This window comes from Ornithodoros turicata, chromosome 1 (genome assembly GCF_037126465.1).
Source record: "Ornithodoros turicata isolate Travis chromosome 1, ASM3712646v1, whole genome shotgun sequence".
NCBI classification, from domain to species: Eukaryota; Metazoa; Arthropoda; class Arachnida; order Ixodida; family Argasidae; genus Ornithodoros; species Ornithodoros turicata.
This window is the reverse complement of record NC_088201.1, coordinates 70,796,565-70,868,653: the sequence shown is the minus strand read 5'-3', so window position 1 is coordinate 70,868,653 and position 72,089 is coordinate 70,796,565. Positions and strand designations below refer to the sequence as shown.

The 72,089-nt window shown below is 46.0% G+C and overlaps 2 protein-coding genes and 1 pseudogene across 4 annotated transcripts; 2 read left to right on the top strand and 1 right to left on the bottom strand.

The window, feature by feature from the left end:
- The first annotated feature begins 20,669 nt into the window (after nucleotides 1–20,669).
- LOC135400539 (uncharacterized) lies at nucleotides 20,670–49,136 on the top strand. Of its 3 annotated transcripts, none has more exons than XM_064632374.1 (4): nucleotides 20,670–20,785; nucleotides 43,528–43,610; nucleotides 45,569–45,652; nucleotides 48,901–49,136. In XM_064632374.1, exons 1-4 carry the CDS (start codon nucleotides 20,736–20,738, stop codon nucleotides 49,041–49,043), a joined length of 360 nt encoding a protein of 119 aa, XP_064488444.1. In that variant the 5' UTR covers nucleotides 20,670–20,735; the 3' UTR covers nucleotides 49,044–49,136. The 3 variants fall into 3 exon arrangements, 2 of the variants coding, with proteins under 2 accessions (XP_064488444.1, XP_064488449.1); XR_010424619.1 differs by lacking the exon at nucleotides 20,670–20,785 and adding an exon at nucleotides 20,901–20,984; XM_064632379.1 differs by lacking the exon at nucleotides 20,670–20,785 and adding an exon at nucleotides 21,112–21,188.
- A 12,127-nt stretch (nucleotides 49,137–61,263) lies between these two features.
- LOC135368657 (putative nuclease HARBI1) lies at nucleotides 61,264–62,740 on the top strand (annotated as a pseudogene).
- Nucleotides 62,741–64,010: 1,270 nt separating this feature from the next.
- Nucleotides 64,011–65,709, bottom strand: LOC135368579 (uncharacterized). Its single transcript, XM_064601999.1, has 7 exons — nucleotides 65,571–65,709; nucleotides 65,166–65,264; nucleotides 64,886–65,035; nucleotides 64,781–64,819; nucleotides 64,645–64,692; nucleotides 64,518–64,583; nucleotides 64,011–64,213 (listed from the first exon to the last, which is right to left on the bottom strand). The coding sequence occupies exons 1-7, from the start codon at nucleotides 65,707–65,709 to the stop codon at nucleotides 64,011–64,013; spliced, it is 744 nt and encodes a 247-aa protein (XP_064458069.1).
- Between the last annotated feature and the right edge of the window lie 6,380 nt (nucleotides 65,710–72,089).

Below are 72,089 nucleotides of genomic sequence, written 5' to 3'. Positions count from 1 at the left end.
TGGGAGCGATTGAGCAACAACGTCAGACTTGGTGATCGTTTGAGCATATACCTGCAGAGGACTGGTCTTCAAAGAAAGAAGGCCGTATTTCTGCCCATGCACATCGTGCGATTGCCAGGCTTGTTACACGAGATACATATATTGTGCAGCATCATAGCGCGACTGCAATGATCGACGTAGGAATGTATCGTGACCACTCGAACTGCATTCGGTGAACCATTCGTCAGTTATATGAAAGTGCTCATTAGAGTTGCCCCGCACAAAAAGTGTTGAATGTAGTTTTGTAGCGTGTTGTTTATCTCGTAGAGCGCATCGCGGCATGTAGGTCGAGAGCCCTTATACGTATGTTTTGCATGTTTACTTGAGCGTGCGCATTGTTCTATACCACACAGGCCATATTTCATTCATAATTGTTTCGCAAATAAACACGTACGGGTCGATCTCATATTGCTTTTGAGTTAGGCATAGTGTCTTCAGATCAGGGTATGTGTACCCTGTTTGCTGGGCCCAACAGATGTTATTAAGGGTAGTGCAACATTTCCCACTTCTTGAACCATGCTAACATTGCCAGAATAAGGAACATTACACTGTGCTGTGTATTCCACACTCAGTTGTCTCGCGACGTAAACCCCCAATTATTATATTTGGTACTCCACATGTTCAACCAGTCAGCACTTCCCATATTCTATTTTTTTAAACATGTGCTTAAAATTGCACAACGGCCACTCAAGTAACTTTGCCACCAAATTAGTCAGCGACAAAAGGTATATGTACTTTATCACAAATTTAATAACCTTAGTGGAAATGGTTGATGGTGTCCTCTGCCTTGTACGGTGCACTTCATAGCAAAATACACAATAGTCCAAATATTTTCCTTGTCCACAAATGCCCTGTCAAAGCTGAAAGACTCTTATCAAAATGGGGAAGCGGGCTTGCTTGTCCAGAGAAACAAATATGAAACTGCAGTGCTCAACATAAATAACTGCATGCTCAGCAACTAAGGCTGGTGATGCCGAAGACCTAATATTTATAGGTTAAAAGGAACAAAGGAGAAAAGACCACTGCGGCATATTAATGTTGTTTCAAAAGTATAACACCGCAAAATTTGTGAGAGTCAATTGTTGTATTTAGTTATGTTGGTCACATCCTGCACCAATTTTTAATAAGATTCAAATGCGTTCTAGGACCTAAGCCTGACCTATGATCTAATAATAATAATTGTATCTATCTATGACCTATATGGACCTTCACCACTAGTTTGGTCTAGGTTTCACACGTGGCTTCTAGTGAAATTCGAAGCTGCTCTGTAGAGCTGTAAACAACGAGATTTGGCCGAGGCAGACCAACAATTAGGGACGACACAGACAAGTAAGCCTCAAACGCCCAGGAATTAACGAATGCAAACAACTCAGGAGTTGTTTGCATTCTGTAGAGCTGACAGGAGACTTGCAGAGTAAAGAATTTTTTATTTATATTTTACAAAGCACATGTAAAAACAATGTGCTGTACCAACTGGATTCAAAGAAATACAAATATACTTTGTTTTAGCTATGTGCATATTAGCAGATTACAGGTGACCGATGACACACAATGGGCGTCAAGGGTGAGAACACAAGAATACTACCACTGCAGGCACTGTCCTGAAATTCTAAGTCACCATCTGTCAGAATGCAATGACCACGCACAGCCTAAGGATCATATTGAGCTCCTTCCATTATCCTTTTTATTGACAGCATGTTGGCTGCCATCCAGTCTATGAAAGTGACCCTTATCGTTGAAAGAACGGTTCAACAGCAAGCGAGCTGGCTGTGTCCATAGTGTCCATGATGGCGAGATCTGAAGAGGAGATACAAGAAGGGACATAAACACGCTATGTTGAGACATTGTGTATGTCCCTTCCTATCCCTCGTCTCAGGGTTTTTCGCTATGGACCTTGATGATGTTTCCTTCGGCAAATTTTACATATTTTATGTAGAATTGTGAAGGTACAGCCAGGCGCTGTTAGCAAATCACACAGTACTTTTCTTGAATCAAGAATCCATAGAAGGTACACAGTCATCTTCAGCATTGCACACATCTATGGGACATGTTAATCACTTTGGAATGTCACAGACATGTCATGGAGGCTGGCACATGATTACTAGTGCTGAACAGACAACTATTTGTCATAGTTTAGGCATGTATCTCTACATACTTTGCCATGACACAAATATATGAAGCAACAAATGTACCCTCTACTTTATTATGGTTATTAGTCAACACTGCCAAGAATGTGGGAACACAGTCTTGTACCACCTACACTCTTCAAAATGACCTTCACACACGACACATTGTAGGTCAACGAGACTCCAGAATGATGTCCTCTCCGTCCCCACTGGCTGAAAACATTTTTCTACTACTTTGAATAAGGGGAAGCTAGTACAAGAAACGCACACATTCCTTGTTTGAGCAAGTCAGTATTCAGAGCGTTACCATACTGTGGTAGGCCTGCAGTGCATTACGTGGTACAGCACACACTGTAGAAAATTTCACCGTAGAACATGTCCCCCATTCTAATGACAGCCTTCTCCAGTTTTTCAAACTGCTATTTCACACAGTGCTTTATGGTATGACACAGTATTTCTAAATCTTTACTGTAGTTTACTGGTTGTAGCAGAAAAAAGACACCACTGTTTCCGATCACAGGACGCAAGCCATAAGTGCTATACGGAAACAGTACATGCTGCTCTCTAGCAGTTGTTAGTGTTTGGACATGGTATGGTGCATGCAGGGTAAATTCCATGGTTAAAATATCCAAACGTGAACAACTGTTAGATTACATGATGTAGAATGGTCTATAGTGCAGTAAAACCTCCAAAGTCGGACACCTCCCTACCTCGGACAACTCCCCATGATTTCATTGCACGGGCAGGCTCCCATTGAAACTACGTGGGGACGAAATTCTCTATGTCGGACACCTCCCTATCTTGGGAGTAGGATAGGGTTTTCCCTGCAAAGTCGGACAAAACCCTGGCCAAATTACCTCAATATTGGCCCATCTTTGCACCAAAAAGACTCAAAATGAGCCAGTGGCCTTGACTTTTGCCCCTTTTTTCCCCTATACTGGTCTCAGCATTTTGTTACTTTGGTTTTTAGAGTCCAAAAACAAATGCTGTCAGTCTACATTGTAATTCTTTATGTGAGCACTTGTCTTCAGTTTGTCTAGCGCCTTTGAACGAGCACTGCACCAAAGCTATGAGAAGGAGGCTAACGCTTCAGAGACAAGTCCTTGCTGCTTGAAAAGCTCCAGAGGTAATGTCATTGAGTAGAATCTGAACGGAATTGAATATACTAAAATCAGTAATAATTATCAGTGAAGAGTGGGTAGAGGTACCAGTACCAGGTACCAGTACCAGGCACCACCACCAGGTACCACTAAGGACCTTAAATTGAAGAAGGGGGACATTTCTCACAGCTGTGATCTCTTCCATTTTTTGTTGCCGTCATATTCTGTAACTCAGACACCTCTATAAGTAGGAGACGCTTCGGCTGCACCGCGGGTGTTCAACATAGGAAGGTTTCACTGTATTTATGTTCCGTGTCATGTGACCACAAACAATATATGCTTTTGCTCATGCTGCACAGCACAGGCGAATTGAGCTGCATGTGAGGATAATAACATGAAACCCGAGGCGCGGAGGAAAAGGCATGACATTATGGTCTCTGTGTCAGTTGTTTCATGCTGTAATTGCGTACCAGCTGGCCTGTACCTGAGAATAGGTTTGATGCATTGTACACCCACCATAGACATGCAGTATGTGGTGTGTTGTGATAGTAATGCCAGGCCAATTGAAGAATAATGCTCCAGGTGGATTGTTTCGGTACAATCTTGAACTATGCATACCAAGGGGTAGGGCATCTGCGTGACAGGTTTACCTGGAAGTAAGAATGTAAATGTTAGCTAAAGTCATTGAATAATTACCATTATCAATATACTGCTGCAGATCATACCAACAATAGCACACAAGATGCTCCGATATGTTATGCAGGAATGTCTCTGTACTCACAATGTTAGTACAGCAGCTACAGAAAGGCATAAAACAAGTTTTTGTACACATGATACCACTTGAATGCAACACAAGCTTCTGCTGCACTGCCAGAACACCACGGCAGACAGATTTACCTTACTTCACCTGAGAAAAAGTATGTACTGTTGCACACATGATGCTGTTTGAATGTCTCGAAAGACATAATTTATGACCGAAAGACATCAACTGGAAGATTTCGATTTACCTTAGTCAAAACGGAGAAAAAGTACGTGCTGTTGCACACATGAAACTGCTTGAACTGCCCTTGAGCGCTCTCGAAGAACACCTTATTTGTGACCAAAATACAACAGCTGAGCCAACATTGAATTTATACCTTACTCAAAATACACAGGATGTGATGCCGTACATATGATACGATGATACTGCTTAAATGTACTCTGAAAGCGCTGGCACCTCAGGTATGGTTGCTCTAAGCTAGCGAGCAACAGCAAGGGTATACGAACACAAGAAGTCGAGCACAAGTGATGGAATGCACTTGATTAATCAGAAAATGAAATGTCTCAGTACCAGGTGTCACTGTTCCGTCAACAAAAACAGATGAACTTTGAAGGGGCGTCTGGTTGGCACTGGTGACAGCCTTCAGCTTGAAACCCAGACGGTGATAGTTGAGACGTGGAGTGCAAGCTTTTCGGTGGTGCCAGAATGCCTGCGAAATCATTTAACAAATAAGGCAATTCCAAATCTGTACTGAGAATACAACCGCTGGGGCGTAATCTCTAAAGGATGAAGCAGTAACTGACAGATAGCGTATTTTTCTCTTTTACGTGATGCAATTTGCACCGCATGACTGACTTGTCTAACATTACGCGTCTTACCTTTATCTGCTGCCTAGACTTGCCCCTGCAATCTCCTGCTGCAGATAAGGTTGGCACAGCATCCCAGACGAGACATCTTCGGCTTCTTGTGAAACAAGTTGCGCATTGCTTCCGTAACATTCGTATGAGCCAGATGAACAGATCAAATCACTGCTTTCGAAGGTCACCCACTCGGAGTTGTAACCGATTGTTGCAGTCAATAGATTTATCTTTCGCCTTTCGGAAAATTGTGGTTTGAAACATTGGAACTGCATGCTCAAGTGTTCGTGCAGACGGGAGCAAAACGCTCACGCATTCTCGGCACGCAGCACAGAACACGAATCACACCAGGAAGTCCGTACTGGCCTAGCAAATGCTTTGCAGTCGAAGGAAGCAAACCTCACGTTCCTCGCGGGTTTAGTGAAGTCCAGAAATAATATACTGGCTCCCTAATAGCGACCTGTTTATCACATCCCAATGTGAATCTGCGCAGCAGACGGCTCGGCAGAAGCAGAAGAAACTGGCCGGCTTGGCGGAAGAAACCAAGCCAAAAGTCATGCCAAGCCGGAGCGCGGGCAGACCACGAACGAATGTGTCGTCGACACAGGGTTTGCGGGCCACAAGACGGGATGTCAGTGAAACTAAAAATTCACTTTTTCGGAAAACCGCGAGGAGTTTGGGATAACTATTTTGCATACATAATCAGTGTTCCCTTATGAACACATCGTGTGAGTACCATTCCATTCTGTAACACTCGAAAATCGGCGTAGCTGAGCTTTAATAAAGTTACAGACAAATGCTCCCTGTGCGGGATTGTCGCTTTCAGCTTGGATAAGTTGTCAGAACACAACCGTTGCTCATGAGGTTGCATGATGGTTGTCATGCACGATTGCAGGGTGCCTTGGGCAGGATAAATGCGCAGCAAGCCGATCCCAGTACTACATCACGCTACTGATGTCAGAATTAGAGGTCTCGTCGTCCCTTCTCTTCCGGGAGTGCTCCTTTTGGGCACATTTTGTACTACGCTTTGCTTACTTTTCGTCCTTCCGTCAGTTGTCATGCACAACTTCTACACACATTGTCTGGAATGTCTACCTCACTCTCTCTGCGCATGTAGATAAAATACAAGACAAATGAAAACCGTCTCGGTGTCCATGCTCAATTCCGAGAAATTATTGTCGTCTGCTACTACGGCTTGCAGCACCTCACGCTATGCGCCCTCTGGAGTCTTTTTTTATTAAATGGACGTTGCAGACGATCAGCACCAGATGGCGCGCGTAGCGGTGCTCAGAGTGCTCGTCCGAATGCTTTGGCAGGCTCCAACAGCTCCCCATAGAGCCCATAGTTTGAGATAATTCACACAACACTGGGCACACGACCAATGAGAGTGCAACGTTGTAGAAATTATGCAATGCCAGTCGGCCAATCAGGAGCCTTAACATTGGCTGACCTTTCGACCGGTTCTGGCTACCATCGACTTCTACCGGATTTCACGCCTACCGCCGTTACCCGATATTCAAAATAACTGAAGCTTCTTTTGGCTGAAAGAAATATTTATTTGACACAAAGCACTGATTCAAAGACCTGATACATGGATGTACTGTGAATACAAAGTCCACTGCGTTGCTGACGCACTGTAACTAAGTTCGAACTTGAAGCAAAACGAACACACCTCACCAAATCCGACGGGGCCCTCGCTTGTTCTTCACACTCCAACCGCTCCAACTCACGAAGCATTCCAGTTCCGGAGTTGATAGACTGTTCGTGGGATAATAGTCGTGTCCAGGAACAGCACAACACACGTTGAATCACATCGACGCATGAATAAACCAGCGAACACTTCTACAAACTGTTCTGCCGATTGACATTACCGAAACACGGAACACAAGAGGACGCCTTGCCGGCCGATTTTATGATGAGCATCTTCTTTCGTTGTTTGCAGAGCGGAAAAGGCGCTTGTCTGGCACGTAATCGTAATCCTGTCTTTCTTGTCAGGCCTCAAAGTCCGACGGCGCCCGAACGCGTTCTTCACGCTCCAATCGCGCCAGCCCACGAAGCATTCCAGTTCCGTAGTTGATAGACTGTACGTGGGATAATAGTCGTGTCCAGGAACAGCACAACACGCGTAGAATCACAAACTGTTCTGCCGATTGATATCACCGAAACACGGAACACAAGAGGACGGACGCCGTGCCGACCGATACGAGCTATTTCGAAACTATGCTGAAACTGCTGAAACGGCCGTCGGGACTGGCCGGGACGCTGCACACACATGCGCGCGTACAAAATGCGATTTCAAAACGTTCTCGACCAATCGGAGCGCGCACGCAGCCTCGGCCAATCAGCTTGCAACGTTGTAGATTGGCGCACTGGTACATACTCTACAGCCGCATCCTCGGTTACCTGAGGAGGACTGTACTTTGGCTCGAAGGCGCACATGTGACGCACACTATGACGGCATGTGCGACGCATCACTATTCGGATGCACCCCATGTCACAATCAGCAAACCCTATGAGGAGCCTGTCCGCACGATCCGCCAGGGGCGCTACTGATCGGCACGCCACGATTGGACGATGAAAATTTGAATTCTGAACGCGCAGAAGCGTGTGTACGACTACCGTAGCAGACGACAGCAGCTCCGATGAAAACGTGTAGAATGATGATGATAATCAACCTCATAATGAAACATCTGTGGAACGTCCACTGCTTGTACAGAAATACTAAGGTAAGCTGAAGTACAAAGTATTGTAGAAGTTGAGAAAGCAATAACTGGGACGATGAGAAGCGCCACCGCTACCTTCCAAAAATGCGGCGCAAGGAAGGGGTGCGCACGACATGGTCGTTATAATCTAGTAGGTCGTGCTCCCCAGACGGCGACGAGTCGCTTTGGCAGAGGCGTGTCCTCCGTACTGCAAGCCAAGCCAACTTTATCGCGGTATCCAGTTCCAAATATTTGATCTGGAACGATTAACTAACAGGTAGAAAATTACACAATGTTCGCGGCACGTAAGTTTTTAAAACTTTCTGTAAATCTGTATTGTTGGCGACGGCAGCTTTTACGTTATTTCGCTGTCTTTCAGTAAGCAGACGACATCTGTTTTGGTTGTCGTCTGCTAATTACGCCGGCAATTTGGTGTATCACGTTGTTTGTTTCGCGAGCGAAATGCGACAGTTAACCGCTTTTGAGCGTATAGTAGGGTGGTACTCTGGTATGCGCTAACAAGAATACCAAGAAGGTACGCATTCAATGGCGCCGTCACTTTCGCAGACGACATCTGTTTTGGTTGTCGTCTCCTAGTTACGCCGGCTATTTGGAGTTTCACGTTGTTCGTTTCGCGAGCGAAATGCGACAGTTAACTGCTTTTGGGCGTAGTAGGGTGGTACTCTGGTATGCACGAACCAAGAGTACCAAGAAGGTACGCATTCAATGGCGCCGTAACTTTCACAGAGGACCACCGAGCAAAAAGACCATACTGAAGTGGGTGAAGCGATTTGCGCAAGACGGCACAGTCCTTAACCGCAAGCATAGCCGCAGCCACAAAGTATCAAGCACGGAATTAAAAAATGCCGTGGTTGGTGCATTTCAGGCCGACGCCCGCATGTTGATTAACCGTGCTGCCAATCTTTTCTCTGTGTAAAAAAAAAGCAAACAAAAAAACACACAAGGCATTGAAATCGAACAAAATGTACTCGTTCAAGTTGCACAGCATCCATGCCCTGTCTGAGATCGACTGCCGGCGAAGGAAGCAATTCTGCCTTGAAGAGTTGGAGAGAATCCAACAGAACCCGACTCACCTGCCGTTCCTGGTGTTCACTGACTAAGCAGTGTTCCACCTTGACGGCAGAGTTAACACCCAAACCGTCGATACTGGACACGTGACAACCCTCATTGGGAACTGGAACGACCATTTCAAACACAAAAAAATTGTTGTATGGGGTGGAATTTGGAACCAAGGTGTGATTGGCCCGTTCTTCTTCCCCAGTACCGTTCGCGCCGTCAAAACACCTTGAAATGCTCAATGAACTCTTTCTCTCCGAACTGGAAGAACTGCACATGCAGAGAGAGGTGTGCACATTTATGCACGACGATGCGCCACCGCACTGGGCTGTGTCAGTCCAAAGCTGGCTCAATGATATGTTTCCTGGTAGGTGGATGGGTCGAAGATCGCCTAACATGCCATGGCCCCCACGATCTCCAGACCTCAGAATATGTGACTTTTTTCTGTGGGGTTTCCTCAAATCAAAAGCTTATGATGGTAGCCAAATTCCAAACCTGCAAGTGCTTGAAGAACGCATAGAAGCAGCATTTCTTTCTGTGTCAAACGAAATGCTAGAAGCCGCAACTCGCGAATATGTGACAGGGCTGCATCGCTGTATTGCCATGGACGGACGCCAGGTCAAATCGCACTTCTACAAATCAGCACAACGAATTTCATCATATCCCTCCTTTGACAATGGCCCTTGGCCTGCTCAGCGAGTTTTTCGACGGGTTTTTCGATGGCCCTTATTAGGGGTAGAATTGATTGCACAGAGACTGCTTCATATCGAAAAACCCAATCGCAATTATTGTGGTGAAACACCTCATCTCATGGTCATTCAGGTTCTTGTTGTTGTTGTTCAAAAACCCACTTCACCTTCGCACACGGAGAGACATTCGTCAACAAACAATGCAACAACAGAAAAACAAAAACTCAGGCGGAATCAATGGCACTTTGCACTGGACCGCTAAAGTATCAAGCGTGCACATTTGATGAGAAAGTTGTGCAGAGGGTCAACTCATTGCTTTGCCTGTGCACGGGCGCCATATGAGGGGAAGAAGTAGGCCCTGATGGTTGTCGTATACCTCAAAAAGGTTAATTTGCACATAACGCTTTCCAAACACGGAAGCGAAATTGAAACGACAAGCAGGTTATGAGGAACCGCAGTTCCACATGGCTGGCTGCGTGATGTTGTGCGACTCGTCGCCGTCTGGGGAGCAGCGTTGGCAACATCCGAAGTGCTCTTCGCAACACCGCCATCTTGGTTGTTTTGACTACGGGAATCACACATTTCGCGTTATAACTTCACACAGCGTAGCTCAATCGCGCTGAAATTTTGCATGGTTGATTCCCTTAAGAGCTTTACATGCAGACAACATAATGTTGCGCGTGCATTGAGTATTTGCAAAGCACGGCATGCCGGCGCTGATAGACTTTTATAGGGTAACACCCTGCCCTTATGAAAAAAGTTTTCTATATTGTATATAGTTTGTAAACAAGGACATAGAATGGGAGCATTAACCCTGAATAGAGAGTGTATAGAGCATTTATCTGGTTTCAATGTGGTTCCTTACAATAATTGGTGATAGAAACAGATACAAACTGGATCGCAAATTTGAATAGAAGCTGGAAACGATACTTTATAGAAACTAGAAACAATATTAGGTAGGAATTGGAGAGCATATTACAAGTCGTATACAATATGAATAGAATCTCGTTTCATTTACGATACAGCTTCCACAACTGGTTGACTACGCATTGTTTGTGAAGCCTAGCCGATGGCAGTAGCTCGATAATCTTCTTTTGTATTTCAAAAACCAGGAACATCCCACCCACTGCGTGCCATCCCACTCCAAACCGAAAAAAAAAAGAAAAGAAAAGGAGAGGAGAGAAAAACAAACCGAACACTTGCACACGCACAAGCCTGTGACGTGCTTGCAGAGGAACAGATACTGGTAGAACACGCAACGAAATGGCTAGGCCACATGTGGAGCCGTCCTAGCCCGAGATGCAACCACACGGGTGAGGAGAGCACGCATAGATTGTTATTTCGGTAGCGAATAACAGTAACTAAAAATATTTCCTCCAACTGCTTAATATATTACTGCATTAAGGACTGTGTTTATTACTCAAATTACTCGAACTAACCCAGCACAATATCCACACCAAATTAATGTGGTGCTGCACGTTGCGCATACATGGAGCCAGCCCCGTACTATGCGATTAGCTACTGCTCTCAGTGAGTTACACTTGGTTTAAACGATGGTATAGACAGTTGAAATAGGTACAAAAATGGTACTTCCGCCCTGGTTTACCTTTTTTATACATACGCTTTTTATACCTTTTCCTCTGACAGTGTAGAAGCAGCAGTTCGTCAAGTACAACATTAAAAAGTACTAAACGGTAAATGTTCACGTTGCCTGAAGTGATAAGTCACAATATTGCTATGAGCATTTGTATCTATGTCCATACATGCACAAATCACATATTAGTTGTTCTTCAAATGTACAGCATAAAACAAGTAAAACATGCGCGTAAATAAGACCTTTCGGCGCCTAGTATTAGCTCTATACAGACTGTATAGAAAATGTATACATTCTAGTTCCTGAATCCTGTATAGAATGTGTATAGAGTTTACCAGTTAAAAACCCTATACAGCTTTTATCTATTTCCTATGCACAAGATTGACACTAGATACGATAGATAGATTATCTATAGGTCCTGTATAGAAACTAGAAAATCATTCTTATAGCCGACTTGCCGGCTTCGTTTCCCGTCGGCGCAGGGTGCGGGCCACCACCGCTCCTGTGGCTATGGGCGACCGGCACTCGGTGTCGGGATAGCTGGCGATGGTTTTCTCGCCGGTAGCGGGATTTTGAAAACCGTAGGAGTATTACTAGTATTTATATTAACACGGTTTATTTCGGCATGATTTATTTTGGACGGTTTATTTCGGTCACCACCCGAGGAGAGCACGCATAGATTGTGATTTCGGTAGCGAATAACAGTCACTAAAAACATTTCCTCCAACTTCTTAATATATTACTGCATTAAGGACTGTGTTTCTTATTCAAATTACTCGAACTAGACTATCACAATCTCCACACCAAATTAATGTGGTGCTGCATGTTGCGCATGCATGGAGCCAGCCCCGTACTATACGATTAGCTACAGCGATCAGTGAGTTACACTTGGTTTAAACGATGGTACAGACAGATGAAATAGGTACAAAAATGGTACTTCCGCCCTGGTTTACCTGTTTTATACATACGCTTTTTATACCTTTTCCCCTGACAGTGTACAAGCAGCAGTTCGCGCAACATTAAAAAGTACAAAACGGTAAATGTTCACGTTGCCTGAAGTGATAAGTCACAATATTGCTATTAGCAGTTGTATCCATGTTCATACATGCACATATCACATGTATTAGTTGTTCTTCAAATGTACAGCAAAAAACAAGTAACACACGTCCGTAAATAAGGTCTTTCGGGGCAGGTAGTATTAGCTCTATAGAGACTGTATAGAAAATGCATACATTCTAGAGTCTGAATCATGTATAGAAACTGTATAGAGTTTACCAGTTAAGAACCCTATACAGCTTCTATCTATTTCCTATGCACAAGATTAACACTAGACACGATAGATAGATTCTCTATAGGTCCTGTATAGAAACTAGAAAATCATTTTCATAAGGGTGTAGTGACATGAACGGGTGGTGTGCACTGAACTTGGTACGGCTACAACACAGGAGGCGAAGGGGGCAGTAAGACGGGTTGCGTGGGCTGCGTAGGCGATTGATCAAAACTGTCTGTGCGTCCCACGGTGAATACTTGAGACTTGAGAGGTGCCTCCGGGCTTGACTTGAGTGCATAACGAGCTTGGTACTGACAAATGTGACTCGTTGGCAGGTGAAGCGGCGCAACAACTGCGGCTTGCTGCGAAAGCAGACTGAGGTTGTTCATCGAGGCAGTAAGTTGCTGTAAGATAGCCGAATACAGAGCGGCCGTAGTCACTGTGTCATCTTGTGGGGGATCCTGCTCTTGTGGATGCATGGTGTTACGCTCTTCTTCAAGACACGTGGTGGGGCGTTGAACGAGTTCGTCTTTGGAGCCAGTGGCGTCCAGGTTGCGGCGTGTGAGCTCAGTCTGAAGTAACTTTGAGCTGTGGCAAGTCATTGTTGCGGCATCGACCCAAGCAGCACGCCAATATTGGACCCCTATGGGCTGCCAAGATTACCAATATTGATCCAATATGGGCTGCCAATAATGGTCGAATATGGGGAGTGCAACCAGGCTCCATATAGGACGAATATGGGCTGCCCATATTGGCAAGCCCATTTTGCACATATTGCGCCAATATTTCCGTGATAACGCCAACGGGGACTCGGAGTAATAATAAAGCATTATCCGGTTTAATATCCACCACTGATATTACTTCTCTGTTCTTTTTTGCTTTTTCATTTCTGCTGATCTTATTCATCCACGTTGCATAGCATTACAAAAACAACACTGCATCGCCCCAAAAACGAAGAACAGGCACTATGCCCGTCTTCCTGAAGGACCCAGGCAGTCCCACGTAACTTCCAATGCCAAACATTGTATTGTTGATTGATTAGATGAGTCATACAATTAGTGAGCCCATCTTCCTTATCGTTCCAATGCCAAACATCCCTCAGAAGCCTTCATGGGGATCGTAATAGTGTATGCACCAAAAATTTCCAACCCGCTTCTAGAGTACAAAGGAGAGAAACACTTTCGTCACGGTGACGGACATCCGCCTCAGCAACTTACAGTGCCTGCAGTAACTTGAAAGCATCTAGCTTTACAGAAGAGACATCCCTTTCTATCAAACATTGTATTTTTTACTTGACCTGCCACAATTCCGTCGTCATTAGAGGCAGTGATTTTCCCAGCGCCCCTCCACACCCCCCTAACACCCCCAAAATTTGTCAACCCCCCCCTCCCAAGTCATCTGGCCCTGTCGGATATTCAAATCAAACCTTGATATTTACGCTACCTACTGGTTTTGAAAGCTGTGAGTAAAGCATAAAAAAAGTAACAGCAGTTTAAAGGGTCTCTGACCAGAACCTGGAGAGCCTTTTCCGCAGTGGCTACCGATAGAATACACAAATGCAACTTCACATACGTAAATGCATGCCTCAACACCTCGTAGTTTTTGTAAACTCGAATTTTGAACATCGCGGTTCACGCCGACGTTGGCACACCTAGCGTCAAATCAAGAGAACGTACGCATATATAGAAAACTCATCTGGTCATCTCACTGGGATGACGTCAATCGCCCATGCAATCAGAGCGCAGAATGCCGTCACGTGATCGAGCACTACAACAACAACTTTCAGCAAGAACCAACATTTTTACGCCGATATACTGTTGTCACAATGTCTGGAAATAAAAAGTATGTATGTACTTCGAAATCTGCGACCTGTTTTATAACTGCGACAATCCAATTAGCGACTCCCGTTGAAAGAGGAGCTACGAGGCTACGAACTACGACGACTTTCGGGATCCAGCGTGCTGTTTCACAGCGTTAGTGTAGTGTGTGTATTTCCAAGTTTTCTTTATTTATATCTTTTGGAACAACGACCAATTTATCGAGGTACACAAACTTCATTTGACATGCCTCGGTTGTGTCGTCAAAGCGAGATTTCTCGGCGGGCATTCAGTTCCGTACGATACTGCGCGTTCAACCGCAGCGGCAGGTATATGGTTGGCAGGGGATTTTGCCAATCGTATTTGAAGAATGCAGAATATGAGACGGACCCCTCAGTTTGAGTACAAAGAACCTCCGCCTACAGCAGTCCGCAGTGCTTTCCTTGAATCTATCTTCCAAGACTCTTGCATCTGGACGTGACGAGGTTAGTGTCTTCTGTATAATTTATACAGTGATTACTCTCCTTGTGAGAATTACGTTGTGGTATGCAGATGTTAGGAGACCATTTACGCAACAAAGAAAAATAAGGATTAAAGAAAACTGAAGTTTACGCACTAAATCAAAAGACTACTGTACAATTCCGAGTGTTGTTCAGAATGCATCCATGCCAATGCAGTAAGCAACATCCACAGTACGTAAAATGAAGCTGTGTATTCCGCATCTAGGCGTAACATTTTAATTGTCACAGCAGTGTGCACCAATGTAGTTTATGACTTCTTTGGACAAGATGTGGAACCAAATGTTGGAAATACAAGGCAGGGATCAGGTACAAGTTTTCTTCTATTTGTTTTCCTTATAATATGCAGCATACTGCACATAATAAAGAAGGGCTCTGGATTCTAAACCAACGCAGTTGAAATCCTTAGTTTACCCCAAGCTGTACTATGTCGTCTAATCTGGGGAAACACCACAGAGGGCAACTACGATAAAACTGCAGTGCACAAAAAAAAAGAAAGAAAGCCTGGTGTATGACAACCATGTCTACAGGTGCAATGTGCTGAACCCTCGTTGCAAAGAGGCCCACCAGGGGTGCCACTACAATCGATCCATCCATCCAGCCCCTCAGCTCCTTCAAGACATGCAAAATACAGTAGACAAAGTGTTCACTTGGAAATCAGACACTTACATAAAATTGCCTTGCAAATTCAGGATCTTTTAGCGCCATCCCAAACACTTGCCATTACGGTATGAAATCCATCACTGTACCACGTTACAAGATTCCACTGCTACGGACCAACTACAGAAATCAGCAGAAACCGTTCCTTTTCCGAAAAAAAATTTTTCAGCTGATTGGGAATACCTTCCTGTGTCCAGTTTCAATTGTGTATTTTATTTATGTGGTTGTGATTTGCTGTATGCTCCTAGTGGTAATATCTCAGTTATCGCACACTGTATTGGTGCTAGGCACCTCATCAGGCTGATGCTTTCGTGAAGTGATTTTCTATGAAGTGAGATCCTCATAAATTTATATGGCTTTTTTTAACAGTGTTAGGGTGATGACTTCATGGAAGTGGAAGGAACAGGAGAGGGACAGGGGGACAGAGGGACAGGAAGGGAACAGGAGAAGGAACAAAAAACTTTTTGTTAGTAAAAACTTCATGCTATATACCACATTTATAAAATAAATTGGTCCCGTACCTGACGAACAACTGTCATGACCATTGCCAGATGTCTATCTGGCCTATCACCTGTCCTCGTTTTCTGTTTTTAATGTCACACAACATTCTTACCAGAAATGAAGATGCTCGCAACCCTGAACTACCTATGTGGTATTTTGAGAGCAGCAAAACAGTGTTCAACGTAATAAAGCCTTACTGTTTGAAAATTGAATGTCGCTACATTTAGCCAGAAACACAGTTGTTAATGGGCAAGTCTTCTAAAGCGCATTTGTACTGCCCCATTCCATTCCTTCAAATCCCGATTCCCTCAAAAACGGAAATCCTGGGAAAAGTCACTGGGTCACATCATACTTGACGTCATAGGATACGGTCACGTGCTAGTGACGTCATGTGAGACCGTGACGTAGTATGTCGCACCCCCCTCCCCCCACTGATCTCCAACCCCCCCTTCTAGAAGAAAATCCTGGACAAATCACTGATTAGAGGAACCAGCGACATTTTAGCCCGTATCAAACGTCCGATCCGAGTGTCGCGCATGCGCATTAGTTGTAGGACGCGTGATTTCGCTCAAACGACCACGCTCTCAGTCGGTTCGACCGATTGGCATTGGCATTGAAGGAAACAGGCGGGACAACCTTCATGTCGCGTGATACTCAACAAGTATCACGGGCTGTGCACGGGCTGTGCTCCGCTGAAATTTTATTCCAGCGGAGATCGCGCCGGCAACGGCTCTGCACGAGAGGATAGCGATGGCGCTGCATGGCGATGGCGCTGGAACCGCTGCAGCATCATAAAACAAGGTGGCGGCTGTTTGCAATAAGTGGAAAGCACGGAGGAGAAGTAAGGAGACCGGACTCTGCCGTGCCGCCGTTGAGAAAGCGTGGTCCCGATTCCTCGAGTCTATTTGTGGCCGCGGCGCGGCGCTCGCGTTCCGTCAAGTACTTGCTCCTCTGAAATGACGTTCCTGTAATGCGCTGTTTCAGATGTGCTAATGTGTCCAGTGCGAGCAGAAAAATATTTTGATAAATAAACACGATTGTATCCAGGAACGATTTCTCTCTGAATTTTTCGCCTCCAGTTTTTGTTGATGCAAAGCGAGAAGCTTTTATTCTACAATGTGGGGAAGCCGCCGTCAAGAGGGCTTCGAGTTGGCTTCAGGGCTTGAATGTCTCCATAAGCGCAGTCGGCTCGCAGTTAAGAAACTGTCAAGGATCGCGGAAGTGCGTTTTGAATTTGAGAAAAAAAAACACCCAAACGAACACAAAGGTGCGGTTTGACATCGTACAGGATGGATAAGTTGCATCAGCCGGCAACACACGACTGCGAGATGTACATTGATGAATGGTGTGCATTGATTATTATTACTTCCCACGAACAACTCACAGCGTAGAGAAATGAGGTCATTGAGCTGGTTAATCCACATTTGCATTCCAGCTGTTGCACGAGAGCTTTGTCGTGCGCGTTTCTGCCAGGCGCTTCGTGTGCAGAACGGTTAGGGAAACGGAAGCTTTTTGTCGTAACTGTGATGATTCCGCTAGGATAGAGTTACATTTCGCATGCCACCGTACACGAATTTAATACCAAGGCGCTAGAACGCACTCTCTGTCACGGGTTTCTACACGTGGTACAGGATTTAGTACATGTACTTCTGCTTAAGGAACGGATCACGAGGACGATTTTCATCTTGGTGTCCTGTGGGGGTGTAAAACCCATATCTATAGGTATGTTCCGACATATAGCGATTTGCTATATAGCGCTACAAAATTGCGCAATATCTTTCTCCTCGCAGTGCTCCAAGACGCTGAAAAATAGCGTTTGTCGCAGTTGAGCTCGTGTCAACTTTTTCAGCGCTAATGTTAGCACTACATTCGTGTTGACCAATGAGGAGCTGCTTCAGCGATGACGTCGCGGAAGTCCTGGAGTTGTTTTGCTTCCGCAGTTCACGGCACGGCGGCCGCATTCGAACCGGCGAGTCTGTCATCCAAAATGCCTGCTAATTTTTCGTTTAGTCAGTTGATCAAACTTGTTCGTCCGCAACTCCGCATGCTGTCGAACTCCGGAGGCGCTATGATGGGTAGCTTCCTCCTATCACACGAAAGCGAGGCAGCCGAAAGTAAAAAAAAAAAAAGAAAAAAAAGAAGGATTGTAGCTCACCAGAAAATATTAGTTCATTACTGGAGACACCGTGTTCATGTTTATCAAACAAACACTGGTTTTCAACGCCTTGTAGTAGAGTATTCGAACACAAACGGCGCATTGCCCAGCGGCAGATTTCCCGGAGGGAACGCGAGCGCCGCCCCGCGGCCAACAATTGACTCGAGGAATTGGGACATCATTCTCCAGTTGAGTTCGGTCTCCTTACTTCTGCTCCGTGGTGGAAAGTCTAGTTGTTGAGTTCCAGCTAATATTATAGTGGGATTGCCACGTACGTTGACTGTTTCGAACAATGTGTGTCATCTGCGGGAAGTTGTTGGATGTAAGGACGTATTGAATTGGGCATTTCACACGCTTCAACGTCCAATCTTACCGTTCTGCTTGGGCATTTGTACAACACGGGTACGTACCACTTTCTGCATTTTCACTCAATATTGAGGTGTGCACGGGCAATATGGGGGAAATCCTGGCAAAACGGGTTCCATATTGGACCCGTATCGCCAACGACCAGCCAATATGGGTCCAATATTGTGTGCTGCTTGGGGAGCTCAATCTAGTTGATGCCAGTGCAGTGCAGAAGCGGCGGACAAAAGACCAGGATGACGTGCGAATGGGCGGTCTCGGAGAGGAAGGACACCGAAAAATGGCGAAACGGGCAGTGAAAGCGAATGCATAGGCGACTAGTGGGCATTGGTTGCGCCTGGTTATGCTGTGTTACGCTTGCTCTGTGGGTGAGAGGGGTCTCGGAAGGCCAGGAGAGGGCAAGGACACCATGTTTCTCGAAGAAATGCGGGGGACGTCCATCTTGAACCGTTGGAAGGAGTTGCCTCAGGACAGAAGCCGCCGATATTTCGAACAGAGACTGTTCTTCTTCTGGGCGAACAGCCTTCTTCGAAGACTGTCGAGGGCGACTGTGAGGGCGAACAGTCTTCTTCGAACAGTCTCTGTTCGAAATATCGGCGGCTTCTGTCCTGAGGCAACTCCTTCCTACATTCTACCGGTTCGCTGGATTTCTACCCATCTACATCTTGAACCGTTGATTTTCATGGCGGCTGTGGCTGTTGTGAAGTTGTGAATTGGTTGCTGCTGCTGGCTTGTATTGGGCTTGAATCAGATCGCTTGCAAACGACGGTGAAGGCGAAAATATGTGGCTGGGTGCTGGCCAGCTGACCTGGGCTTGGTCTCGCTGACTCAAACCGTAAAGACGCACTTACTGAGGCAGTGTGGTCGACTGTGCAAAGAAGGTGGGGCTTGGATGAGATCGCTTCAAAAGAACCGTGAAGGCGAAAATGACTGGCTGGTGGCGTGAGGCTTGGGCTCGCCACTCCATCAGTAAAGGCAGGCTTACTGAGGCAACAGAGATTCGAGGGTCGACTGCGAGCTGGTCTGCGAGCTGGACTGATCGAGAGCAACCTATGGTGCAATGGTCCACAATGGCTGTCGGAAGAATTTATCTCGTCAACCATTGATACTATCGACAGTGGCTTCGCCGAGACGAACATACCTTCTGTGCAGTATCTGCAGAATACATCGACCCTGTCCTAGGATTACCCGACTACAGCTCCATAAAGCGTGCGTTACGAGTGACTGCTAATGTACTCAGGTACCACAACCTCCGGCATCCACTGTGAGGAGGGGTGATGATGAAGGATCAAGAAGCCGGGCTAATAATATAATACCACTCTTATTAACTGGGAAAACAGTGCGTCCGAATACTACAGAGACGAGGCAGACCCCCACAGCTCCCCACAGAGCCCATAGTTTGAGATAATTCAGGCAACACTGGGCATGCAACCAATGAAAATGAACTAGGATATTTAGCATTATCAGGAGTCTCTCAGTTTGGCTCGCCTTTCGGCCAGTCCTGGCTACCATCGGCTTTTGCTTTTACTGGTTTTCATGCCTGACGCTCGTTATTCCGTATTCCAAAGCAGGTAGGCAGATTTTTGACAAAATACACATTTATTTGGTACATAGTATTGACTCAAAAGCCTGACACAAATATTCACCGTGCGTACAGAGCCCAAAGCGTTGCGTTCGTTGACTGCAATCAAACGAAATTCGAACTTAAAAAAAAACAAACACAGTCTACTACTAGAAGCGAGCGACGTTCACATGAGTTGCATGCGATTTCACGGTGAGCATCTTCTTTCGTTGCTTGCAGTGCATCGAAGGTTACAACGAAACGGGAAATGCTTGTGTCGCACCGCCACCGAATCCTGTCTCCGTTGTCACTGCATTTGAAAATGCAACAGGGCGACAGCGCTCAAAAGTGTTGTTCAGGGGTCAGCTCACCACTGCATTTCAGTTCTGAACTGGAGAGACTGTCACTGTTCGTAGGATACTTGTGTCGGGAAACATCACGACACGCGCAGAGTCATGTTGACACACGAACAAATCCGCGAGCACACTTCTCGGTGCTGTCAACCGACATCATCGGGACGCTGCCACCCTTCTCTTCTCGTAACTGTCCGTCAGACCGGCTGCCCGCGAAGGAATGCTATTTCGAAACTTTGCCAACCAATCGCAGAGCGCGCAGTGCTCTTCGGCCAATGGGTATCAACTATGATATCTGACGCTGTAACACCACGTGACTATAACGTGGAATTATTTTTTTACTGCCACGAATACGGGGAGCTATTGAGGCCTGGCCGAGGCACCAAGTCTCTCTCCGACGGCGGGCAAGGAGGATAGTTACAAAAGAAGCGCCGCCGTAGGGAGTCCGGAGAGAGTTGTCGCACTCGCTACTACACTACTACGAAGCAGAGCAGCTGAGCAAGATCGCTGAAGACAAAGCCGAGCGGCTGAGCCATTTTCCCGCTGTTTGTTAGCGGCACGAGCAACCACTAACTGAAGAAACCTTCATTGTCATGAAAAGTATGGCAAGGTGCACAGAGCGCAAGACTTGTTTCTGTCACGAGTAAGTAAAATTTTCCGTTCTTACAATTTTCAAATTTTGCACGATACAGACACTAAAGAATGCACGAGTTCGTAATGTTTCTTCAACTTTCGGACATCATTTCACGGATTTTCAGCGGAATACGCTCCACAGTTAAGTCCACTGCTGAGGTAAAGGCATTGCGGGTGTCATAGGGGTCAGTTGCCCCATACGAGGCGGGGTAAGTTGTCACATGCTTCAACTGGTAGAGCAACGGACAGCGCAAACTATATCTGCGAGAAAGTGCTTCAGTAGCTTTTGGTACATGTTAAAGATCGTGTAATAATTTAGTGCCGCTTTAACATTCAGAATGCAGGTCAACCAGCCAGTAATGGCTAACTTGCATGAATCCTGTACAGCTGGGACAAACGTGGATATATAAAATGTAAGGCTTAAGATAATAGGTTCTTCTCTGCTAGGTTAGTTTGTTCTCGATGTTCACTTCCAATGGTATTCCATTCCGTACACCTCCACAATAGAGATTACAAGAAAATACAGCTGAGACAACCTGCCCCGCAACTGGGGCGTATTGTCACACGTGACGACGTCCACGAAAATCTGTCTTAGAAACTGTTTTTGGAAGCCAGCTTTAGTTTAATATGTGCGTGGTCTAGCTAAAAGATCGCCCTAAAATGCAGCGGCGGTTACGAACGTAGTTTCGTCACAGCAATGTCAGATGTAAAAACTGTGACAACTCTTCCCGGTCTCCCTATAGGAGCGTGGGTTGGCGCCACTACGTACGCTCACGCCGCAGTCAAGAACAACCGAACTAATTTCAGAGGGGGAACTAAGTGCAGCCGAATTCGTCTGGATACGATGCACACAAGCAGAATCATTCCCCGAGGAAGCCGTAGCTCTTATGGCCTCCGCTCCTGCACCCCCTTCATCGACTGTACAAGCCTTACGCCCCTTCTTAGATTCAAGCTCTGTACTTCATGTGGGTGGTCACCTGCAACAAGACTGGGACGGCATTCGACATTCCACCCTTCTGCCCTCCAAACACCGATCTACTGATCTACACATCTTAAGGCTGGTTTAGAGTCCGACGTAGTCTTCGCCCATCGCCGCCCGCGTTCCGCGCCGACAGCCAGCGTTCGCTACGCCACGCTTCCCCATCCTACCCAGGTCATAGTCTGACGCGATTCGGCGCAGCGCAACGAAAACACCACCGGCGATTTTCACATTTCATAATGGGAAAGCAGTCATATCTGCACCCGCTTGCTGAAATCCGACTAAAGACAATCCGTGTTCCCATCGTCTGTACTGTTATATTTGTACTACTGTAATACGGTTGGTACACCCCAAACATGAACACTGATTAAGAAAGACACACGTCTTCCCAGCTTTTCTCCTCCTTTTGCTTGTCTCCACAGTCCATCCGCAGTTTATTATATAGGCACGGATGTTCCTTTCCAGTTTCGATGAAAAGCTCAATGGGCGACGCCATGTTGGGAAATTCGAGTCCACGCCGTGCTCAGCTCGCCGGTCACCGCCAGATGTAGGGCATTGCTCTACTCCCCCGACGGCGGCTGGCGTAGCCGTGCGTTGCCGCCGCGCCGTGCTTCGCCGGGTGTCGTCGCACTATGAACTCACCGGCGGCGGCTCGCGATGCGCAGCGGTGCGCTATGCATCGTTACGCCCCGCTCCGGCGGACTCTAAACCAGCCTTTAGACACCCACTAGCGTCTACCTCACGCAGGAACCAGACACTCTCAGCGAGCTACGTCAGGAATACTGGGTCCTAAAGGGACGCCAAACTGTTCGCCGAACCTAACACATACGTTTTAGTGCAAGCACAGACACTGATCGCCAGACAATGCACCAATAGCTCAATTGCAACGCAAACCCACAATTCGCGGTCACCCCCCCCCCCCCCCCCCCCCCCCGCCAGCGCGCTCCGCCACTATGCTCATCCGCTATGCGGGAAGCGGCCTTGCAGGATGCGAATTCAATGGGAGACAGCGTTTGTGCCAATTAACAGCAAAACAGAATAAATATTTTAAGATGTCATCGTCTAGTACAGAAGAGTACCATAGAAAGAACCCCTGAAGACATGAAAGGCACTAGCAGAATATAAATCTAGTGCACCCTGGCCAAATGAATTGTAATGCATTGCGCCTATGGGGATTCTGTCGATTTTTGCGCAGGGCCCACATTTAGACTACGATTTTTCGACAAAGCCAGTCAAATTGTGGAAATGTCATCGCCTATTTTTAGTCAGCACGTCCTCCAGGCCACATACCAACCACGGCAAGATGTGTGAGTATTAATCCTCATGCACTCAGGGCCTTCAAAGTTGCGACTCAGACAGGGTTCCCCTCCTAGGCGCTCGATGGACTAAGTCCCAGTATTATCGTAATGCGGATGCAGTGAGACTGTACGGCCGGTCTGAAGGAGTTCGAAAGGCGGACGGTCATTTTTTCCGGAACTCCAAAGGGCTGACAGAATGGACAACTTATTTGCGTTGAGTGAGTAATATACAAATGATACCGTTTTGTATTTTATATCGCTGTTTTATTAAACTGTACAACTTGATAAAATTGTCAATTTTCGAAGCGATTTTGTCAAACGCGATCTCTCAGGGTGCAACACGGGAACAAGGTACGGGGTTGAAACGCCGTTATCTTACTTTCAGATATACATATTACAAAATCAGCTTAGGACATCTTTAATATTATTGTTATATCAAATGACATTAAGCCCCAAAGTTGATGAAATTGGCCATTGGGCCATTTCGAGTGCCGTTTTGGAGGCGATTTTGTCAAACGCGACCTCTCACGGTGCAACAGGGGAACAAGGTACGGGGTTCAAACGCCGTTATCTTACTTTCAGATATAAATATTACAAAATCAGCTTAGGACATCTTTAATATTAACGTTATGTCAAATGATATTAAGCCCTGAAGTTGACGAAATTAACGATGAAAGATGAAAGTCACTGAAAAGGTTAGCCAGCTGTGGGGCTTTGTTTGTATCTGTCCCTTCCATGCTTTTCCAGCCTCAGAACATCAGTTTCTCTCTTGATGAAATTAGTCATTTGGCCATTTCGAGTGCCATTTTGGAGGCGATATTGTCAAACGCGACCTCTCAGGGTGCAACAGGGGAACAAAGTACGTGGTTCAAACCCCGTGATCTTACTTCCAGCTATACATATTGTAAAATCAGCTTAGGACATCTTTAATATTATTGTTATATCAAATGATATTAAGCCCCAAATTTGATGAAATTGGCCATTTGGAGTGCCGTTTTGGGGGCGATTTTGTCAAACGCGACCTCTTAGGGTGCAAAGGGGAAAATGGTACGGGGCTCAAACTCCGAAATCTGGATTTCACGTATGCATTCTGTACAACCAGCTTAAGACATTTTTGATATTACAGTATTTTTATATCAGATCATATTAAGCCCCAAACTTTTTTTTTTTTTTTTTGCCTTCGCGAGTGTCGTTTTGGAAGAAGTTTCCTCAGACGCGACTTCTCCATGTACAAGGGAAACAGGCACGCCCTGGCACTACGATTAAAGGGGCTTCGCACGTTTTAAAGGGCTCGATCTGCTGCCGAACGTTGCGGTAGCCTCTGTTACAATCCCAGTACAAGCCGTTCATAGTATCTTTTTGGCACCATGATACAAGTCATTTGAGTTATTGTAAAGTGCCCTGCTGCCGCCTCTTCCAAATTTTGCGGTAGTCTCCGATACAATCACAGGAGAGGGGCATAACATAAGCCGTCGCGTCGTTGTATGTGTGTAATATGCCTTTGCCTCCATGATTAAAGGGGTTTCTGCATGTTTTAAAGGGCTCTGCTGCAGCCTTTTATGGAGTTTGCGATCGCGTCCCTTATAATTCCAGTAGAAGGGTAGTGGCATTAGCGGTTGCGAATACGTATGTGACTTTGGAACTATCGACCGTAAGGGGTATCGACCGTTTTAAAGGGCTCTGCTGCCGCATTTTCCGTATTTTGCAGTAGGCTCTGTCACAATCCCAGTAGAAGGGCACACCACAGGCCATTGATGACATATCTTAGCCAGCATGATACAAGGGGTATGCTGCATCCTTTTCCGATATTTGCGGTCGCCTGTGTTATGATATCGGTAGAATGGCATAGTATAGGTTGTTGATAATAAGTCTTTGGCAGCATGACACAGGGGGTTTTGCTCGTTTAAGAGGGCTCTGCTGCCACGTTTTCCGAATTTGGCGATCGCTTGTGTTATAGCCCCAGCAGAATAGCATTGCACAAGCCACTGATGACCTTCTTTCTTTCGCTTCATGATAGAGGGAGTGTCGCCCATTTTAAAAGGCCTTGCTGCCGCCGTATCCGAATTTTGCGGCCCCCTTTTGCGCAATTCCAGTAGAAAGGCATAGCATAAGCAGTCATGAATGTGCCTTTGGTACCATGATACAAAGGGTTTCACCCGTTTTAAAGGGCTCTGCTGGCGCCTTTTCCAGACTTTGCGGTCACCACTGTTAAAATCGCAGTACAAGGGCCTATAGTATAAGTTGTTGGTAATAGCTTCGCTATGCAGAATACATCAGTGACTCTTTATGGTGTATTCCTTGGATGCCCCTGCCGTAATCGGTGTTGCAGAAAGGTTGCTTTTTTTTTAACGTTTCGCAAAGAAGTTGGCAATGCAATGCAATGAAGTTGGCATGCAAACATGATGCAATGTTTCAGAAGAAGACTGTGGGTCATTTCTTGCAGGTAGACGTGTAAGCGAAGCATGGACTTCACTATGCGTGCTGCACTTCGAGAAAAATTGGTTGATTACCATGAACAGTGAAATTCAAAAGGCTCTGTAAAGGATATGTGTTGTCATGTATAATGTCTTTTCCTCAGACTTTAGCACCCCAAGCAGCACAATGTACTGGAAGTCGAGTGCAATAGGGGTGGACGGTATGTGTCTTATCAACGTTCTTTACCTTCACGAGTGTGTTCAAGGCCTTCCACCTACCCGTCCACCCCTATTGTACTCGACTTTCAGTACACTGTGCTGCTTGGGACCAGTGCTCGTAGGTGTCTGCTGCCGCGTAAGTGTTCGGACTGCCGGCGATTTGCCGTGCAAGTTCACTTTTGTGCCTCGTATCTTGGCAGGTTTTTTCCTTGCCATATCGTCGCGGCTCTCTCATGCTGAATTCAAACGTCAGGTATCAGCTTTTAGTCCGTTGTGCAACCATATCAGCAGCGAAGAGCAACGAAAACTTCTTCTTTGTCATTGTTGTTGCGGCTGGCACTATCATCAATGCGCATAGAAGCCAAGATGCGGGACCCGACGTGATAAGATGTCTGCGTGATTTCGAGTGGAGCGAACCATAGGGGGTATATGTTTTAACAGACATCGGCAAAAAACTCATGAGTGCGATAAATCGCGATATCCACAATCACCGAAGCGAAGAGTCTCACGTGATTCTAATCATTTTGACAAGGCACTTGCGATTATCTTAAACAAGGTTTATGGAACATGAATGAGGTGGGAAGTTCTTATGGTTGCGCCCAGCTGTCATCTTATCTCGCTGGTCCGAGTATTGCGATCACACTGTGGCGCCCCACGGCGGTTAGAAAAAGCAATCTCAATAAAACCAGACTACGTGATGGCGCGCTTCATGTAATGATTTCGTGAGTGCGCCATCACAAGCTGCGATGCTTTGAAGGCCGGTGCACTTTGCTTGAAAATGAAACAGCTCGGGCTTCCTTCTCTTTTTGTCTTTTTCTTCTTTCTTTTTTTTTTTTTTTGTGTGGCATGGTCGATTCTGCTGTATTGTATCCCGATGTATTGTATTGTATCCCGATGTATTGTATCTCGATGTATTGTATTGTATCCCGATGTATTGTATCTCGATGCCGATGCGCATTTGTTGTACTGCGGGTACAATTGGTTCTTCGTTAGATCTACATCGTTTTGTAGCCTCACATTTTTATTATAACGGCTTCCACCAGGCCTTCAAGAAAATCACAATTTGTCCTGTTTCGAGAACACTAGTTTGCGTGTGCACAAACTCCCCTGCATGTCCCTTGCGGAATGAAAATCGCTATTAAGCGTTTGAAGCACAGCATTTCCGGAGACGGTGACAAAGCCGTGGCACAAGTTATAGTGCATCGTACGCTATCATCTTCGCGTACGTAAGGGACAGCATGATGGTTCTGTGCACTGCGCGAAACTCTCTTTATGTATTTCGCGTGTCCAAAACCGCCAACGCTATCCCTTACGTACGCAAGGGCGATAGCGTATGATGCACTAAACTCTCTAATGTCTTTGTAGTTTGCTACATGAAACATCGTTCTACATTGCACACGTTTTGGTCGTTACCGGCCTCAGCGGCTCATCGGTGTAGCGTGTTCCCTTATGATCACAAGATCGCGGGGTCGAATCCGGCCGAGGAACTTTGTAGTTGGGTACAAGTTGGTTAGAAACGCCGTCTTCCCCGAGAGACGTTACATACGGAGTGCCGTGTGGTGAGCCTTCATCACAGGTGACCCTCAAGTGGGCAAAAGCAATCTTCAGACCGACGGCTGTGGCGCCGCTCATGATCTCAGCTGCCTCGTGACGTAAACCCCTATTAATAATAATAACAATAATAAAATACTCACCAATTATTATTATTATTATTATTTTCGTTTTTTGTCTTTCTCTTTTTCTTTTGTTGTTGTTGTTCCTGTGCACAGGACTGGAAGCCCCCTCTTATTGTAAAACCTCTACGCCAGAATTTACAACCAACAGACTGTCGCTATTTATGATAACATACACTCTCTCCCCCAAAAATGAAATAGCTGTTTTCTCTCACAAACCGCTCCTGTATCTCATCAGAGATAATACAGCGTCAGTCGCTGGCGCTGCGGGGTGGCACGTGTGTTGTTATCGCTATCGCACGAATGCACTCGTAATGCCCTATGGTCACGCTTTATAATATCGCGAACGTGTGACGGCAATCACCAGTGTCACTGTTTTTCTTTCGTAGCGTGGTAGCCTGCGATAACCAGCGATCCTCGGCTGATTGAGTACAGTATCGCACCGACGCTGCAAATAGTTTCCCTGTGAGTACGGGATGACGGACACCATAGCGGCCACCACTGATTACGCATGGGACTGCAATGGGCGCATACTATATCAGATGATTGTGATCGTGAGTTATCGTGAGTCAACATGCCGAGCTCTGTGTGTTTATGGATACATATCTATAGGGGGGGGGGGGGTACATGCATTGGTAGCCAAGATGTATTAGGCAATCTCAGGTATTTCAGGGGGGGGGCTGGAAAAATTCAGGGGGAGTGTACACCTCCCTGGGAGGGGAGGGTAATGAATCTCCTGGAAATGACCGCAATTATAGCAACGTACCTTAGCGTAAAAGAAATAGAAAAGGAACAGCTGAGCCGTATAGTTGTTAGGTATCCCCATATACAGTTCATCAGTGAAAAACTTCACTTGACACACCAACAGAAAGAAATGAGCTGCCTTTCCAAATGAGACACAGAAAACTTGAAAGGCGTTTCAAGTTCTTCGTACATAGTTCTTCACGAACGATTCTCCCAACGCCCAGGAGCCCTGAAATTGTCGGTTTACACAATGTATTGAGGATTTGGCTTACATTTGCAACGTGAAAAAGAAAAAAACAAGAGAAAGAGAAATGATTAAAAATTTTCACAAATGACCCTCGTACATAACTGCTCAATCTCTTTTATTTTCCCTTTTTTTCTCTGCGCCTCCCTGTGCTCCGTATAGTTTTTCGCGCATGATATCCGGAGGGGCTGCTGCTATGCTGCAAACCCATAAACTTAGTGTAATAATTAAGATGATGCCATTCTCTGGACTTGTCTTCACTATTACTTCTTAATTAGCATATTACTTACAGTGTAGTTTATCAAAATGCACGTTCAAACCAGGTTGCTATAACTACTTGTTGAGGTTCATGAGTCACAAGAACTGCTCGAATGTGTATGTACTTCCTAACATCGTCAGTAGCAGCACTGCATCGAGCAAGAGTAAAAACAAGACCTGAAAACCTGGTTTCTTTCCGAATTCTTCATTATTGGGGGGTCAGCTTTATTCTATTTAGTGGTCAAGAGCCATCGGGGCACACCCGCCGGAAGCATATGTTGGTATAATTTCGGATGCCTCCATGCTGTCACGGAACGACTCACGACGTCAAGCAAAGGTAAACATTTCAACAAGCGCGTTACGGAGAGCCTTCTGTAACGCGTGGAACGCTACCTCGTCGGTGCTAGCGCGGTTCGAGACGCCAGAATGCCTTCTCTCCCGTCTTGGCCGTGCATGGTCAAAGGTGAACCCGAGCATTCGCTCGCTGTCGCAGCGCAATACAAATAAATTGCTGGTGGAAAAATTACAGCACGCGGTATATCCGCATCCGATCCGCATCCGATCCGCTGCCTTCGTATCCGCATCCGATCCGCATCCGACCTCGCGCCATCCGCATCAGATCCGCACACCGCAGAAAGTTCTGAATTTTCATCCGAATCCGCAAGCAGCTTGCGGATATCCGCGGATATCCGCTTCCATCCGCGGATGGTGCAGGGCTCTAGTCACTCACTCAGCCGATGATCGCTGGTTATCGCAGGCTACCACGCTACGAAAGAAAAACAGTGAGACTGGTGATCGCCGTCACAAGTTCGCGATATTATAAAGCGTGACCATGGGGTATTACGAGTGCATTCGTGCCATAGCGATAACAACACACGTGCCACCCCGCAGCGCCAGCGGCTGACGCTGTACCATCTCTGATATGATACAGGAGCGGTTTGTGAGAGAAAACAGCTATTTCATTTTGGGGGGAGAGAGTGTATGTTATCATAAATAGCGACAGTCTGTTGGTTGTAAATTCTGGCATAGAGGGGTTACAATAAAAGCGGGCTTCCAGTCCTGGGCACAGGAACAACAACAAAAAAGAAAAAAGACCAAGAAACGAAAATAATAATAATAATTGGTGGGTCTTTTATTACTATTATTATTATTAATAGGGGTTTACGTCACGAGGCAGCTGAGATCATGAGCGGCGCCACAGCGGTCGGTCTGAAGATTGCTTTTGCCCACTTCAGGGTCACCTGTGATGAAGGCTCACCACACGGCACTCCGTATGTAACGTCCCTCGCGGAAGACGGCGTTTCTAACCAAATTGTACCTAACTACAAAGTTCCTCGGCCGGATTCGACCCCGCGATCTTGTGATCATAAGCGAACACGCTACACCGATGAGCCGCTGAGGCCGGTAACGACCAAAATGTGTGCAATGTAGAACGCTGTTTCATGTAGCAAACTACAAAGACATTAGAGAGTTTAGTGCATCATACGCTATCGCCCTTGCGTACGTAAGGGGTAGCGTTGGCGGTTTTGGGCACGCGAAATACATAAGAGTTTCGCCCAGTGCACAGAACCATCATGCTGTCCCTTTACGCAAAGACGATAGCGTACTATGCACTATAACTTGTGCCACGGCTTTGTCGCCGGCTCCGGAAATGCTGTGCTTCAAACGCTTAATAACGATTTGCATTCCGCAAGGGACATGCAGGGGAGTTTGTGCACACGCAAACTAGTGTTCTGGAAACAGGACAAATTGTGGTGCTAGACTCGTCATATCTTGAAACACGAAGAAAGTTCAAGAAATAGGGGGAGGGAAACCATTGGATGCTTTCCGTGGCCCACGTGAGCGCTCCTGACTGTCAATCAAACCTCAGGTCAAGGCTACCGAGTCGGAAGCACACTTCGAAATATTTTCATGACGTCAAAATGACGTTTTGGCTAACCGGGGGTGGGGGGGGGATGGTGTCTTTGCAGATTTCACCAATGTAAACAATTCAAGAGATAAGGTAGACAGCCGTTGGACAGTTTCCCTGGCCCACGTGACGGCCCGTATTATCAATCAAACCAAAGTTCAAGGAAAGGGAAAATGCAGAAGTTCCGTGACGTCAAAATGACGTTGCGCAACATTCTTTTCCACCGAGAAAAGTTCAAGGAAAGATAGTGGCGAACTTCGAAGTTTGTTCGAAAGAGTTGCGGCCGCTTTTATTACCGTGCCTTTACTACTGCGCCTCTGACTCCACACTTATCATGAGTATCGTTTGAAATGCCAAACGAGGAGTTTTGACAGTGTTACCGACTGTCGAAGAACGCTGTTCGTTCGCTGTGTGGCCATCTGCGCAGAGCCTACACTCTCAGAACAGAACTTTACCGCATAGCATGTTGTGCGCCGACTGCAGACACGAATTGTATGCTGATCGCTTCCGATATGAAGAGAGAGGGAGACATAGGCATTTTTATAGCAATTATCCTATGTCCAAATTGCTATCCGCCCCCTCGCTCTTCGAATCGGAAGGGGTAATCCTATCATTCGTGTCAATGGTTTGCGGATAACGTGCTATGCGGTGAAGTTCTGTTCTGAGATTGTAGGATTCACGCAAGATGCGCTTCTCATCACGGATAATGATATTACTGCGCACAAGATTGTTGTGTTCTCCACGTATGACACTGTACCTCCCATGGCCGCAGGTTCCGTGATATCCTCTTGTTTTCACGTGGTTTTCTTGCTGTACAAAACTTAGACTTTTCATTGAGACGCGGAGGAGGACAACAGCTTTCCGTCTGATTGAGAGATGCATCCTAAATATAAAATGCACACAACAGTCATGAACACTGCATGTGCAGGGCGTTGGAAAGCGATGGTGTTCTTCTATGCAGCGGAGCAGCACCTCGAAATCAGCGCTTGCAAGCGCACGGACCCAGGGTTTTTCGGACACGCGATTTTTCTGTCCCTTTTACCATGAAGTGGTTGTGTCGTCGCGGTGCGGGCACTAGTCTGTTTATATGTGCTTAAATTTACACAGGGTCATTTTGAATTAGAAGCCAGCTGATACATAAAAAAAAAGGAAATAGGAAACAAATAGTTTTCAACCGAAGCGTTGTTGTGTTCACTGATCCAGAATACACGTATAGCACACATGCTGATACAGCGAGTGTGTCATGTAATGTGGCATAAAACAGAGGCGTAAAATTCTACTTCGGGGTGTCACTGGCGCTTGTCATCGACAAACTTTTGGGGTGACTTGCGCGCACTTGTTCGATTTTCAGTCGCGAGAAATATTCTGAATAGATCTCTGTGCCAAGTCAGCACAACTTGTTTTTCAAACTCAAACTCAAACTTTTTTTTCGTTTGTTTGTTGTTGTCTTTCTTTGCGTATTTTCTTGTTTCGTTTCGTTTTCTCAACCACTTTCAACACAAAACACATTACCTTACTACAATAAAAATAGCTGGGGAAAATTTTCTTTGCGCAAAATCTCGACCGCGTTAATACTTCATTACGTAATGTAGAATACTGCGGAAAGAAACGAGTCTCCCCTTCAGTTCCCTCGTCCATGCTTCTGCTGATAGCGGCAGCAAGGTTGAAACGACGCAACTATCTGAAGAAACAGTGAGGAGGTTACAAGAAAAGCCGTGTCACCGGGTGCTTCGTCTTTTCGACCTTTATTCTTTTTGCATTTGCATAACTTGACGGACGACTGCACGGCCGCCAATTTCCGTGAATCGTACAACAGTTTTCCGTTTCCTTCTTATCATTACCTAGTAGCGCGGGTGTTTTGTGATGCCATGGGATCAGGCCTCGAGTCATGCTGTTCCGGTATGTATTCAGTTTGGAAGAAATATTGATTCGATTCAAAATTGAACATATAATTCCGTATTCGATTCGGAGCAGTTATGCGCCTCGGGATCCAAAATATTCTAATGCTCGCACAGCCCAAACATATCCCAAGCAGCACAATGTACTGAAAGCCGGGTGCAACAGGGGTGGATGGTATGTGTCTTATCAGTGTTCTTTAGTTTCACGAGTTTGTTCAAGGCCTTCCACCTACCCGTCCACCCCTATTGCACTCGACTTTCAGTACATTTTGCTGCTTGGAATTTGACAATGTGTGATTTGACCTTAAGTCCTTCAAGGATGTATTGCTCTGTATTTCACTCTTCACCGGAGCGGAGAGAAGCGGCGCGCTTTCTAGTTTTTCATTCTATCACGCTCGTGCCAGTGGGCGGGTCGCGCACACACTGATATGGATCAGGCACTGACCCATATCATATCATAGACCCAACTTCAGATGCCGGGAAAGGGAAACATTTTACTTGAACTTCGGAAGTTCAAAACTCCTCCCCGCGCTACGTCATCTTTTGAACTTAGTTCTGCTTTGACCAGTCTAGCACCCTTGGTGGAAGCCCTTATAATAAAAACGTGAGGATATATAACAATGTAGATCTAACGAAGAACCAATTGTACCCGCAGTACAACAAATGCGCATCGGCATCGATACGGGATACAATACAGAAGAATCGACCATGCCTCACAAAAAAATAAAATAAAATAAATAAATAAATAAAAAGAAAGAAAAAGAAGCAAAGAGAAGTAAGCCCGAGCTGTTTCAGTTTCAAGCAAAGAGCACCGGCCTTCAAAGCATCGCAGCTTGTGATGGCGCACTCTAGAGCCCTGCACGGGCCCGGGCCCCCGACCCGGCCCGCGGGCCGAGCCGGGCTTGTTATTGGCTGTGTGCTCCGGGCCGGGCCGAGCCCGGGCCGACAAAATACGCTAGCACCGAAGGCCGGGCCGGGCCCGGGCCGTTAAAATACGCCACCACCGCGGGCCGGGCTGGGCCCGGGCCGACAAATATGTTTCCGAGAGTCAGGCCCGGCCGGGCCACGCAGCTAATTCCACACAATGGAGATGCATTCGTTCATATCATCATGCGCTTGCGTCATTCCTGTGCATATTTTGCAAAGACAAGCAAGGGATACTGCATTAGGCATATGATTCGACCCTCTAGAACATTTTGAAAGCCACTTTACATTGCTCGTCACTCCTCACGTATTGCACAATCACTTGGCAAAGCTTGGTGAGAGGGTTATGGACTGGGAGAAGGAGTTTACAGCATCCTCTACCTCCGCAAAATTTTGACAGTGTAACAATAACGCCCATGCCCGCGTACGTTCTGGATTTAATTTGGTCTGGTGCGGTTATGGTGTTAAACCGCCATCACTTGTATGTTTGTCTTCTCTCCTTATAAATTTACTGATAAATTTGTTTGATAATCGCCAGAAACGCGTACGTCGCGGCTGGAAATACTATGCCGGGATCTACTCGCCGGGTCACCGGGCCGGGCCGGGCAGGGCTCTATTTGCTTAGATTCCGGGCCGGGTCGGGTCGGGCCGCATAAAAATAGGACGGTTCGGGCCCGGGTCGGGCCGGGCCATTTTTCGATGCGCCCGGGCCGGGTCGGGCCCGGAAAAGTCGGCCCGTGCAGGGCTCTAGCGCGCTCACGAAATCATTACATGAAGCGCGCCATCACGTAGTCCGGTTGTATTGAGATTGCTTTTTCGCACCGCCGTGGGGCGCCACAGTGTGATCGCAATACTCGGGCCAGCTAGATAAGATGACAGCTGGGCGCAACCATAAAAATTTCCCATCTCATTCATGTTCCATCGACCGTGTTTAAGATAATCGCTAGTCCCTTGTCAAAATGATTACAATCACGTCAGATTCTTCGCTTCGGTGATTGTGGATATCGCGATTTATCGCACTCACAGTTTTTTTGCCGAGGTCTGATGTCGAATCGCCACAGGCGGTATTCTGCCCTGTTCCAGTCTCTACTACCCTATGCTCGATCCGATGCCAGTCTTCATACCAGGGATCCATACAAATGGTTATTGGAAATCTACAACAAACATTGGATATCAAGTTGTTATAGGCTGGAATTGAAGGAAGAGGTCGCACAATCAAACCGCGTTATTGTTGTTTCGCTTGAACCTTATCTAAACTCGCTGATTGCTATACAATTTAGTTTTGGAGCACCTTATATTTTTCACGCATAACTATACTACTGAATACAACAGACATGTGTCTACGTCTGTACGCCGCTCATAGCCACAGTTACTTCGCGGCGCTAACACGCAATAATAATTAAAAAAAATGAAGACAACGAGCTTCGTACGGTGCATCCGATGCACTCTACATTTGTAGCTGTAAGGGACGAATGTCGCCTCGGTAGAAATACTTTCACCTGCTGGATCACGTCACGGAAATGTTTCCTTTCCAGGCGGGGAGCGGCAGACGTCCATTGTCATTCAGAGATGCGATAACACACCATCGAACGCGTTTCAAAATGAACTGCCACAAAAAAAAGCTCATTTTCATGTTCTTTTGGGTGTGTCACTGATTTTCCTTTCCCACACTTCAGCAAATCAAATTTTGCTACATTCGGAAGGCAAAATCTGACATGGGGCTTTAAGTTAGAAATTGCAACATCTGTTGTAATTGTCTGTCCTTGTGTTGTTGTAAATTGCCCTGTGACCTATCCACCTGCGACTATACCCACAAGTATGGGTAAACAGTATTGTAATTACAGTAAAATAAAATTCACTCAGTGTTCTCTACTTCTTCACCGCTCGTATGTCGGCGACCTTCTGTATTCCTAGCCACTGCAAGGATTTCGGAATATACACGCCTTCGATTCTGAATGTATTTACTTCTGCGCCAAAATTTCTGGTTCAACGAAGTCGCGTTTGATCAAATCATTGCCAAGATAGCACTCGCAGACGCCAAATTGTCCACATCTTCCATTTCATTTCGTAATAACTATTGATATAAACGTGATATCGAAGATGTCATCATTTAATTACGTTGTCTGTATATCCGTGCTTAATAGCTATGAGTCCGGGGCCCATACCTTGCCTTGTTTCCTTTGCTACAGCCTGCGAGGTAGCGCTTGGTCAAATCGTTCATTTTCAAGTGACCAAAGAACAAACAGGAGACAAGATCACAGACAAGTCGCTCTGTTGTTGTTTCGTGCTTGTTCTTTGGTCGCTAGTGGATTTACACCATCAAGCCCAATCTATATACTTCTTCACAGTTTGTCAAATCGTCGCCCAAGTGGCCCTCACTGGCGCCAAATTGTCAATTTCCTCTATTTTAGCTCGTAATAACTCTTGACACTAACTTGATATTGACGGTATCATCGTGTAATTACTTAGTCTGTATATCGCCTGCGGAAAGTAGCTGTTGCCTTTGCTGCACCCTAAGAACTCGCATTTAGTCAATTTGTCGTCCAGAAGGCTATTACAGGCGCCAATCAGCCAATTTCATCCGGCAGTCTCCCGATATCTGGAAAGTCTCATGCTCGTTTTCAGTTATAGATCACGTCTTATTCTTTATCTTACGCGAAAGTTTCCGGGCGTGTTATCGTATCGGTTTTGTTATCAGGTCGGGGCGCGAGAAGGAAATTGTTCACCTAACATATGTCCTCCTCTCCCTGCCCAAATCTGTTCCTCCTCACGTACTGACGCATCACCCTGTAAACTTAGCTTCCTTGCGTAGTCCTCTGCTATCAGGTCAAGCCGGGTTTCAGAGGGGGTGTCCAGGAATGCTGCACTTGAGAAAGGATTACTCAAACCAACCCCTTTGGCGTCGTGGGAGTTTATTTTGCCGGGTCTCTACACGTTGCACACCATGAACCCGGCCTGTGGCTGGTAGACATGGAACCCATGTCTACCTGCGGCGTAACACGTGCAGTCCATCTAGCTGGAACTTGTATCGGCGATGCCAACCCAGCAGTGTTTTTAGCGCGTTCCGTAGATTCGTCATTGAAACTCCCCGTCCATCATCTCACAATAAAGTTGTTGTTGTTTGTTCGTCGCAAGGCGAGGCTTCCTCGTGTCGTCATGCCCGACAATGCCCATAACTTCCACCAAGTCTCCCGCCTTTTCTCCATGTCATCCTCACCTGACATTCATAACTTCGCCGCTCACCACCGCATTCGCTGGCGTTTCACCATAGAATGGGCACCCTGGTGGGGCGGATGGTGTGAAAGGATAATTGGCTGAGTGAAGGACGCCCTGAAGAGATGTTTAGGAAGACGGCGACTCAACTTCCAGGGTCTGGCAACCACACTATGGGAGGTGGAATCCGTCATTAATAGTCGTCCTTTAACATATGTCTCCTCAGAAGTATCTGATCTCGATCATCTGACGCCTTCACATTTCCTCGTGGGAAAGAGATCGGCAGTTCCTCCCAGCTCTACCGGTACTACCACACCACAAAACGCTGCGGAATTCGCGTTTTTCGCCAAATCGACGCCGCACAGCGGTGAAACTCGGGACTAGCCGATTCAGGTACACACGGCCGACACCGCGTTCACTTGCGGAGAACTTGCTGCTTTTCGCATGGGTCGCTCAGCTGCACCTGTCTTTTGCTGTGGAAATCATGGATGAAGGAAACAGTGCAGACAACGACCCGCAAACCAAACCAAACGACGTTTGTTCTGTGCCACAATGCGACTATGCGCGCCGAGGGGACAGCAGTTTGTCTTTCCACGTTTTCATCTTTCCACACATGGAATACCGCCTACTTTGACGCATCCTCGGAAGAGATGGATTGAGCGACGCAAAATCAGCAAACCTGTTACATCAGCAATGCTTATGTGTGTGTGACAGAGCTCTTGGAGCGGTACTGCCTACATATTTGATGAACGTTCTCTTTCTTTTTTCTTTTTTTTTGAAGCACACTTCTGTGCAACTCACGTCAGGAAGGGAAGCAAAAACCTAGTCTAGGCAAAACAGAACAATATTTTTCAAACTTGAGTAGCCATTATATGTGCAATAAAGCGCAAGGAATAGCGCGAAAACGTATACCAAGTCAGTTTTGTAACTGTGCATTTGAATCAGCGCGTCAAATCACTTGGGAAGGAACGCAGAAAAAATGCGACGTTTCGTTAAGGTTTCCCAAAAACATGCAACCAGTGACACACGGATGTGGCAACATTACCCTGTACATTCTAAACTACATTCGTACACGCGCTACACACATAGATCTTATCTGTAAGAGAGCATCAGCACAGATATCCTGTGCTTGCATGTCTCTGACATTCCTGCAGCACAGGACACTCGCTGCTTGCTATTTCGGCCTCGCAACCGGTAAACGTGAAATTCACCTTCACGAAGTGTGGTTGATCAAACACGCCGGAACTTCGCAAATAATACGCGACAACTATAGCCTTCTCTTTGGACAACTCGGTTACGCCTGCCAGAAGTATATGAGCAGCGTTTAATACTCGTTCGCCTTCAACGCATCGAAAATCAACATTGCAGTTCAGAAATCTCAAAATCGAAACTAAGTGACAACCTGGATACGTCCGCCATGTTCGAGTTAAGATGCGCCACCTACAGGTCGCGCAAAACGCGAATTGTGACGGTACTTCAAGTCTCAAGAGCGGATGCGTCTGCAATTCTAGTCGAGCTGGCGCAAGGGGTACCTCCTGCAACTTCGCTCCGGGCATCTTTCTACACATCAACCCGAAACATGACTGCAGCAATGGAGAAGTGGTTGTTGTGCACGACAAAGGAGTACCTCGAATGCCTTGTAAGCTTGGCCGCGTCAGGGACTGATTTTGGGACGCGATGTGATGGTGCGTACGTGCGAACTGATGCAAGCTAACGGGTTCATTACCATTCCAGGACAGTTTTTCCAACGGGGGGACATTCCCATAGACTCCAATGGGGACGTTTTTCGGGCAGCAGCAAATACGACCCCAGTGGTTGCAACACCAATTCTGCGCATGCGCATTCGTCTGAGGACGCTGTTTTTCATGCTTACCCAACATGGCGGAGCGCTCTGCGGTCAGCTGCAGTTCTGTACCTTTCATTAATTATTCTACTGGTTTACGAGGCGGACGTCAGAAAGTGACACACACAGATATTGGAACGGAAATACTGATTCATCAAGCTTATTCATAGATATGCAAATATGATGTCACTACTTTTCTCGAAATCGCTGCACAAGCGTTGCAAAAAAGTATAATTACATAGCTAACAAACACATCACAGGATTTCTACGCAACAAGCCTCTTCTGGAGGAGGCATGCTTTATGACTTGCTTTCCAGTATCATGAAGCTTGGCTTTCAGGGGGTCTTTATATATTTGCCAGGTTCCTTGGCATGTCAATGTGAATTTCCATACGTAGACAACGCTTCCGGGAAAGCAATTTCGGTGTTCTGCACCTCGGAGGAGCTGAGAGTAGTCGATAAAATGTGAATACTGCAATTCCGGTTTCTGCACGTCCTAACTACCTTCGCAGAGATACAAGTATTCTTATTCTTACCAGTGCGCTTTTTCTTGGCGTATACCCGTGTATCCGGAACTGGTGTCTATCACATCTGTGCAATACAAATCGTACAACAGTTCACGCACCCGGCCAGACACATTCACCATAACGCATAATATTTCTACGGTTGCTTACTTTCAAAAATACAGGTTGATACAAAGCACACACTAACGCACTAGCTTCCACGTTCCGCTGCTGCCACTCCAACGGTCAATGGTTCAAAGCTCGCGCTCGCTCGCGCCCAATGTTTCAGATTGCTTGCTGGCGGTCGAGGGAATGTGACCACTTGACACGCGCATTGTAAATCGAAGAGAACGAGTTTACTCAAAGAAACGTAGGCTCGCACTTTGTCCAGTTTTTGTAGAAGAAGTACATCTATTAAGTCGGGGTTTGTTTTCGTGATGAAGAAGTCTTGCGAAGTGATGGCATCCCAATCGATACTACCGTGGCGACACACTTGGCGCGGCCGCGAAGCTCTCGCAGTGACCCCCCGTTGGTTTTCCTCCGAATGCACAGTGCATGCGCGGCGTGGTTCTGGCTGAAAACAGCCGGAACCATTACTACGCTAACGCTACTATATACCATGTACCTTGCATACTCATGTATATGCGTATACCATGTATACAGGGTGTTTTTTTTTTCGAGACAGATTTTTCATTAAAAAAAACTATAAGGGCTAGAGATATGCTGTTATCATCTCTGGGCCGGCGGACGTTCTTGGCCATATATTGCTCAACTGTCAAATGACTAATTACCTAAAAATCGTTAATTAACTTTTGAATTATAAAAGCTGCGAAGATCTTCCAATGAGAACATCTGTTCCTTTCGGTGGCCTGATATCGTAGCCGTTTTTAGAACAAAAATCCGTTCGGTAGATCGTTCGCAAAAAATTCGTGAAGGAACACCATTTTTTTCTTTATTTTGTTCATTGCGTATCTTCGGAGACGCGTCTTTCCTTCACCCCCAATGTGAGAGTGTGGCTACGCTTCCGGGGTTTCGGCATCAAAAATGTAGGGAAAGAACCCAGGAACGATAACGAACACCTTTAATGCAGACCGGCTGCACTACGCTCCTTAGTATTTTTCTTCGTCAACATCAACATCAACGCTCACGAAGCGCAAGAATCTTCTTCCTCCTCCTCCTCAAACCAGTGGTGCACAGCTCATTGATTTGGCATGGAATGGCACGGGGGGCTCTAGAGTCATGTTGCATGCATCAAACGGACACTCACACTTCGTACAGACAGAAGGAGCAGAAACCAGGCCCGAAAACGAAAGCACGCTGGACGCTGGAATGAAAGGCACGAAAACTAAACCGCGGCGTTTCCTCACACGCACGCATTTATTTTCAGCCAGTAGCACGCCATGGTTGTGTTGGTTTATTGGACTCGAGCAACTGGAGAGCCGAGAGAGTAGACTCTTGCTGGGCGAAAATGCCCTGGTGCGGCTCTCGTGATGTCATCGCCCTGGCAGTGACTCCCGTCCTAAAATTCGAGGAATCAACACTAGAGGTGCTCGAGAGTTGCATCCCAGCGACTCTCATCTCGATGCGAGTCGGTGGAGTCGATGACGTCTCATACGTCACGACTCGCGGCTAGCGCGAGTTGAATAAACGAACACAACCCGTCTCTTTGGGCCGGGTTTCATAGCGCAGCATCAGCAAAGCAGCAGCGGCGCAGCAGCAGCAACACGGCAACATGGCAGCAGAGCAGTTTTCTGCTGCCGCGGCTCTGCTGCTAGAGGCGTCCCATAGCTTCGTTTTGAATTAGCCGCAGCAGCGGCGTAGGAGGTACAAAACGTGTTGGCAACTACGGCATTGTTTACGTTGCGAACATTCCGAAGGCGTACGCAGTAGCAAAGCAAAGCTTTTAGTACACACACGTAGGAATGCAATTCTAGGCGAAAGGCTGAAGTGTGTGGGATATATTATGGATCTGTAGCTCCCAAGTGAACTGTGAAATGATTGCGGTGGTGGTCTGAGCCTCATATTACCTAATTGACCCTTCGTTGATATGTAGCAAGTCTCTTGACATTCAACGTAGGCTCGTCCTTTCTCACTGCTGTGCAGAACAGCCTCTGCTGCGGTTGTACGGAGACTCTTCTACGGGATTTTGTCGTATAAATACCGCCTCGTTACTGGTATTCGATATTTTCATTTATTGTGACTGTCAAATGCGTACGTTGCTCTTAGTGAAATAAAGCTGTCTAACGAAAACAAAGCCCTGTTCTGCTATTCATCACTAGTTTCTGCCTGTTTTCAGAAGGTAACGAGTTCATTGTCTATCTCTACCGAACCTTTTTGTAGCCTGAACGTTGTCTATCTCTATGGAACCCTTTTCAAGGGTCAGTTTCATTTACAACAACCTAGCTCGCAAGTCGATCCCCACAGAAAATGTGGTTGGTATGGTTTTCACGCAGGATGGACATGGAAGTAATTTTCCTGTACGATATCAGTTCACGGGTTATCCAGTACTTACCAGAAAACAAGCGAACATGTTATCTGCAACTCTGGCTTAACATGTGTTTCACGCACGTTTTGTCGAACACTTTGGGTGCGTTCCACAACTAACCCTCGAGTAGGAGTTGGTCACGTGACAGAGTTGTACCACGTGACGATGGGGGTAGGGTAACCCTCGGGTAGGTTGTGGAACGCGTGGAACGGGCGCGAGTACGATTCTCAACTTGGCGACAGCAGACGACATTGACATTTGGGCCCCGCGACATAAGAACCGCTGTCCGCTGCTTCGCTTTAGTGTGACGCTGTTGACTTTGCCATGGGGACACCTGCGTGGGTTCGTAAAGCATTCACGCCACGAATTAGGGGTATTTACCGCACGTTCCGAGAAAGGGTAGCGCTCTTCTCGTCCGCAGCTAGCTCTAAAACGCATAGAAACAGGTTTCGACCCTCACATGCAACGATCTGATGTGTGTTGTATGTATGGTTCCGTGCATGTTGCACTGAAGAGAACATCATGTCGCAAAATCGGCACTGGAACTTCCCTGCATCCTTTATGATGCTGCCGAGACAAGCAGCAGCAAAAGCAGACGACCGTAGATTTCAATGCAGACGACAGCTCTGACGTCACTACCCTTACCTACTCCCGTCTGATAGGGGGTAGAGCGAGTCGACCTCGGGTAGCAGGCAACCCGCTTTTGGAACGGGGGTCGCGACGTCATCGAGTAGGTTTTGGAACGCGGAGAGTAGCTACTCCCTACTCTCGGGTCGACCCGAGTGAGTTCTGGAACGCAGCCATTATTATCTGCAAACAGTAAAATAAATGAACTGAATTAGGCCCTGAAAGCGCACTTCATGCGGTACCGGTGGTTGAACACTCACTCCTAACCACTGGTAATCACAAGCGTGTTAAGGTCTTCAGGAACAAATCACAAAACAACCAGACAGAAACCTTCAGCCGTCACCACCTTGCTAACCCTAAACACCATCGAATGAAAACAACACCAACGAACCTCCTGATTGGCTTGCGAGACCGGCTGCTCAGGCTGCACAGCAACAGTACTGCACAGCAACCAAAAATTCGGGTACGGGAGCAGCAGGGAATTTCTGCAGCTCGGCAGCGCTGCTGCTCTCGCCCAGTGCTATGGGACCGCTCGCGTAGCTGCAGCTCTGCTGCTCCGCTGCTGTTGCTCTGCTGCTGCTGCTCAAATCGATGCTATGGGACCCCGCCTTTTCTCTTTCCAATAAACATATCCCCCAGTGGCAGACGACATTCGAGAGGGCGCCACATCTCAGGAAAATGGTGCAAACTGCACCGTCTTGAGACGGATATCGGATAATCGGCGGCCCGAGGCGAGGTGCCATCGTGATGTACGAGCAGAATAAAGTGTTGAGAAGTATAGCAAACCGGAGTCTGAGAGGTGCAGGGTTTAATGGACCGATGGTAGAACAATACAGGACTGAATGGTAGATGCGCGCGTGAGACATGGGCGATGATCTTCGTCCTTTTTACAACATACTCCCGCGCCCGAACATGATGCAAAGCATGCCATGCGAGCGTTAAGGAGTATCTGAAAAACACACTGGAACAAACAAAACACGAAAGATCACGAAGAAGGCCCGGTGTCCCAGAGGAATCCCTTACGGTAGGCAAACATGCTTGGTTACCAGTTCTCACGTGGGTGGTAGTTGCATGGGACCAAATTGACGGGTGTCACCACATGAAACTTCCCATGAAGACGTGGCCACATAATGTGCGCTGGCACGAACAGAGGCAGACGTTGCGATTTCATCCGAGGTAGACGTTGCGTCGACCCTACCAGTCGAACGTCCGTCAGAGGGAAACTGTAGCTAGCGTATCCGACGTACGCTTCAAATGTAACGAGTACAAGTCAAGTGCACCCACGTGCACCTGCACTGAGGTACAAGTCTGCTTGGACACACGCGCAGAGAATTGGGCACCGGCATAAATTATTTCCTCACATACCGAAAGTTCAGATATGCGGACCTCCACGCACACGATAACCCTATAGAGTTTCTGCAAATTCCATCAAACCATTTTATACGTGGAAAACATTTGTCCGATGAACTAGTTGCAAGTGGTCAGCTGTTGTTCGCCAACTAACACTTGTTTGTGATTCCAGCATCGTGAAAGACGTAACCATCCGTGCAGCCTCATCACCGTGTTACACCGTCAGGAACAAGGTCCAACATCCATCTGGTAATGGTAGGTATCAAGCCTGTACACCATAACTTACACCTTTCATGGCCAGTCGTTGTCCTGACGCAACAAATAACTTCATTGGAGACTAGCGAAAACTCAGTTGTATAAGCCTCTTTGTGGCCTCTGTTCCTTTCGACCTGCACTGTCATCGCCACGTGCGGCCTTGAATGGATAACAACAGATATTTACGTGGCGAAACACTGTCATAATAACCGGAAACCAATCACGCACGAAGCACAGGCTATACGTACACCGTTCCCATGCTTAATTCCTCGAATTTCGTGAGCGATTGTGTAAATGGAGACTGATTTAATGCATTTCGACGACCGAAATTTAGACGCAATTTTTCGAGCTGTTCCCGGGATACTTTGCTGACTTTTGCACTTAGTTTTCGCGGTAATAAGTTTTCGTTGTGTGTGTCTGCGCACCGTTCCGTGGCTACTAGTTGCAATATGTTTACAAGACAGCTGTGAAATTTTTGTGACACAATGACGAGGAAATGAAAATGGCGCGCATTCGATCTTGCGATCATGTTGAGAGCCCTGCTTTTTCATAGTTTTTTACCTGCACATCGTTCGGGATTGGCAAACCAGGGGTCGCTCAGCGAGCGATACACACCTGGGAGGGTGACTGAGCACTCCTCAATGCCACAGTGCAAGCCAGTGTATTATAAAGAGGGGGAAAAAGCCATTAAAGAAACTAACAAATTACACTAGACGTGTTTGAAATTCAAAATTACAGATTAAGATGGCTTCTATGGCTGCACGCAGAGAAACAGATACTCATGGAACGATGCGACAGCACCAGAGAACACGTGTTTCGCCGTGTTTGCGGCTCGTCAGCTCTGGATACCTGCGTATCGTTCGGGATTGGCAAACCAGGGGTCGCTCAGCGTGCTGTCGCATCGTTCCATGAGTATCTGTTTCTCTGCGTGCAGCCATAGAAGCCATCTTAATCTGTAATTTTGAATTTCAAACACGTCTAGTGTCATTTATTTCTTTCTTTAATGGCTTTTTTCCCTCCTTATAATTCACTGGCTTGCACTGTGGCATTGAGGAGTGCTCTGTCACCCTCCCAGGTGTATATCGCTCGCTGAGCGACCCCTGGTTTGCCAATCGCGAACGATGCGCAGGTACCCAGAGCTGACGAGCCGCAAACACGAGGAAACACGTGTCCTCTGGTGCTGTCGCAGCGTTCCATGAGTATCTGTTTCTCTGCGTACAGCCATAGAAGCCATCTTGTCTTAATCTGTAATTTTGAATTTCAAACACGTCTAGTGTCATTTATTTGTTTCTTTGATGCCTTTTTTTCCCTCTTTATATATACATATATATATATAATGTTTCGTACTACCGGAACATCGCACCACTAAATCCCCGCATGTGCGCCTGCCAAAACTCTCCACTCCGATGTTTTCCACTGCCTGATTCAGCCTAGCTTACTTATTTGCTTCGTCTAACTTTCTTCCTCTTGAAAGCTTATCGTACGTGCTTTACATCGAAGCATATAACAGACGACGTGGTGCAAACGCTCTCTAAGGACCTGTTCTCGTGAAAGCCATTTACTTTCTGCGTGAAGGAAACAATGCTAAGGAGACAGAGTGACTTAATGCTGAGACAAGTCGGAAGTTCTCCCGTCGCCATTTGTTACTAGGGTTGCTATCCAGACGGTATTTCGTCGACTTGTCAGGTAATATGCTGGTTCTGCCGGTTGCTGGTCGAAACTACAGTCACTAAATATGGGCACAGAGTATCGCATTCCTTTTCCGCGCCGGAGCCGCCGTTCGGTGTTCGCGATTGGGCCGATCGAGTCACTTGGTTTCTCCTTCCAAGAACTCGCCGTCCATGTTGAGTCACCTCCATGCAAAACCGGTTTCCTGGATTGCGAGCTGGCTCGACTGTGCGTTGTTCTCCACCAGATAAGGGGGGAGATTTGTGGATCTTATCTTCTTGTTTTTACAGACACCGACCACAGTTACGTGTTTTACGGGGCGTTGTTCATCATTTGCGGGAAATGTGCAGTGGTTCAAGCTCCTCAGCTGAACGGTGAGACATTGACAGTTCATTTGGTGGTAGTGATGGAGACGTTGTTGTTACCAAGCTGTTTGTCTGCCTGCTATATACAGGGTGTCCCAGGTAACTGTGAACATATTTTTTAAAAATATATATAACACTTTTTCCAAGATGAAATCAATTGCAATATAGCATATGCTGAAGGGCACTCCCTAGGAGGGCATTAGCAAAATCCAAAGGCAATCTCTTAATTAACTTTCATTAAATAACTTTTTAATTATAAAAGCTACAAAGTTGTCCCAATGAGAACATCTGTTCCTTTCGGTCACCTGATATCGTAGCCGTTTTCAGAACAAAAATCTGTTCGATAGATCGCCCGCAAAAAATTAGTGAAGGAACGCCATTTTTTCTTTATTTTGTTCATTGCGCATCTTCGCAGACGCGTATTTCCTTCATCCCCAACGTGAGAGGGGAAACTAGTACAGTGCCGCCTCATGCGTCGAAGATGAGCTTTAACTTGCGGAAACAAGACAAAAACAAATGTATCGGGTGACTCTATCGGAACTGGCTTTATCTCGGGTTGCATTTTCTGTTTCCTTTTAATCTTTTTCCAGGACGCGAGAGGCGATAGTGTGCTCTTTCTCCCTCTCACATTGTGGGTGAAGGAAAGACGCGTTTTCTAAGAGGCGCAATGAACAAAATAAATAAAAAAATGGCGTTCCTTCACGAATTGTTTGCGGGCGATCTATCGAACGGATTTTTGTTCTGAAAACGGCTACGATATCAGGTGACCGAAAGGAACAGATGTTCTCATTGGGACAACTTTGTAGCTTTTATAATTAAAAAGTTAATTAATGAAGGTTAATTAAGACATTGCCTTTGGACTTTGCTAATGCCCTCCTAGGGAGTGCCCTTCAGCATATGCTATATTGCAATTGATTTCATCTTGGAAAAAGTGTTATATACATTTTTAAGAAATATGTTCACAGTTAGCTGGGACATCCTGTAGTTTATCTCGTGTAAATGTAAGGCAGCTGAGTGAACTACAATAGAATGCAACATTTTCTGTGTCTGGGGAGCAGAGGTGGGCACCCTCACGAGGGCAAATGAGGGTGAGGCGCCCTCACCCTCACATCACCCTCACCTCACGCACATTGAGGTGAGGTGAGGAAAAATTCCTAAAAGGGAAATTGAGGTGAGGTGAGGAAAAATTATCAAGAGAGATTGAGGTGAGGTGAGGTGAAGAAAATGTTTCGAGAGGCAGGTTGAGGTGGGGTGAGGTGAGGAAAATTTTCGAGAAGGAGGTTGAGGTGAGGTGAGGAAATTTTTTTGACAAGGACTTTGAGGTGAGCTGAGTGAGGAAAGATTTCCGAAATTGAGATTGAGGTGAGGTGACGAAAAATTTTTGAGATGGGGACTGAGGAGATGTGGAGCGGCTATTTTCAATTGCGCGATCTCTTAAAAGGGCACCGAGAGCCAGCTTTTTCTATTAGCAATGTAGCAGAAATGTTACTGTGAGCATAGGCTCTCTGCACTAAAATGTGTTCGCTGTAAGCGCGTTAGTTTCAGACTTTTAGTTGAGTCAGGTACATGATAGACGGTCAGATCAGATACACGTACAAGTGAATATAGCTTTTGTGTGCATTATGTATTTAGCTCAGATTTCAACACAATCAAACTAGTCAGTTGAGTCACATACATGATGTGAGACACATGAACAAGTCAGTATAGTTCCGTGTGCTTTGAGTGTTTAGATTTCAACAAAGCCAAACTAGTCAGTCTGTAAGCAGATGTCTTTCACGTATTATTTGGAACGATAGTACATGACAACCAATGATCTTATCAGAGGCTGATGTAAGAAATGGAGGCAACAACACGCGCTTTAAGTGCAATAAGCGCAAATAATGGCATATATTCCGTATTGCCACAAGTTGAAATATTGTGCTCTTAGTGCGGCAATGAAGTTAGGTGAAAAGGCACAAGAGGTCTGTGTCTACATAAAGTAATTTAATTAGTAAGTCAACACATAAGTCACTAGTAATCGGTACAGCACGTCTACCTGATTGTTTCAAAAGAAGGGTCATGAAGAAAAGGTCCCCGAATTCCGGCTACAAATGAATACGTCTGCTATTTAAATAATATTGATCGAGAATATAAAGTCATAACAGACAAACATGCAAAATCTACAAGTAATTCGAAGTATAGCTGCATAGCATCCCGAAAACGACTTCCGCAGCTCCATTATCATTCTCGCTTGAGAGATACTCGATAAAAGCCATTCCTGCCTTGTCTGTATGAAAAAGAACTAAAAATTGCTCGGTTTGTGCAACTTCTCTACCTATGTACCCTACGTCCAATCGTACATGTAGTGGATACTTGTTGCAAGAAGGACGAACCAAGCAAGGCAATGAATCTTAGCTGTGGGTACTTGTAACTTGTTGTCAGGAGTCAACCAACGAAGTAGTAAAAAGCCAACTGCAACGTATACACGCACGCGTACACGGCGCATGTCGCATTTAGAAACAATTCAAGCTTGCGGCCCAGTGTAGTGCCACTCGTGCCACCCAAAACCTTGCAACCCCCCCAAAAATCCAGTTTCGATTCAATAAATCTTCATCTTAACGATGTGGAGATGACAAAAAATAAATAAATAATCATCATAAAGCAGTGTACAGTGCCCATTCCCGAAATGGGTGTCACCCCCCCCCCCCCTTGCCGAAAATCCTAGGAATATCCCAGTATTCTCCCATTGTTGGTCTCAGGTGCGTGAACTGAAGATCATAGAAAACGTTTTAGACGTTTTCATCGTCCAGCATGCCGCGATATACGAGCATACCTTGTGGACATTATGAGCATGATATCGAGAATTATTCCACGAATCATGTCGAAAGTGCGAACAGAAGAAACAATTTACTTAATACATCCACACACCGCCAAGACTGGGAGGTGACTCGGGGTCGAATCCCCGCAGCGGCTGTGCTGCCTGGGATTTTCGCTGGGTCTTCCAGCAGACTTTCCAGACGAATGTCGGCACTGTTACCCCGAAGTCGGCCCAGGACGCATACTAAACCCCACTGTCCCCGACTCCTTCCTTCTCTCCTCTCTCCATCTGTCCACGTCTGTACGTCGCTCCTAGCCACAGGCGCTTCGCGGCGTTAACATGGAATTGAAAAACATCCACACACAGGGGGGACAATTTAGTTCAATTTATTCATCTAAACAATAAGATTTGCAAAGTAATAGTGGCAACTTTCTTACAACGGTATGCGTTGTCCTCACAGGCACTGGGTGTTTCGTGTTTGTGAATAACCTGGAAGCCCCCGTGGACACCTGCTGCGAGTTTGTCTACGACCTCTTCTGCGGACCGAAGAAGATATCAACGTATGACCCTGCTCGCTGTGCTCGTCTCTCTGCTGACAGCTAGGCTAAAATCATATACAGAATGAAACAATTATAATCGATTACAGAAACATTTCAGAGAATTCCAGATGCAATAAAAAACAGCACTAAGGCGTGAGCGGTTAGAACTTGCTGTGTCGTTAATGACAATCTTAGTTACTTATTACTGCATGATACCGGGAACCAGTATTCTTCATTGTGGGAAAGATGGTGTGTCGTATCATGGAGAGGCTACACCGATGCTCGTCTCATCATGGTGCTCCAACGTTCTCTCTTTCGTGGTACATCATTCGTTCAATGTTGACCTTTATTTTTTTTAATATTGATATGAGGGATAGTGATATGATACTGATATGAGGAACGGCAGTTCAGAGAGTGCCGTTTGGCGAGAATGGAACCCATACTTGTCTGATTGACGGTCAAGAGTGCTACCTTTACACTATGCCGACATTATTGTTATTATTATTTTCACGACGACATTCCGGTTAACAAACAACAGCACACCAAAAGCCATTCACAAACGCAGATATGAACAATGATGAACTGGAACTGTACATTGCATGTTATAGTATTTTTTGTATTTTTGTATTTATTTATTTTAATTTCTCCTGAAATGCAGGTCAGGCACAAAAGGGAAGAGTCATGTATACAGGGTGTTTCACCTAAGGTGATAAAAAATTCTGACTGGGGACGTACTCATGGGAGGATTGCGGGACTTTCGGCAATTACCTTCTGGAATGTTTTGCCGCCATTGAGGAAGGCTTTGGACAATTTTTAATTGCGGGAAATTTATTTTTCCAATTAAACTTTGAACCTTGCAAGGCGAGCCTCACTTTTTTTACAGAAACATAAATCCCTCCACGGATAACCGCAGTCCCCCCCAAAAAACTATGCACAGTATCGCAACAGAAATAGTCGAAAAAATAGTGAAAACTCCGGTTTAGCCCGGCTTGCTTGTCGCAAAGAAGCGCACGGGAAATGTGCGTTGGAAAGAGAAAGTGTCCCCGCCTTTATTTGTTTTGCCTTCTTTGTGATAGGACGGTTGTCACCAGCATCAAGGTCAAAGGGGGAGGGGGAAGAAAGGTAAAACAAGAGGCTGGAACACTTCCTCCTTTCACCGCAGCCTCCTTGTGCTCTTCTTTGCGACAATCAAGCAGGCGTGGGTAATGCGGAATTTTTACTAATTTTTCCCGACTATTTCTGTTGTGATACTCTGCGTAGTTTTCGTTGGGACTGTGGTTATCCGTGGAGGACTTCATATTTCTGTAAAAAAAATGAGGTTCGCTTGGCAATTTTCGAAGTTCAATTAAAAAAGTAATTTCCTCAATTAAATATTATTCAAAGCCTTCCTAAATCGTGGAAAAAGTTTCCAGAAGGTGATTGCCGAAAGTCCCACAATCCTCCAGCGAGTACGTCGCGAGTTACAGTTTATTTATTTATTTATTCACATACCTCCAAAGGCCCTTAGAGCGCATTACATGGGGGGTGGCACATAGGGGCTGGTAGGTAAAATACAAATTCAATTGTCAATACACGGCTAAAAAGAGAGGCTAAGGCTAAGAAACAGATAAATGATTAGATACTGCGGTGCGAAATTGATGAGGGTCAGTAAGTTCGACTATGTGATGATGGAGGCTATTCCACAAAATGGCCGTTTGAGGAAAAAATGAGTTCATGGAGCGGAGACGTACGGCACAGTTGTCTTTCTACTTTGTGTGGATGGTCAATAAGTGGAAAAACTGTTCGCGCTGGTGTTATGCCATGTCTACAATGAGAAGTATTGTGATAGAACCTGTGGAATAAGCATAGTCTCGCAATGAACGTACGATGTTGCAGAGATGGAATACCTAATGATGATTTCATGCTTGTGACACTTGATGAATATGAGTAATCAGAAACAATGACCAGGACTACAGCGTTCTGGGTGGATTCGATACGGTGTGTCAGGTATTGTTGCGGGGGATCCCATATTGCTGAGGCATATTCCAGTTTCGGACGAACAAAAGTAGTGTATGCGATATGGCGAACTTCAGGGGAAGCAAGCTTCAAATTACGGCGAAGGAAACCAATGGTACGAGAAGCATTGCTGATAATAGAGGAAACGTGAGCATTCCATGTGAGGTCAGAAGAAATAACGACTCCAAGATATTTGTACTGATTATTAATAGGAATCGCGGAGTCGCATAGGGTGTAGGAATGGTTGAATGTTGCCGTAGTGCGAGAAAAAGGGGTGTAGCAGCATTTAGATATGTTGAACGAAAGAAGCCACTTATCACACCAAGTTTCCAGAGCCTATAGGTCACGTTGTAGAAGATGTTTATCTTGCGATGAGCGAATTGATCTGTAGATGACACAGTCGTTAGCGAACAGGCGTATACTCGATAAGACACAATCAGGGAGGCGTTCTTGGGGGCTGCCACTTCAGCTGCGACGACGAGGTCAAGAATGCGGTCCGATCATGGCTGCTACGCGCCGGTAAGGAATCGCTGCTGGCGTCCAAGCCCTCGTGAAACGCTGGGACAAGTGCATTAGTGCAGAGTTACGTTGAAACATAAAACTAATTTCTCGCCTGTAAGTTCGTTCTGCTTTTGCGAAAAATGAAAAGTCCCGGTTTGACTTGAACACCCCTCGTATATATGATAAGGGCCCTAAGGGCACACTGCATGGCTTATACCCTCCGGAATGTATATCCATACCTGGCTGCAACATTGCTTATTAATGCACGTTACAATACACATTTTGACTTTTGGCCGCGATGAAACGACTACCTTCGGCCGTATTGACACTTTGGCCGTAATGAGACACTTGGGGATTAAAAGATTATCGGCCGTAATGAGACTTCGGCCGTAATGAGATACAATCGCAACAGGAAAGGGTTGCGAAATGTCAAACATACAGGGATACCAACTGCATAAAGTCAAAGAAAAGTAGAAACATACGACACTGAGAAAAAGAACTGCGTTATATGATAGGCTGCAGAGTTAAAATAGAAGCATTACGGTTTCATCAATTACAATCATCAATACAATCATATCAAATACAATCATCCAATACAATAGTCAAGAATTATAACTTCAACGGGACAATGGCCGACAGAAAAGCATCGAGAGTTGAAGCGTTGGTTACATCATAGGACAGTGCACTCCAATTAGCCTCACGCCTTTCGTTTCGACGCCTCAATCACATGACAGAAATAGACAGATCGAAGAAGCGAAAAAATATCACTGTACTCTTTGGCGCACTGCCAAATGCGAACGAAATACGATAGCATTGTAGCCGACGAACGGCGGTCCCAGCGCTGTGACGGTACATGATTTGCGTGCGGCGCACCGACCATAGGTTGTCATGGGCCTCGTGCAAAAACAAGGGTTTTGCCTGCAAATGCGTTCACTCTTTGGTGCGCATTTCTGAACATCTGACGGAGTGTAATGGCGGCACGCTTTGACGCACGACGCTTCCTGGAATTATGGTCGCACGCCGCACCGCATACGTCCCTCATTTTCGGTCACCGCGTCTGCATCTCCCGCGGCAGCATCTCCGCCACAACTGCGATATCTATACTTACGCGAACGCTCCGCAGCACAACGCCTATGCTGTAACTGCGCAGCGTTCGTGTTGCCAGAAGACGTGGAAGACATCACGTGAGACGGGCTGTGCAGACACTGAGCAACCAACGGCATGGCCGAGTGGGTAAAAGCGTCCACTCGTTGGTGGTTGCCGAAGTCGTCGGGATGATTAGGAGGTGGTGGGTTCGAATCCTACCACCGGCTGTGCTCTCTAAGGTCTTCCCTGGGTTTTCCGGCAGACTTTCCAGAAAATGTCGGCACAGTTTCCCTTGAACTCGGCCGAAACCCAAACTGACCTAATCTCACTAAAGTGAGGTGAGCCCCTCCTGGAAGCTACTGCAAAAAAACAAAACCCATACAAACGCCTCCCTGTCCCCCACTCCTTCCTGCTGTGCTTTCGCCACCTGTTCAGGTCTGTACGCCGCTCATACCCATGGTTGCTTCGTGGCGCTAACACGGAATCAAAAAGAAGCACACATTAGCGAGTTTTAGCACCTCGGAAGCGTTCTACGAAACCAATACTACAGTATAAAGGAAGCTGTCAAAAACAAGATCAGCAACGTGATGTCAGCCAGTTCAAAGAAAAAGCAGGTGCTTTGCGTATGATATTTTCGGGACCGTTATCGCAAAGACCACCAAATCTGCTCAATTTCTTCAAATCCTTCCAATCTTTCAAAATTTCCCTACTGAACCGACGCCACGATAAAGAAACAAACGAAGTGGAGCAGTGACACCGAAGCCCCAAAATTGCGTTAAAGAAATGCTACGCATTTAGTATTCGTAAGACATCCGAATCCGCATCTGCATCGCTTATTGCTCTGTCGCGTTTCCTGCAACGGGGGAAGAAGACGACGAAGAAGGTAGAAGACGCATGCGAGGGAAGCAGCGCGAAGTACAAAATATTCAATTTGTTTTGATGCTGAAGTATTTTAGTTATTGTAGTTAGTTAGTTAGTTAATTTAGTTATTTATAAGACATTGTAGACCTTATGCTCGCGTCCAGGTACATAATTGATAAACTTGAGTCTGTACAAAACAAAGCCGCTCGCTTCATCGCAAGGGAATACTCGCCTTACTGCAGCATAACTCAACTAAAACAGGAACTTCATCTCTCTAATCTCGACGCTCGCAGAAAGGTTGCCCGCATGTCATTCTTTCACAAGCTTGTCTACTCACCTACTACATCCCATCGTACACTGTACTGTTCCACACCAGGCCGTCAAACCCTGCGTCACACTCAATCATGTAAAGTTTTTGCTCCACCTGTTTTTGCTCCATTAACAGATTCCTACGTTCACCGCACCAACGCATGATCACGTTGTGGAATAGCTTACCGTGCGATATCACGTGCACCCGGGACGCAAACGATTTCACACGAAAATGTAACATGTACTTAGCTCCTCCTTAAAATAATTGGTCCTTCATAAGTGATGTGCGAATTCCGTGTTAGCGCCGCGAAGCAACTGTGACATAAGTGATGTATTTCTACCCATGTTGTACTGTTCATCAAAGTGTCTCTCTCTTTTGTTTATTTTGTAAGTATTGTACCCCGCATCTTTTGTAATGCCCTGCACCAGGGCCTTTAAGGTTAAATAAAATGAAATGAAATGAAATATGGACTATATTTAGGACATCAGAGGCCAGCGCCTGTCGCTCCTTCAAACTTGGGCTCAGGAAGTACCCCTTCGCTAGAGTGTTTTCTTTACTTCATTTTTATTTTATTGGTGCGAATTGTGCGTGGCAGGTTGTACTATGCGACGAGGAATTATCCGTTCATATTTACATGTTTCCATATTTGGCAATTGTAGAGTCACTAAATAAGCTACGCTTATTTAGCGTATTGAAGCGTTATTGAAGCGTAGCTTATTTAGTGACTCTAGTACAAGCTTCCTAAACAAGGGCGCGCCCACACACATGCACAGACGGTGATCTCAGTTGTCTCGTGACGTAAACTTATTTAGTGACTCTAGGTAATTGAAATGCATCTGGCAGAGAGGATGATCCACATAGGAGGAAGACGACGAATTTGCTCCGCAAGATGTGGCTCACATTACATGAGCTAACTATGAGCTAACCGTCAGCTAACTGACGAGTTTGATGAAGAGCAAATCACAGGGAATGTATAATGGTGAAATAAACTAATGAAGAAGCCGTACAGCAAATTTTTAGGGCTGAAAAAAAAAAAAAAAAAGAATGGGGCGGGCTCAGTCGTGTCTGAGCCGTGCGCTCTGGCAGTCGAATTTGCCTCCGCCGTTAGTCTTCTTCGGCGCCCCCGCAGCTCTTTCCATCGCTCGGTGCTTTTTGGATTCCTCTCGAGCCAGATTCCCAAGAATTAGGGACAAAACGTAAAGCGTGCTTCACCTAATACACGCGTGTGTTGGATGAAACCTACCCCTACACAGCCCGTAGGCGCGATACATTTTGAACGCTTTTTCTTGAATAACTTAATTTTTCTTATATAAATTGCAATGCTCTCTGGGGTATCTGGAATATGTTATAAAAAAGGAATATTTTCACGAAGTTTGCACAGTCTACGCATAATTTCCTTGGTTCCACGGACGCTCAATGGGAAAATGAGTGGAAACGCGCGAGCTCAGGGAGCCGACAATTTTCTACCTAGAAAAGAATACTCTGGTAGAGTGATGCAACTATACCTCTAGTATTTATAACCCGGAAAGTATTTTGATAAACGTAAGTGATTACGAGTTAGGAGGCATGAAAGTTGCTCGCCTTGCCCACGGGAGTAAAAATTTGGGCAAGCGCGCCGGCACGAGAAACTGACAGTTTTCCACCTAGAAACCAATAATTTGGTAGCATGATGCAACTATGCCTCTTGTATTTAACACCTGGAGAGCATTTTGGTAAGCGAAAGCGTTCATGAGTTAAGGGGCATGAAAGTTGGTGTCCTCGTCTACCGCGCAAGCGCAGGGAACCAACAGTTTTCTACCTAGAAAAGAATAATTTAGTATAATGATGCAGGTATAGCCCTAGTATTTATATCCCGGAGAGCATTTTGATAAACGTAAGCAATTACGGGTTACGAGGCATGGAAGTTGCTTCCTTGCCCACAGGAGTAAAAATTTGGGCAAGCGCCCCGGCACGAGGAACCGACAGTTTCCAACCTAGAAACGAATAATTTGGTAGAAATGATGCAACTATGCCTCTAGTATTTAAAGCCTGGAGAGCATTTTGAGAAGTGGAAGTGTTAACCAGTTAAGAAGAATCAAAATTGGTAGCCTTGCCCTCAGCGAGTAGAAATTGTGGTAACCTTGCCTTACAATTCATGTGAACCATGGAAGTGCGAACGTGAACCAGACAGAGAAAAATATGGCGGTTTTGTTGGAGTGTTTGCTACAGGAAATGCATGAGGTGAGAATCTGCTTGGCTTCTGCCGTTTTTAAACAAAATGATACCGTATGAAAAATATATCGATAAAATTTCAGGCAAACGACTATCAGCATGCGAAGTGTGAAGCCGAAGAAACGTCATCTTCTGCATGTATTTTTGACGCGATCGAAACGTTGCTCAGTCAAACCTGCAAATTCTCTGACATGGTAACAAAACACTAGATTGCAGTAGCAGAGAGTAGAGTGTGATATTGATAGATAAGCATAATACTTTTACTGATTTCGGAAGTATATAACGATACTTCACAATGGTGCCACATAGTTTTGCCACTTTGCCGCAGGTGATATCCACGTTAGTATCTCAAAATAAATTGGTTCAGAACAACACCTAAGGCTTTAAAGGGACCGAAAAGCGAAAAATAACCCCCATATTTTCGCCCACTGTCGTGCACAACATCGTTGTTTGATAAGACACAGAAAGCATTACTTCTCAATTCGGCATATTCTTTACGTATAAAAATGTTGAAGGTTGCCGGAACATGGACGGTGCTGCCAGCGAACGGCGAAAAAGAGCAACTTGGGTTTCGGGTCCAGGGCTCCCAGGGATTGGTCAACCCTTACCACGTGGGAGTTAATTTTGTAGAGAACAAAGTTGACGCACATAATCTTACAGCTAAACGCCATTTTAAAAATGACGCTCACTTCCATAGCTTTTACGTTAATAAAGCATTCAGCTACTTCGCCGCTACGATCCGGCGCGCCATCTGCAAGGTCATCTGTGTTATCGCGTTTATTGTTTACGTCGTGGGTGGTCATGTTGGTCGCGCGAAGCAGAAAGTGAATGACATGTTCGTGGCTCTTATGTCAATTATTCGAGAGACCTACATATGCCTAGTGTAGTTTTGGTGTTGGGGGATGCGAAAATCATGTTCGTTCACCATCGGCGGCGGGCGTTTTCTATCACAAGATTCAACAGGAGAGTGCGCGAAAACGAATGTGGTTCGAAACACTCGGTTATTAGATGTAGCAGTCGTGTCGTGTGTGCTGAGCTCATTTTGCTGCCGATGACTACGAATATGCCGTAGAAGGCGAATTGCGAAGACGTAACGAAGCACACTGATGCTCAGTACCCAGTGATTTTGGTTCACCTAGGTCACGAGTTTAACACAACGTCTTAGGTACGTACAGACGTCATACATGTATAAATTTAACTTCCATTCTTAATTCCATTTAACTTATGTTATCCTACTTGTCCCGTACTCAACATTGTCAATATCAACAAATTTAATTTTAGGGGCCTTCCAGTGTTGAAGTTGCGCAAGACTGCTTCGTGTGTGTGATCTAGGCACTCAAGTTGACATGACAGATATAGCTGAAAGCAGGTATGCAAAGTCCACAGATGGAAGCACTAGATTTGTTACGTGTTGCAGACTTTGTGACATTTTTTGGAGTCTTTGGACAGGTGCAGAACATTAGTATGACGTCGACAATAGGAGACGAAACCGATGAGTACTACTAGCGTGTTTGAAGGGTACAAAAATACTTCCTGTTGAGGTGTAGTTATGACTTTATGACTAAGGAACGCTAATTAATTTTCTACAGATGCATCCCCTACACTTGAATGCCCAATGAAACAGCGAACGTTCATTGTCTTTGAAGCCCCACTGCTGGAATTCTTCAATGTGTGTCAGAGCTGTAGTGAGCCATGCAAGGTTACCACATCATATTGGTCCTAAATTTGGAGAGTCCCCCTATCTCGGACGCAACTGTCATTTCTCTCTTCCGATCCTACCTTCTCAGAGATTAGTGTGGTTCACCATACACTGCGTGGACACTGCCTTTCTCTACTCATGCTTTCGGTTTCTTGTTCTGTTGAATAAATCTTCACTTGAGTTTGCAGCCATCACGATGTCTACTCTGTCATCTATATTGATGCGCTATAACGGTATAGCACATCAACATCCCAACAACCTACCAACAACTACCAAACAACCTTGCCTAGTCCTACTTTTGGATGGAAACTACACGATGTGGTAACATCCATATATATGCCTTCATTGTACACTTCTTTTGTCTCACTTAGCATGCCTGAAGAAATGTTCTCATCTTCATCAAGATGACAGGTCATTGTTTGATCTGCAGCATTATTGTTCCTGTTATCTTTTCACCAACAGAGAATACAAAAGTGAACAAATGGTAAAATATAACTAGTTTGTTAAATTCAAAAGCAAAAGACAAAACTGTTTATACGTCTCTTGTTTATTTTGTTGCAGGTTTTACAACTCTATCACGTACGTCAAAACATCATGGGGCAGGAAGTCCTACTCTGTTTCCTAAATCTCTGGACAATGAAAAAGAAAGATATAGTTTGTGTTGTGACAGAATGTTGCTTCTGCTTTTATATTATATTTCAATTAAATGTTACGATGCATTTGTAGTGTACACTGAAGCCAGTTTCAATTTGCAGGGCTGTCAAAAGCACTTTACAAAAGTACATCTCAATTACAATAGCAGAGAACTTATGCAATAAATTATTTAGCCATTTTTGAATACTCTGCACACCAATGGTGCATGGTTAACTTTGAACCCAGATCAAGGGTTAATAATAATTGAAGTCAGCCCTCAAGTCCTTCTTTACAAATGTTAGTTGGTGACGTGAAAATGAATCAGTTAATTAACTCTGTTTTGCTAAACAGAGTACTTGTAAGTGTTAAATCCAATCTTGGTTCAAATATTAATTGACATTTGGAAACGTGGTCACTAAGTATACTAAAACGCAGTTCAGCTGAATGACACTAATGAAAATTATCTTACTTACTCTTCAGATATACGATTGAGACAGAGTATAACCTACAAATACATCTATGCCCACAGGTTACTTAACCCTCCAGGAACAAACTAGTAATTAGAATATGCTGTGACAGCAAAGAAAAAGCAATGAGAAAAACTTGCAGCAAGCACGAAATGAAAATATGCTGACATCAACATTTCTACAAGTCTGCCCACTGATGGGAAAGCATTCCTAATTGCATGCATGGCGCAGATCGAGATCCAGTGGAGTACTTTCTATTGTATTTTCTCGGAGCACCCCATATACTTCTTGTGAATGGAAGACAGGTGGTATAACGGAATTCCCTTCAGAAATAAGGGTTTTCCGTTCAGTTTGCCGTTCAAGTAGCGCGTAAAGACCACACGGCGCTGCCTTGATGTTGCCATACTCTTCGATTTCTCGGATGTATGCAAAAGACACTTGCAGTACTTCGGTGTCAAGGCACAGTATTTCGAAATATTCGTTAGTTCTGATGCAATTCTCTGTCTGCCTTCCACGCGCATTCTCTACCTCTCGGCAGCAAAAACCGTAGTATCCATCCGTAGTATCCGGCGGTTTGCATTTCACACATGAACACCTGCACGACGAAAAAACAGCGCTTGTTTCGGCTTACACAAGTGCTTCTCCCTGATACATGGAAATTTCACAAAGCAGTCCATGTTCACGGCACGGTGAGCTACTGCTGAGGACGAATGTGACTCCGACTAATCTCTGGACGAGGAATCTTCTGCTACGAAGAACACACTTTCCACCACGCTAACGCACGAACAACAGTTCTGTGTGAGCGACAGTTCTCGAATGCGGAATTCCAGCGCACTCATGTTTAAGAGGCTCGACATTCTCCACGCAGAAAGTGGTCACAAATGCCCACTGCCATTTTCGTTTTCGCCGGATTAGCGCCCGGAAGTGCGCGTGTTACATGCGTCCTCGACATGTTGCGCAGGGTCATGCAATTGTTGACAGACTGCTCGGTTTCCTACTAGGTCCCTGGACATGGAATTATGGAAAATTCGATTACAGAAAAACTACAGCGATTTCAGCGGAGTTCTTTGGTATTTCAACTTTTGAAGGTTCAAGCTTTTCGCTGAACATAAAGTTTCGATAGGTTTATATTCACTTTTCGGTCCCTTTAACGAAATTGCCAGGTTCAATACGCTGACTTTATAACACGCCATCCACAGGACAGGATACAGGTTTATTTTTTGCTCTGTACAGTACTGCGTTTGACTTTTCACTATTGCATATAACTGTTTGCAGTAAAGAGATCCAGCATTGAGCAAATCCTCTACGTAACCCTTGTGGGATCGCACACAACATTGGAAAAGCCGTATGATGATAACAGTTGGTTGAAATTCCTGGGATGATCTACTTTTACTATTGAATCGCCACCTATGTACATTGCATATTTAGGAAATGACACAAACGTGAGGAACGCTTGAAAGTGTTGGAGGACAGTAACGAAATCACCAGTTGGCGGGTGCCGGTTGTAAGGAATGTACCGGTTAAATGTAGCGGTTGACAGATTTTGTCCTCCGCAGGTACGGAAAATTTGGTTGGCTCGAGTGTGGGAAAGGAAGGTCATTGAAGAAACCAAAATAACAAGAAAATGAGCGTTTTTGGCCAGCCCATCTTGAAAGGCGCTCTCGGTGCGTTATCGCTATATCTGCATTACTCGCCACGTCCGCCGCCCGCCAGCCTGGAAAGAGAACATTCTCGTGACGTGATCTGCGGCTGAAAGTATTTCTGCCGAGGCGTGATTCGTCCCTTATAAATACTACTGGACTGTGCATCGGATGTATCATGCGGGCTTGTTGTATTCAGTAGTATATACTTATGCTGGAAAATGTAACGTGATCCAAATTTAAATTGCACCAGCGTCCAGCCAGTTTATATAATCCTGATAGAAAACAAACAAAAAGCGGTTTGGTAATGCGACCCCTTCGTTCAATTGCAGCATACTTTTCAATTGATCTCTAATGTTTATTGTAGATTTCCAAAGGTTTTAGACACCCTTAAGTACATGCAGATGTTTCTGCAGCAACGCGCGCTCGGTAGAGGAAATGTGGGCACACGTCTAGCCTTGCTCTGCACCACCTTCTTCCCTTTCTTCTTCCTCGCACGGTGAACCACAGAGGGAGATTGGCCACTATGTAAGGCTCATGTGTCGCTGTGAAATACCATATATTTTCTGTGTTCCATATGTTACATGGGTTTTTCCTGGGTTTCCTCAGAGGCTTTCAGTCGTATTTTAAAAGCGATAAAAATCCCCGTGCCGGGAAACAAACAAAAAGACGGTACAACACGCAGCACAGACTGACGAACAAGATTTTATTGACAGACCTGGGGCCGGATTCACAAAAGCATCTTACAATAAAATTTCTCGCAAGTCTGTCGTAAGGAAAAGTTACGACAAATAGCGGATTCACGAAGCGCGCGCGTCGTAAACTTCTTGCAAGTTACAACGAAATCCTAAGAGAGCCACCGAGCAGTCTTACGAGCAAAGATGGCGGCGTACCTAGCAGCCGTGGAGATTGAGTCAAGGAGGACTTTGAACCGTGAACGCGTTTTCAAGACAAGGACAGTGCTGGAAAGCATACGGGATAGCCATCTCCTACGATACTACCGTCTCCCACGCGCTTCAGTACAGAGCCTGTGCAACATACTGGCTCGAGCCTTACGGCGTCCAACAGCACGGTGCCATGCGATACCAGTAAATGTGCAAGTGCTTGCGGCGCTTCGCTTCTACGCCAGCGGGAGTTTCCAGTCAGTCGTCGGGGATGTGGCGTTTGTCAGCCAGAGCAGCACATCCCGTATAGTTAATGGGGTGACGAAAGCGATCGTCGAACTGGCCAACGAGCAAATAAGGTTCCCACGAACATCGCCTGAAGTCCTCAAAACAACTTTAGGTAATTTTCGAAGCTCTTGTTCAGTAACGATATGCTTGATAGGCACAGCTACACGACATGCGCACTTCATTTTTGCGAAGGATGTAAATTATTGCAAAAAGTTGTCTCTCTCTAATATGTTTGAACGACCCACAAGCATCACAGCACACGCATGATCGTACAGAAATATATTACTTCTAACATCACCTTCGCCCATTTCTAATGTGACCTTCTATTGATGTCCCCAGGGTTCCTCAACATTGCCGGGTTTCCAAAGGTTCTTGGGTGCATCGATTGTACACACGTGTGCGTCAAACCTCCTAAGCGTGAGCTCCGTGCAGCCTATCGCAACAGGAAGGGCCTCTATTCAGTGAATGTGCAAGCAGTATGCAATGCAGATTGCGAAATTACACAACTCACTGCTAGGTGGCCAGGAAGCAGCCACGACAGCTTTATTTGGTCTATGTGCAACTTGCACGACGAGTTTAAGGAAGGCAGAATGCCTGAAGGATGGCTTCTAGGTAAGCGCATTCCAGTAGCTATCGCATTAAATGATTATGCTTATTCTTACTACTAGGTGACTCAGGTTACCCTGCACAGCCATGGCTGCTGACACCTTTCCAGGCACCGTCAACTACCGCAGAAGAGAAGTACAATAAGGCTCATCGCTCAACCCGACAAGTTATTGAGCGTACCTTTGGCTTGCTGAAAAGCAGGTTTCGCTGTCTTGACAAGTCGGGAGGGTGCCTTCTATACCCTCTGAAGTCATGCTGCAGCATCACTGTGGCCTGCAGTGTCCTGCATAACTACTGCATCCGCCACAATATTATCTTGATTGACCCTGTTGGTAAGTTTTAACATACAACGTAACTTTTGTGCAAGCAACACAGTGCTGATGCTTTGATCCCTTCACAGAAGCAGCATCCTTTGGCTGTGTGTGTAAAAGTGTAGCATAATGATACCTTTACATACAGCACTGTGTGTGCCATACTCCTTCCAGAGATACAAGAAGAAGAGCCACAGGAGTCGGGAGTGCGAGACATGCCTTCCGGGGTTTCAGTACGAGACTGCCTGGTGGCACGGGTCTTCACATAGCTCAAGAAATGTTCAACAACTGCAAGAGTGTCCCATCGTACAGTGAACTCTATTTTTGCAGCATTCCCGCCCCACTGGCTGGAGGTACTTCCAGGATGTGGCACAGCAGATAAAGACTTTGAAACTTTTCCGTCGATTATAAATGGAGCCTGAAGTTTTGAGAATTTAACCCGTTTCTTCCTTGAATTGAACATTGCCTCTCTAGGGTGCAACTTGGTCGTTACCCAGCAAATTGCCCTTAATGAACTGCCTGTAGGAATGCACACTAGCTAGTTTAGCAACAAATGCAATCATATCACCATTTGTACCAAGCCAGTACAGTTCATGTGAGTAGTAGGGCCTCATTTCTCCTCGAATTTAGCATACTGGAAGTTCTTCCACCTCAATTCGCATGAAGTTAGAGTACATGTTCATTTCCCCAATTTTTGTCCTCCAAATCTGAAAAAAAAAGCATTTCCTGAAAACTTCAGGCTCTAGTTATAAATGATATGAAGTCTCTCGTGCACTAATTCCTGTGGACATTCTTCTCACCAACTGACATCATCTAACCTAATGAGATGCCGAAATGTTGCTAGACTAACTTATTCACCCTCCCTTTGCAATGCTGTCCCCTCTTGGTTTGTGCAGTCACGCGATTATACACATGCTAAAAGAAGTGACTTCAAGTAAGTGGATGGTAGCTTTATACATGGCTGGACTGTACAGAATATATACAGCTTGTACGAAGTACTACTTCTCCCAATGTTGCAGCAACAGTTTCAAGGTGCAGGGCAGCAGTGGGTCTCACTAGTGGGGGCACCCTGGACAGGCAGTGGCTGACAGTGTCGGTCATTGCACTCTTATCAGATGGCATCCCGGCATGTAGGAGGGAAAGATGCATAGGGAGCAGGGGAGGTATGTTTCTTTGCTTGTGGCTTTTGGTAATCGATGTGTGCCTTATCCAATCTCACATGAAGGATATCTTTGAATCAGACGTTAAAAGACCAGTAACAAATATAGCTTTCAATTTTATGTAGCAATATTACCTACCACTTTAATCCCATGTTAGCATCAATTACTTGCAAAGATCGGTTACGGAAAGCCACTAGCAAAGAAACTTGCTGCTCTCTATGTGTTTTTCCTTCCTCCATGCTGGGATACCATCTGCCAAGAGTGGAATACCCAACACTCCCGGCCATTACTTGTCCTAAGTGCCCCCACTGGGGTGGCCCTACTCCTGTTCCGCTACTAAAACTGTGTTAGTGTTTGCTGTGTGAGTAGTAGTACACATTTACAATGTAACATTTTCATCTATGTTTCTGTTGTTTACTTGGGCAGCTCCTGCAGGAAGCGTCTTTACACCATATTTGTACTCTTGGATGGCTAAAATCCTGCCCAATATGTCGACTAGTGCTGCAAGGTGTCCCTCAATCTTTCGCTGGGTTTGTGCAATATCCTCTGCGCTGCTGACCCTCGACGTGGAACGGGAAGCACCTGAACAAAAAAAAATGAAAATCCTATATAATGCAATAAGAGAAGATATGGATCATGTTGGTGCGAAAAATTTCAGTGTGCCGAGCTTCCAACTTCGAATATCACAGTTCAGTTAATGATGATGTTGGCATCCTATGTATAATAATTTTTGCTAGGATGGCATTTTCGAAAGCATCTGTGATATGTGTGCGAAATAAATTCCGTTCCTGCTAATGGTCTCCTCCCTGCCTCGGCATCGAATACATCTCAGTATTACACCAACCAGACAGTGTGACGTGCAGGCATACTATGTAATTATGCTAACCTCTGTGATGTGCAGCCAAAGGCGTAGCAGTGTCTGTTTGGTGCACCCTTGCCTCTTCCTCAGGTGCTGCATATACACACATCACACAAATGGTTGGTGGGTACAGTGCAGACTTTAGATTACATACCTTCAACGGGCTCAGACAAAACTGATGCAGTAGTAGAAGAGGTGGAGCCTGCAAAAAGGACACGTGGGGTGTAGAGAATGTACGACGAATGCGTGTATGAGCGGTCACTCACAAGCCGCATAGGCACGTCACTTACCCCTGCGCTGCATGCCGTCGTAGTCGAGTACGACGTTAGCTAAAGCACACAGTACAGAAAAACCATGTTAGGTAGTGAAAAGTCCATCTAACAAACGCAACTTACGTCCTCCTACCCCAATGTCGAAGCTGCCGTCGATGCCGGCAACTGTGCTGGTGTCCAAAGTGCCAACCACTCGTTCCTCAAGTGGTGTAAGGGGCGGCACGTCGGCGGCACCACCTCCAGTCCTTCCGAGACTGCGAATAACGCTTGCCCCTGTTTAACAAAGCACGAGTTGTAAACCGAAACTATTGCATATTCAAAAGCATGCCTCACCGACGTACCTCCGCAAGCTGTACACATCACTGTCGCTATACGTATATACGGTCAACGAATGAATCCTTACCTTTTTTCTTGTTGGCGCTTTTGTAGTCCGTCCACTTTTTTTTAACCTCTGCCGTCGTCCGTTTGATTCCTGACACAGCGAAGACGCTCTCGGTTATCCCTTCCCATCAGTGGCGTATCTAGAGCTACCTGCGCCCATGGCAACATGCTTAACATGATGTCCCTGGGGATGCGTTTTCGTGTGGTCCGCACTAGGTTTCACACTACAACCTGTCTAATGGCGGGTGCTTTAGATCATTTATGAATGTGCTAGGTTGAGTGCCCGACCTGGCACATTCACACCCGACCGCATAATGGCGCCCCTGTTCACCTGGCGCCCATGGCACCTGTCCACACCTGCCACACCCTAGATACGCCACTGCTTCCCATGCCTTGCTCTTCGCAAGGGATCCTTGTGGGCCATTACCAGTGGCATCGATGATAGTTTTGTTCACTTGATACCCTGCTACCAGGGCTTCAATTTCCCGTTCACTAAAATTCGGCCGCCGAGCGCGTTTCGCAGGAGGTCCCGCTGTCCCCGTATTCCCATTATCGGCACCGTCCATCATGACAACTAACGTAAGTTAGCTTTACAACAAAGCACGTGAGGGAGACGGGCTCTCATTGGTAGAATAAGTCAAGTTGCTATAGCAATAGCATACTCTCGGACACCGCCGTTCTTGTGTCGCTGTTGAATGTGACCGGAAACCACCCACTCGCCTACTTGCGTGATTGAATGCTTCTCTCTCCACAACGTTCGCGCTGTGAACCCACTTTACGACTTTCTCTTACGCGCTTCGTAAACAGCGACATCGTAACGAATCTTACGCTCGTCTTTGTGAATCCGGCCCCTGCTTCTTAAATAACCTGAGCCAGCAACGCCTGCTTCTGCAAGGTTACCCTTTTTCACCCTCAAGCCTGTGTATAGTGTCTTTATCTTTTCGAAAGCACGGCTTATAAAGAGGCCCTCCTGTTACCAACTTTGATAAATTCCTCTACTGGATCAGTTAGCAGCACAATTTTGCTCGTCAGTCTCCGCTGTGTGTTGTGTGGTCTTTTTCTTTGTTTCCCGGCACGGGTTTTTTTATCGCTTTTAAAGTATGAACTACCGAACAGCCCAATTTTTAACCATTGTCAGACACATGCCGGCAGAGTTCCCTTAGAAGTCGGTCAAGGACGCACATTCCTTCCGTGCGTTAGTCGTGACGTTGCCCACCTCAGTGAGGCCGATAACGGCGAGCCCTTTCACCATCACCACCACCACCACCGTTCCATTTTGTATTCCTCAACTTCATGGTCGCTACACGTGATCGATGTCCTTTGCTAAATGCAGAGGCAGCTGTAGTAGATTGGGTCACCTTTATGTATTAGACATGTTTCCTCCCCTATATTCACACATTGCATTCACGACAGCAATCGTGTTATTATTGCTCACTCAGAATCGCCAGTCACATACTTTACAGTCTAAGAACTGTTACTCCGCGGTGTTCCTAACATGGGTTGGTGTGAATTAGTATCGATATTGTAAGAAGTGTACAATAACGACGAGACAAAAAAAAAACACTTAGATCGGGAGACATTCACGGTAACGGCTCCGAATGTATGATAAGCCAATCGCAGTGTCGAACAGGTTCCGTGTTACGCCGCGAAAGAACTGTGTCTATAAGCGGCGTACAGACGGGGACAGATGGAGAGAGTACAGCAGGAAGAAGTGGGGGACAGGGGGTAGTATGCGTCCTGGGCCGACTTCGGGGCGAATTGTGCCGACATTCGTCCGGAAAGTTTTCGGACAACCCCGGAAATACGTCAGACACCACAGCATGTGATAGGATTCGAATCCATCACCTCCCAGTCTTGAGAACGACCCGCGCCCGTGAGAATCAATCGACTGCTGTGCGCGATACGTTTCTGCTACGCTCATATTTCGTGCGTGAAAACGCTATCCCATCACGATCAAAAACTCTCTTTTTTTTTCCTGGTCTTAGACTGCTCCTTTAATATAATCTCTTGGAAAAAGTTGCCGTGCTGAAAGTACAGCTCCTTGGAACAGTTGGCCTTCCGAAATGAATTCACTTCACGTAGGAGGAGGTCATGTGATTTCAAAACAGCTCCTTTCCTTTAAGAAGAAGAAGAAAAAACCGTCAGGTGCTCCTCAAATCCAACATCACCGAAGTATGCAAACGCGACTGGCCAGAAGAAATACTGCGGTTGTAGTCATGGGCGTTCCCAGGGTCTTTCCAAGAGGGGCAAAGCGTTTCTAGGGGAGGGGCAGGGTGTTCAACCAATGGACACTAGATAATAGAATGACGACACAGGAAACCTCTGATATGCAAGTCATTATGGAATGCGCACAAAACACACGGATGAAGGAAGAAGAGGAACAGCACACGCGCAACTCACAACTCAGTTCAACGTGACCAATGAAACCAAACAGTAGCACACACACACCCGGAACGCCACGGCGCCACCTACACAAGTCACAAGTCTTCTTCCTTCGTCCGTGTCTTTTGTGCGCATTCCATAATGACTTAAGTATACCAACTAGCCCAACGTCTTTTGTTGTTGCTCTGATATGCAGCGCTTAGTTGTCTCGCGATGTAAACGCCTAATTATTATTATTAGCATATTATATGCAACGGTTCTGGCCACTGGAGTTTCCAACCCGCTCCAAGAGTACAAAGGAGCTAAACACTTTCATGACGGTGACGGACATACGCCAGAGCAGCTCACACTGCTTGCAGCAACTTAAAAGCACCTAACTTTACACAAGAGCCATCCCTTCCTATCAAACATTGTGTTTTTTACTTGACCTTCCGCAATTCCGTTGTCATTAGGGGAACCAGCGACATTTTAGCGCGTATGAAACGTCCGATCCCGCTGTCGCGCATGGGCATTAGTTGAAGGACGCGTGATTTCGCTCAAACGACCCGCTCGCTCTCAGTCGGCTTGACCGATTGGCATTGGCATCGCGAAGCAAGATGGCGGCTGCTTCCAGGCCTCCATACCAGGTCCGCCAAGGTCGCCATTTTCCCATGTATTTGTTCCTATCCCGATGCGTGCAATGCCGGAGGCCGCCCTTAGATACCCCATTGTTACCAGGCGTTGGCTTGCGTGGATTGTAGCGCGTTAAAGATCCAGTTGAAGCACAATCCAAGCCAGGCCAAGTCACCGAAGGAGAAATGGACGACTGCAGCGCCTGCGGCGCCTGGTACGACACGTACGCTATGTGATGCACGCAGCCATGCACTAGATCCTTCCGATCACTCAACACGTTTAAAAACGGGACCAAAAAGTGAAACACGACAGAGAAAGTTGTTATACGCGTTTTATTTGGACATATAAAGACTATATTCATTCGCAGAAACCACAAAACATTTTGCCGCTAAACTTAGTGATCCGGAACGGCAACAGTGGGGTATCTAGTGGCGGCCTTCTTCGTTGCACGCTTTTCCGAGGTGAGTTTGGGGGACCTGCTCTATACACAGGGGTGACACAAACCCGCCATTGTTGTAACTACCCTCAAGCGGGTGCTTTTGGCAAAACTGCCATCTTGTCCTTGTCGCACGTCATATAAAACGTCATTTTGAGGTCATGTGACTTTGTTTACATGTCGTTTTGCCACTTACCGACATATTTCCGTCGTCGTAACACCAAGAGATTAACGTATTTTGCCAGCGTAAACGATGCGCTGCTTGTTCCGCAACATGGTAGCCGATTTCTCCTTAGTTTAGGTACATCGCATCGGCTCAGTGAGTCTTAACGCGCGGTCGTCATCACATCTTTGGAGGTCGTCAACAGCACGAGGGCTTATGTGCAAAACTTCGCGTTTTACTGCGAGATTATCGGATAAAAATAATTACCGTGATCGAAAGACATCCAAAACGTTGCGCAGAAAAAACAACCGCATTGTTTACAAACGGCTTGGCCGCCGATCACGGGCGCCGCCATCTTTAAGGTCACGTGTGCCTTGACGTTTGCCGTGACGTGTGACCAGGACCTGTCCAGGATGCATTGTGTTCGCAAAGCACGCTTTCGTCTACGGAGCAATACATTGAATGCCACCCCTGTGCCTCCATAGCTCCCCGCATTCGCGGCAGTAGAAAAATAAAGCCACGTCATAGTCACGTGGTATTACTTCGTCAGGCATCATGACGGATGCCCATTGGCCGAATGAGGTTGCGCGCTCCGGGATTGGTTGACAAAGTTTCGAAATAGTTTCTCACTTTTCGCTGGTAGTCGGCCAGGCGGGAAACTCCAAGCAAGGTCGCTGCGTCTCCGCGTCTCGCCGATGTCGGTTGACCACAACGATCAAAGAGCAATTCTCGGGTTTGTTCGTGAGTTATAGTGACTCTTGCCATGTACTGTTCCCCGATAAAGTATCAACCTACGAACATTCTAGCCGGTTCGGAACTGGAATGCTGTGGTGTGCTAACGCCTGAGGAACACTTTCGAGCGCTGTCGCATTTTCAAATACAGTGACTAAGAAGACAGGATTCGTAACGACACAAGTATTTCCCGTGACTGTGTGACCTTCGGTGCATCGCCAGCATGAGAAGAAGATGCTCATTTGTGAAACGCACGCACTCGTGGACCTCGCTTATGGTGAGCTAGAAGGACTGGTGTGCTTACCGGCCTATCCAATGCATGGGAACGCTTGGTCGCGGAAATGGCACCCGGTGACGTAAGATTGTTTACATGGATGCGCTGACGCTCGCTGCGCGCCTTGCGGAACGATTTTTGTGGAGATCCGAGAAGCTCTTCTGCTTCGAGTCACGTGCCTTCGCGTGAAACGCAGAACCTTGCACCGTGCCGCCTAAGAAACCAAACAGCGTCGGTGGATGGCCTATGGTGAGCTAGCTCACCATAGCTCTAGCTCTTCTAGCTCACCATAGATGGCCTATGGCGGCATCACGAGCCGCGAGCTCTCGCGCAGTTTAACTTCGTTTTTGTTTGCTTTCGCTGTTTCATGCTTTCTGCATGATGTTTGTAACGTAACATTATGAATACAAAGGCATCATGACAGCTTCCAATGCCTAGTGAAACTCTCCATTCCTAATCTTAAAATTAAAGTTGTGGTGTATGGATGCGTTTCATTTCGTGACTCAGAGTATGGTGCAAGCAGCGCTGCTGCCACATGTCAAAGCTACACTTGCAATAATAACCCCTCTAGAGGTGGGTAGGAAACAAAGGGTGCGAGTGTCACAAAACATTTGGCGGCTGTAAAGGGGGGGGGGGGGCTCGATCCTTACTGTATGGTACGGGTACTTGGAGGAATCATTTGTTTCAAGCTCGCTCCGTTGTCAGCAGTTTATTTATTTATTTCAAGTATCCTGCAATTCCACGTGAGTGGCACTATGTAGGGGAGAGGAGAACATAACAGTGCATACAAATGAACATCATTTCAAGTTACAAGACTACAACGTTTAACGCAACAGAAATTCGTGCACTCTTTTCAAGAAAATGTCCCTGGAGGCAGAATGAATTAAGTCACGAGGGAGGCTGTTCCAATCCGGGATCGTTATAACAAAAAACAAAAAAAGTTTTGAAAAATTGTTGATCTAAAACGGTAAGGCTCAATCTTGTGTACGTGATCTAGGCGTCTAGAAATAAAATTAGAAGGGAACAAGTAGTTACGCGAAGGAATACCAGAAAGATCGAAATAAATATCACGGAGAAATTCCAACCGAGCTTGCGTTCTCCGAGACTCCAAAGACACCCATCCCAGTATGGATTTTAAATGCGCAGATCGTACGTACGGTGAATATGAAATGCCGTTTTTCGACAGGGTTATAGGTGGCATGGGCTCTGCAATGTGTACGTTCTACTCAGGGTGTGAAGCTACACCAGGGGAGCGAAACACAGACTGAAAATACTTACTTGAGGTGCAAGCTTTAGCGAGACCGTTATCAATAAGACCGTGAGGCGTTTTAATTGAAGGAATGCCCATGGGTGCCTTGTTCATAGATTTTATGTACTTCCACAATAGCTTTGAACTGCCCACCAAATTCAACTTAAGTCTTGTAAAATATGACCGTTTTTCTTTGCGAATTGCGTTACGAATACATTTAGATAACCTTTTTATCTGGTATCATCAGAGGTAAAAGATGTTTGATCAAGTTTGATCACAAATTTCTCAAACATTCTTCGCCTGCGCTTGGCGGACGGTAAAAAGAACACAATGCAATAGATTTCCCTTTCGACAAGAGACGACACCGTACAGACTCACAGTTGTCAAAATTAATCTGAATTTCCTCAGCGTGCATAGAACTGCGTACACAAATGAACACTCCACCACGATGGCTATTTCTATCCTTTCGAAATGCCGTATAGCTTGGGGGAAACACTTCGGGATCAATCACGTAATCATCAAGCCATGATTCACATCCCATAATTATATCAGGACTTATCGTAGACAAAAGCGCACAGAAATCATCAACTTCATGCATAATGTAAAAACCCCGAGAATAGGGAACACGAAGGATTACATTATGCATCATCTTCACCAGCTAGACATTTTTTCATCATCAACTTTATTTTTTACGCTTCTGGCATTCAGACACAAAAGCGACAAATCACACGTCTTTCCAGTGACATTCTGATAAAGCTATGTTGAGGGCTTATCAAGTTTATCAGTTTATCAAGTTTACGATGTGTGCGCAGCGTGATGCACCAGCACGCGCACATCTTTCTTTTCCTCGAATTTGCGGCGTACTGCTTCAATTTCGCCTATCGCAGGTACTCCCGGGTTCTCCGCGGTGCTCTTTGCACATGGGGCCACGTGACCAGGAGGACGTGCGCCGCGACAGCGAGCCGAGCCCTTCGTAGCCACCTGTCGGCAGGCCCGTCGGCGCGACCCGTTTGCAACCGCCGTTCAACACACCAGTCCTTCTAGCTCACCATACCTCGCTCGCTTCCAAAAGTAGACTGTGTATGTGCTTTGCAAGTT

What these genes read in the sequence shown, in the direction of transcription:
- LOC135368579 (XM_064601999.1), bottom strand. Translation starts at nt 65,709, where the DNA reads ATGGACGGTGCCGATAATGGGAATACGGGGACAGCGGGACCTCCTGCG. An exon ending in AACTATCATCGATGCCACTG is followed by an intron (nt 65,265 to 65,570) that starts GTAATGGCCCAC and finishes ACTGATGGGAAG; the next exon opens with GGATAACCGAGAGCGTCTTC. An exon ending in TTTGTCTGAGCCCGTTGAAG is followed by an intron (nt 64,584 to 64,644) that starts GTATGTAATCTA and finishes GTGTATATGCAG; the next exon opens with CACCTGAGGAAGAGGCAAGG.
- LOC135400539 (XM_064632374.1), top strand. Translation starts at nt 20,736, where the DNA reads ATGAAAAGTATGGCAAGGTGCACAGAGCGCAAGACTTGTTTCTGTCAC. An exon ending in CCAACATCCATCTGGTAATG is followed by an intron (nt 43,611 to 45,568) that starts GTAGGTATCAAG and finishes TTGTTTTTACAG; the next exon opens with ACACCGACCACAGTTACGTG. An exon ending in TCAAGCTCCTCAGCTGAACG is followed by an intron (nt 45,653 to 48,900) that starts GTGAGACATTGA and finishes TTGTCCTCACAG; the next exon opens with GCACTGGGTGTTTCGTGTTT.